The sequence below is a fragment of the Oncorhynchus keta genome, chromosome 21, assembly GCF_023373465.1.
Source record: "Oncorhynchus keta strain PuntledgeMale-10-30-2019 chromosome 21, Oket_V2, whole genome shotgun sequence".
In the NCBI taxonomy this organism is placed as follows: domain Eukaryota; kingdom Metazoa; phylum Chordata; class Actinopteri; order Salmoniformes; family Salmonidae; genus Oncorhynchus; species Oncorhynchus keta.
Window position 1 is genome coordinate 13,886,336 of NC_068441.1, and position 72,089 is coordinate 13,958,424.

Here is a 72,089-nt window from a genome sequence, read left to right on the forward strand (position 1 = left end):
TGTCATAGCCACGCAAAAATGTGAACTGAAAAAACTGTTCACAGGGCCAAAAGGGCTCCACCAATTTATTACAGATGTGCATTTTGTGACAAGGGGTGGACATGACTTCACCATTTGGGAAGAATTATGTGCCATCATGACACCCATTATAGGGAACCCCTAATTTGCGTAAAGATCATTCGGAATACACAATCACAACTCAACTTCAACTAAGATACTTTTTTTGTGTTTAAACTAGGAAAATAGCAACATCTTCACATCTAATGGATACAAATTGTACTTATATCTGTATAATAACAAGTCATTACTGTAGAACAATCCCTATGCCACTTGTTAATAATAAACAAAGCTCAAATCAAATTGTATTTGTCACATGTGCCGAACACAGTAAAATGCTTACTTACAAGCCCTTAACCAAAAATGCAGTTTTAAGAAACATAAGTGAAGTAAATAACAGAGAAGTAAAAAATGTAAATAACACATAGTTAAAGAGCAATAAAATAACAGTAGCGAGGCTATATACAAAGGGTACCGGTACAGAGTCAATGTGTGGGGGCACAGGTTAGTCTACTATGTAAGTTTGCATACTGAATGCAACAACCCAGGTTACTTGGGTACGAAAACATCAGATTTACTTGAACTTTTTTTAGGCTTGAAAACTACATTATTCATAGTATCCAAATGATATATTTACAGAAATTTCACTCTGGGAAAGGGGATTCAACTAAATGCTTCAAACCGAAATTTATCTTCCACATTTACCCCAACCCCTCTGAATCAGAGGCGCAGGGATGCCTTAATCAATGTCCACAGCACCTGGGGAGCAGTCGTTGTTGGGGATTAATCAACTTCCTCAAGGGCAGGCAGATTGTTCAACCCTTGTCTGCTTTGGGATCCGACCTGCGTCCTTTCGGTTACTGACCCAACACTCTTAACCGCTAGGCTACCAGCTATCTTTTCTGGATGGCTATCATTAACGATTATAGAGCTTTAACCTGGTCATTGTCCCTTTAAAACGCGGTGAGAGTGAAGGGAGGTGGTGCGGTTTCACACCCGGGGTGGGAAACATGGGTGGGGTCAATGACTGGTTGACTGGCAGTCAGAGTTTGCGACGCCTGTAGAATCCACAACAACCAGTGAGATTAGGAGTTTAACCTTTCTTCAAATTTGAGCCAATTGCAAGACAAAATGGGAGGTTCCCAAGTGCTGTTGTGCATCCAACGTGGGACTATGGAACGAAGACTGAAAAGAATTAAGTAAAAAAAAATAAAAAAAATAACTCATGGTGGATAGGGTCTGAAGTTGGGACTGAACCAGGCTCCGAACGCCGAGGTTTTCTGACCATAGACTGCATCTGATAAGCATTTACTAGGAACTACACTAACCCGTCGAGTGTGCGGCGAAATTGGGATCAATCGGCACAAAGTGTATACTTTTTGGGGTGTTTTGTAGCGCCATAAACGAGAAGTCAACGATAACTCGTTTTCGGCACCGATTTCACCTCTTTCGAGTGCTTCATTTGCGTACCAGAGTAACGCCGTCAAAGTTTTAGCCAACATTCCAAGCGTGCGATGAAGAGAAGATACATTAAAGAGTTTGTTCCGAGTGCCACTGCCGATGCAATCCGCATAGGCTAGTATTTGGAAAATGTGTGTCACATGTATATTTGACATGAACGCAATCTTAAATTAAGAGCCCCTGTTGATGTTTGCCATGTTTTTCTCTCTGGCATTTTTAGGCTATTGATGTTTCCCCAAAACTAATCGCTTTGCCAAGAAAGGATCCTCATTTCAACCTTTTATGGACAAGTTCAATTTACTTGTATGTTATTTAATTATGTCTGCTTGACAAGTTTATTGTAGCCTTCTTGCTTCGTAAACCGTGATTCACCTTTGATTTCAGCACACATTGGACAAAAGTTGGACTGGGAACTTGCGTCTAAACGACTTGCTTATTTGGAAGAGTAGACCAGTTGTACACGCCACAGGTGTTATTTTTTTCTACATTTTACCACAACGCAATTTGTGATATAATAGACCGCACTATCTCTAAAACGGTACCAGATTTCCAATTTGTGGATACGACGAGAGATCAGTGGCCAGCGCGCGATTAAACTTGATACAAAATGGCGGCGTCCCTGGGACGAATTGGATCGGTTTCTCACTATGGTTTTTATTTAGTTTTATCGCTGGAACTGTTAATCAATTACGGCTTGAGTTCCGATTTACCATGTGCTGAGAACTGTACCTGCACTGGAGATTCTGTGGACTGTAGTCATTTGGATTTGACAGATACACCGCTGGACCTGCCCATTCAGACAGTTGCCCTGTAAGTAGCCTCCAGCCGCCTTATTAATTGACCACCCCATATGAGGATGAGATTCAACCCATAGCAGAATAAGAGACAATGTTGCCGAAGTAGCCCACACCAACTCGCGGATCCTTTGTTGCAAGGTCGTAAGCGAATGTATCAATTTGCTTTTATGGTGTGGAAATTTTCTTGATTGCATGGTTGTCTTATTATTTTGTAGCCTATGCCTCACATGTAAAACATTGCAGAACACCATAACCTAATAGGCTATTTATTCGTGGACTACAGGGGCGAACTGGGACCACACCTGCCCCAATTTCCTCCTTGAGGCCCCCACACCCGGCCCAATATTTTCCTTGGGGCCCATATTTTGTGCTGGATAATGATAATCTTTCTGCAAAAAAAGCCCACGTTAGACAGCTGGGCTAAAAATGGACTAGTCCATCTGGCAATTGGCCAAAATGCCAGACCTCCAGTCCATCCCGATGGACAACTATAGATAATGTCAAAACAATAATTACTGTTTGACAATTATCACACTATGGTATAGGGTTACAGCCTACTAAATGTCTCTATATATTTTTGTAATTTGCAAGGAATCTGAAACTGCTTAACAAGTTGCTTTAATTTGTTAAAACTCTTTAAATAATAGACTTACTCTTACTCCCAACCTGTGTACACAACTTCAAAGGTGACCAGAAATATATTCATTTGAGAGGAAATAGCCTAAATCACCTTCATAACTTAAACTATAACTAGGCCTACATGATGCCAATTAGAAATATATGATTAAAGAGTAGATACAAATTCAGATGGGAACTTTTTCAACTACCAAAACAGTCAATCAAAACTATCTCCTTAGTTATATGGGCAAAACATTTCAGAGAAATTGACTGACTAAATCTCATTGGATTTAAACTCTTCATTGTGTCTAAACATCACTTCATTCAATTAGATCTATGACACATATTAGCCCTTAATCTTCTATTTGGTTTTGTGGCCATGGCCTACAAATTGGATTTCTTGTAAATTAGGCATGGATTATCAAGAGAATGTTTGCCACAATGGGGACACTGTCTGCACGTTCGTTTAGGAAGTGAGCCAGTTGAGTTTTTCTTTTTTAAACTGAGAACATTTCAGTCCTCATCCCATGAAATGACCCACCATGTTTTTTTTATAGACAAGACAGCTTTCTTTTTCTCAATCATCATTTTGGCTCAACCAGCAGTGTGACCACAGTTTCAATGGCAATTGTTTTATTTTACCTTTATTTAACCATGTTAGACTCTTGAGATGAACATCTATTTTTCAAGAGAGACCTGGACAAATGTGAATCCTCAAGGACAATTCAACTGTTTAATTAACGGGAATGTTTTACCTAAATCACCAAATGGTCCATTTTAGAGCGAGGGACTCTTTGTACAACAGGCTTTTATTCTGCTGGGGGGGGGGGTTAAAGAGCAAAGGCCTCTGGACTTCTCAGGTTCCTGTGTGTGGCAGTTTGACTTCCCCTGGGAAGTGACGAATGCAACTTTTTTAAAAGTCCTTAACTTTAATAATGATGCCTGTGTCCAGGGTGCCTTATTGCCCTTAAACACCCCTTTGCCATGTGCAAGTGCTGTTTATGGCAAAACATAAAACTCATATGTAGGTAATGGTATTCAGTGCTTAAACAGCTACACAAAAGAACACAACATACAGCTGGGCAGGTGGGACAAGTTTCTCATCTGAAATGTCTAAATGCAAACGTTGTGTGATATCTGGTGCCTGCTTACTGCACACATTGTGTCGGGAGAGGGGTGGCGATCGCTTGTTGGCTGGAGCTACCTCTGTATTTTAGGATCAAATTAATATATGCCTCATGGTTTGGTCTGGAGGAAGGTATGCAGAGACTCGTTGAATGAATCACATAAGGATGAAATGTTAACATTTGATCAACAAATACCTTAATCCTCAATCTTAATCATTTTGCAATGGCGTGAGCCATAAGACATAATGATTGTTTTAAAAAAAGTTAGGCCTTATTTTGGTTTTTGGTGAGTGTCCTGTCCAGTCAGGCGATGCTGGGTTTCACACCAAATGTGTTTGTCTCTCTGACCCTCCGAGACCCTGCGCCAAGTGAATTAGTGGGGGGAATAAAGTGTCCCTGTTATGTTTAACCCTTGCTTGTGTGGAAGCTAGCAGCAGGAGCGGTCGGTCATCAGGCAATGTGGAGGCTGAGCAGACATTACTGTTGGATGTCTATAAAAACAGGCTTGGTCCACTCTCACCGTGAGCTGCTGTAGCTCTGAACTGACTCTTCTGAAGAAGAATGCTAAAATGCCCTCAGTGTTGGTCAGGACACGATGGACAAGTGTCAGCTTATCATGGTGGCTTGAGTTTTCAAAATTTCTAAGACCCCAGATAGCAGTATCAGTAAGAAATCTATAGGCTATTATTTAAAAATATATTGAAATGTAAAAAAAAATGAAGATATAATTGTTTTTCTCACATTCTCTTCATGTACTGCTAATGGAAAAAATGGTGACCTCGTGTTGCTGTGGTCGTTATCTTTATATGTGCCTATATATTGTGAGTATAGTGCTGACAACTCCTACAGTAGCTGGGATTTGTAAGGGGGAGACAGGGCAGAGACTGGGTGCTTGTCTGCAGTATATCCGTCAGTAAGAGGGAGTTTTCTGAGGAAACTCTGGACACGGCCTGTGTGAAAAATCAAGCCTTAATGCCTTCCAGTTGTCAAAATAGTTTCCATGTTCTGCCCTGTTTTTACAGCTCCCCTGTGACATTCAACCTTGATGGGGATAGTAGGAAACAAGCGGGTGTTGGCATATTCAGCTAGAGCAGGGATGGACAATTGGCGGCCCCCCTTTTGTAGGCTTGTGGATCGATTTACAAAAATGAAAAACTAAAATAACTGTCGCAGGCTACACTTACTTCAGAGTTCGAATAATAGAATACACAAGGGGCAATTTACACATTTGGTTGTGCATCAGCAATTTTTCCCATTATGTCAGGCACTGACAGTCACTCAATTAGCCCATGCCAGCTAACAATTTTGTTAGATTGGTAAATTAGTCAAGTCTTGTATCTAAACCTGTAGTAATCATGGTTGAATTACCGACCAAGGGGGCCCCCCATTGATTTTGTTATTCACCTTCATTCAGATATATTAAAACTGCAAACAATTCTTTCCACCCCAAGGCAAAATAGCAGAAAACGTGTTTTAAAATGTCAACATTTTCTCTACACCTCAAAGATTACGTGTGCAAAATGTGTAGAATTGCAGGAAACTAACTCTAAAATGTATTTTTTTCTTTCCGCTGTCAAGTGGGTGGCCGCTAAAATATTTTGCTCGCAAGTTTGGAGGTCAACAAATTTTCACTTTGGGCCCCAAAAAGGCTAGTGCAGGCTCTGACTGCATGTGTGGGTATGGATGTGGGTACGCAGACCGGGGAGCCACTACGGCCCCTCATGATGAGTTGAGATATTTTGAGGCCATTTGAGAAAATGGAGAGATGAGGGATTGAGAGAATTAGATGGGGGGGATTGGAGTATGTGACCATCCTGGATATTTAGATATGTTAAATGGCAATATGGGGCAGGTAGCGTTCTCCTAGCATCCTCCAAACTCAGATTCGTCCATCGGACTGCAAGATGGTGAAGCTTGGGGGTTTCCCCTGCTCCAGAGTCCAGTGGCTTTACATCACCAACCAATGCGCATCAAGCATTGCTAAGAGCTGCTGGCAAATGCAGGAAAGTGCTGTTTGAATGAATGCTTATGAGCCTGCTGCTGCCTACCACCGCTCAGTCAGACTGCTCTATCAAATATCAAATCATAGACTTAATTATAATAAACACGGAAATACGAGCCTTTGGTCATTATTATGGTCACATCCGGAAACTATAATTTTGAAAACAAAATGTTTATTCTTTCAGTGAAATACGGAACCATTCTGTATTTTATAGAATGGGTGGCAACCCTAAGTTTATATATTGCTGTTACATTGCACAACCTTCAATGTTATGTCATAGTTCCGTAAAATTCTGGCAAATGAATTACGGTCACACAGTTCGCAACAAGCCAGGCGGCCCAAACTTTTGCATATACCCTGACTGCTTGCACTGAACGCAAGAGAAGTGACACAATTTCCCGAGTTAATATTGCCTGCTAACATTAATTTTTTTAACTAAATATGCAGCTTTAAAAATATATACTTTTGTGTATTGATATACTGTGTAAAGGCATTGATGTTTATGGTTAGGTACATTTGTACAACGATTGTGCATTTCTTCGTGAATGCACTTTTGTTAAATCATCACCCGTTTGCCAAAGTTGAAGTAGGCTGTGATTCGATGATAAATTAACAGGCACCGCAGGGATTATATGCAATGCAGGACAAGCTAGTAAACTACACATGGTTGATAATATTACTAGGTTAACTAGTGAGTATTGATTGTCTGTTTTTTATAAGATAATTAAAATGCTGCAGATATGGCATTGTGGCTCCTTGCAGCCACAAGGTCCTTTTGACGCTGCACTAGTGTAACAGGTGGTCAGCCTGCCACGCAGTTTCCTCGTGGATTGCAATGTAATCGGAATCCAAAAAGGCTGATTACCGATTGTTATGACAACTTGATATCGGCCCTAATTAATCGGCCATGCCAATTAATCGGTCGACCTCTAGTCCACATACTTGTGTATGTGTGTGTGTGTATATATATATATATATATGTTATACAAGTTGAAGACTGAAGTTTACATACACTTAGGTTGGAGTCATTAAAACTTGTTTTCCAACCACTCCACAACATTCTTATTAACAAACTACTTTGGCCAAAATTCACCCAGCTTATTGTGGGAAGCTTGTGGAAGGGCTACCTGAAACACTTGTCCCAAGTTAAACAATTTAAAGGCAATGCTACCAAATACTAATTGAGTGTTTATAAACTTCTGACCCACTGGGAATGTGATGAAAGAAATAAAAGCTGAAATAAATCATTCTCTCTACTATTATTCTGACATTTCACCTTCTTAAAATAAAATGGTCACCCTAACTGACCTAAGACAGGGAATCTTTACTAGGATTGAATGTCAGGAATGGTAAAAAACAGCTTAAATGTATTTGTCCAAGGTGTATGTAAACTTTTGAATTCAACTGGATATATAGATAGATATAATAGAGTAATTCTAAACAAATGGAGATTTTCAAATGTATTCTGTATTTTTGCTGTTGTCTTGTATTAAACATTGGTGATTTTTCATGCTCATAAGGCTGTTAACAAATCACCTAGATGGGTCCCTACGTTAGTACTTTCGTAGTCTTCTGATTTGAAGAATGGCCTAATGATATCCAGTGCAGGCTATCTCTCACTAGGTCAGATAATCTCTCTGGTGGTTTATCTTGTTCGTGGTCACCGTAATGTGTGTAAAGAGTGTCTTTGCCTGCAGTGTCATCCATGTAATCTGTTTTACAAGTAAATGAAAGCATAAACATTATTAACGTTGACTTTGATCGATGTGGTTGGATGTAGAGAGAAAACGGTGTCTGGAAGAAATATTTTCTGCTTCTTCCGTTATTTCCCCTGCTGTGACCTACAGTGTCACCGAGCTAGATTCACTCTAACAGAAATCCAGTCTCTGGATTGATCCCTTTACAAGAAAGCTTTTCCTGAGTGGTTTCCTATATGGGTAAGAAATGTCAAGCCCGACCAACAACCAACCATGCACTGCCTCTTCGATTTTTGACAAATGTTCTCTTACTGCGTTATACACCTGCGCGCTTAATCCAGTGGTATTGGTAAACACCCCCAGAGGTTGCTTTTGGCTTTTGCCCACAGGAAATGGGTTTGATTTGGTGGTTTCATGACACGCTCTGGTCTGGTGGTTCCTCTGGTCCAGGGTGCAGATCACCTGGCCCGAGGGGGTGTACTGAGGGGGTGTTGGGGTGGAAATGTTTTGTCACGGTCTGGTTCGTGTTGGGTTCCATTGGGTAAAAGTTCAGTGGTCTGACCGAAACAAACCACAACTAACATGCAAATAAACACCAATAACACGTTGAGGAGAGAGCTGTTTTCTGGTAATCAACATTGTTGCCATTGTCTGTCTCCATGGTTACCATGCATTATCAGCCATGTGGTATGAATGAAGGAATGACTGATGGCTGATGAAACTGCCCTAATGAAATAAAAGTAAAAACCAGACTGGTTTCCTCCATTTCCTTCACCCAATGTAGACATATCCACAGTGTACACTGACCGTAGGACTGAGGCCCTTGTGGTTTCAATTGCAATTCTTACTAAGCAGTCTTGTAATCTTGTGGTATTGAGAGTGGTTTTTCTGAATTGGTTTATTGTCATGGATTATTGAGCCTGTGACTGTAATGTCCCTGAGTTTTATAAAGCAACAGGATTGTCATTATTTCCTGGGTTTAAGATTATATCGATAGTGCTCTGATTTTATCGTTGCCCCCCCCAAAAATAATTATTTCCCCCTTAGTGTGAATGTTTGATATTTATGGTAGATACACAATAAATAATCAGTGCTTACTTGGGAAAGTATCTCATTTATTGTAAATGTCAACTTTTAGACTACGGTTTACATTTGAGCAAAACACTGTTATCCAGAGCGATTTACAGGAGTGTCTTGCTCAAGTGCACATCGACAGATTTTTCACCGAGTTGGCTTGGGGATTCGAACCAGACACTTTTCAGTTACTGGCCCAACGCTCCCAACAGCTAGGCTACCTGCCTCCGGTATGCATGTATACATAGCTTTAGACAGAAAAGAATTAGCAGCAATAAGCGAGTAAAGAATTCCTTTCATAACTAAAGATACAAGTTTACATTTTGATGACGTTATGAAGTGAGCTCATTGCAGCGTTCACCGTAATGACCATTGAATGGCTACTGCCAGAAGTCATTCCACACAAATCGAGTCAACAGAAAAGATGGCCATTTTGTTAAGACACACTGGGGCGCCAAGTTGTTTTTTCTTTTTTGTTTAAGCCGCTGTCTACAAAGTGGGTTTGATAGATGAATCATCTGTGAATTCTGTACATCTGGTAAGAGTTAGGACATTTGGAGAAGACATTAGAAAAAAAAGTTACTTGGTACTGCGAAGTGGAGAACCCCCAAAACTGTCTGTCTGGCAACCATGAGCATTCTTGCCTTTCAAAAAACCGCCAATGGCCTGTGTCCACTGATTTAGTAGGAAACAGAGGGGTTCAGTACCTGCACATACATCCACACACACAGGCCTACATAACCTTATTTCTAAAGTTTGGCCCAGTATTTGGCCCCATTCTCTCTCCATGGATGATGGTGTAATTAGTGCAGATAGTTTCTGTTTGCAAGAATAATAAACATTAGGCAGGGGAAGTCCGTATTCTAATGATCAGTCATTTTCTTCACTTTGAAGTACAGTACATACGATCAGCGGCCTGTGGAAAGGGAACTGAAACAATACCCCCTCAAAATGTGACTTATGTTCTTTCAGATTAATTGGTAAGGCTAATTTCCTTTTGGAGTCTGGTGACCATATAACACATTAGGATTTGCTATCAAACTCCAGTCTGTGTGTGTGTGTGTGTGTGTGTGTGCGCGCATGAGACTATGTGTGTGCTGTGTGCTCCCCCCTCATGCGTCTTGGCTGGCATCTTCGGGCCTGAGTTCATGCTAGTGTGGACCGTGCTGCAGCCCCATGCCCCCTCTGTTTGTTTGGACTGCCCTCTCCGTACCTAACCAAGAGCACCCTGGGAAAGGCCCTCCATGGCTCCAAGATGTGTGCCTGCCTCAGAGACTTCAGAAAACAGAGACCTTCTCCCTCTGACTTAACTTTGCTCACAGGGTGTAGCCTAGCTAGCAGACCTTTTTTGTTGCCTGGAATTGCTGCCGGAAAATCTGCAATGCAATGAAATATGCTGATCCCATCAGCCCACATATCTGCTGCTCTCAAATGTGCTCTGTAGAGATGTGCCGACTACAGCACATTTAACACATCTAGTAGGTGTTTGCACCAGGCTGAGTTGTGACCACAGATACTACGCAGGCATACTGTGCCACTTTTTAAATAACTTTTTAAATGTTTGTGGCTGCTTTCACTGTCTTGTCCCTCTCTCTTGCCTATGTTTTGCTGAAGTCTAAAATGGTGGGGTGGTGTTGGTATTACTCCTGTGTACACGGGGGGTCTCTACTCCTCCGTCTGGCCCATAGGCCCTCTGTTTGGCCTATGGGAGCTCTCTTCTCCTAGCTCCTCCACAAACAGAAGGTTATTCTTTAACTATTTTATGGCTGTTTGAAAACGGACCACATTAAAGCTCTGCTGTTTTCCAGCTGCACCATAAAGGCCCTATCGCTGACATCACTTCACACTTCCAAAGAGCGAAGTTCACACTCATCTTATCAGCAATAGAGATGGGTAGATAAAGATGATTCCAGTCTACAAACCCAACCCCCCTTCACTTCCGCATTCTGCCTTGGATTATGAGGGCATTGTCATAAGAAGTGATATCATTCCCCTGCTTTTTATTTAATTGAACCTATATTTATTATTTGACAGAATACAAAATAAGGATTTTTCTCTCTTTTGTTTAGGTAGTAATGATGGGTTTCTGTTGCTCCAACAGTGTAGTAGTGTAATGGTTTAAGTCTAGTGCGATTGGAGTCTTAAAGTATTTTCAGAGGATTTCGAGGCATGTCAGTGTACTTTGTCACACAGGATTTATAGTTTTATTGCAGCTTTTAATGGTGTCTCAGAGTGGCTAAGCTAATGTTGCTATAGCTGACCTCTACCCTTCTGAGCTCTGCCAAACTGTGTTGCTATTGATTTGATCTGAGCTCTCTAGAGTAGACTGTGTTTCAGGGCAACAGGTGGACTGGGAAGTGGCACTGGCTAAATTGGCCAGGCCCAGTATGTACAATACATTCAAAAACTATTCAGACCCCTTGACTTTTTTCTACATTGTTACATTACAGCCTTATTCTAAAATTAATTAAATTTTTAAAAAATCTCATCAATCGACACACAATACCTCATGACATAGGTAAAACATTTTTTTTTTTTTGCAAATGTATATAAAACAAAACACGTATTTAAATAAGTATTCAGACCCTTTGCTATGAGACTCTAAATTGATCTTCGGGACATCCTGTTTCCATTGATCATTCTTCATCTTTCTACAACTTGATTGGAGTCAACCTGAGGTAAATTCAACTGATTGGACATGATTTGGAAAGGCAAACACCTGTCTATAAAAGGTCCAACAGTTGACAGTGCATATCAAAGCAAAAACCAAGCCACGAGGTCGAAGGAATTGTCTGTAGACCTCCGAGACAGGATTGTGTAGAAGCACAGATCTGAGGAAGGGTACCAAACAATGTCTGCAGCATTGAAGGTCCCCAAGAACACAGTAGCTTCCATCATTCTTAAATGGAAGAATTTTGGAACCACCAATATTTCCTAGAGCTGGCTGCCCAGCCAAACATCAATCAGGGGAGAAGGGCCTTGGTCAGGGAGTTGAACAAGAACCTGATGGTCACTCTGACATAGCTACAGACTTCCTCTGTGTAGATGTGAGAACCTTCCAGAGGGACAACCATCTCTACAGCAGTCCACCAATCGGGCCATTACGGTAGAGTGGCAAGACGGAAGCCCCTCCTCAATAAAAGGCATATGACAGCCCGCTTGGAGTTCGCCAAAAGGCACCTAAAGGACTCTCCGACCATGATCAACAAGATTATCTGGTCTGATGAAGCCAATATTGAACTATTTGGCCTGAATGCCAAGCGTCACTTCTGGAGGAAACCTGGCAACATCCTTACGGTGAAGCATGGTGGTGGCAGCATGATGCTGTGGGGATCTTTTTCAGAGACTGGGAGACTAGTCAGGACCGAGGTAAAGATGAACCGAGAAAAGTACAGAGGTCCAGAGTGCTCAGGTCCTCAGACTGGGGTGACGGCTCACCTTCCAACAGGACAACGACCCTAAGCACACAGCCAAGACAACACAGGAGTGGCTTCGGGACAAGTCTCTGAATGCTCGATCAAACATCCCTGGAGAGACCTGAAAATAGCTGTGCAGCAACGCTCCCCATCCGACCTGACAGAGCTTGAGAGGATCTGCAGAGAAGAATGGTAGAAAGTCCCCAAATACAGGTGTGCCAAGCTTATAGCGTCATACCCAACAAGACTCGAGGCTGTAATTGCTGGCAAAGGTTATTATGCTAATGTAATATGAAGAAAAAAATCTTATTTACCACGACGGCCTACCCTGGCCAAACACGGATGACGCTGGGCCAATTGTGCACCGCCCTATGGGACTCCCAATCACGGCCGGATGTGCTACAGCCTGGATTCGGTCCAGGGACTGTAGTGACACCGCTTGCACTGAGAAGCAGTGCCTTAGACCGCTGCACCACTCCGGAGCCCCACTGTAATTCTTAGACAAGTCAGTTAAATCTTCAGGGCCATCCTCCACTCCCACCTTCACCTCAGTTATCCTGGTTGTACAAGTCGTTAAATGCTTTAGGTGGATAGGAGCTAGGTCTGGTTTAATGCAGGGGTCGTTGGCTGGCTTGTGGCGATGAGGGTGAGAACGTCGGCGAGTCCTAAGGCCAGGACTTGGCTACACTAGACTAGAGCAGGCCAAGTCTTTCAGTATTTTGTTGAAAGCTAGGCATGAATTACCTTGCTAAGTACGTTGGGCTGTGGTCTTGATCATGCTGACTAATGTTAAACAAGCCTGCTCATTTAGATAAACAGTGCCATGCAGTGGAATGCACCATTCCTGAGTTTCAGCAGAGGACTATATTTATAGTGTTCGCCACACTCAGATTTATTTTAGCTTTCAAAATGTGTTTTTGGACTGTTAAATTGACCACGTAGATAATTGAGGATATATTTTTTTAAATGTCTAAGAAAATCAGCCCTTACACACCCTTACTTTTTAATCTCTAGATCTGTTTGCTGAGTTGCTTTAGGACTTTTTTCTGCCCCCTAGCCTTCCACTCTTTTGCTGCTATGGTATGGCAGGCTCTGGAGAGCATTAGCTCCTGTCATTGGGGCGTAACCCCACCCCCTCTACTCGTGATTGTAGAGGAGAAGGAAAACGGTGGCATTATCACCGGCTGCTCATACAGTAGGTGTTAAAACACAGTGAAAGTTATCTGATCAGATAACAAGAAAATGAAGCACAATAAAGAGAACACAATTCTGAAGTTGCATAAACACTCCCCCTTGGCCTATCGGTATACTGGGAATACACACAGACACACACACACACACAGTTTGTTTGTTATTGTGGCCCTCCGGCACCAGTACGGCAGGTTTTGTTCTCAAATGTGACCTTCCTTCTTCACTCTACTCTAAATGGACAACCGCAAACAATGACATGTTTTACATTTCTGTAGTATCCTATACCCCCATAGCACAAGCATTTTCTTACACCTGAAACCTGTTTTAGGGGGCATGACAGCAGCCTTCCTCTCTGAGTTGTTGTTTTATTGGTTGTTTGTAATGAGGAGCCCTCCAGTTAGGCCTAAGCTTCATTATCCTCCGTTTGTACCAAGATTTTCTGTGGAAGATTACTGCGGTCGGTGTTGCTCGCTGCCCTGCGGCGGTGTTCTCAGTTATATTCGGAGCCCCGGCCGGCCCAGCCTGGCGGAGAAAACCCTGGGATTTTTCACTTTGCTTCAGTATAATGAGGTAATTGCCTCCTGTAGCAGGGACAGCAATTTTGCAATCTGGCACAATGGTGGCAGGAGGGCCCAGCCAATGATCAGCCCACCGCCCTGTCAGAGCTCTGCCTGCGGGGTACACGCTACCATTTATTTCCTCACACACACCTACTGTAGAGAGAGAAACGTATCTCCACAGACACTGGGAGAGGGAGCTAGAGAGCAGGATTTGTGTTAGAATAGAGAGAGAGGTAAAAGGGTAGGCAGAAAGCTGGAAAGGGAGGCAGCTGTGCAACGTGGGACCTGTGACTATTTGAAGAATGCCTCTTTTAAATTATCATTCCAATTTTCTCTCAAGTCTGATGGGTTCGTTTAACCTCGTACCCTGTGGCAACCTGTAGTGAAAGTGTGTTGGAAAGAGCAGGTCTCCCAGACCCTGTTTAGAGCAAAGCGGTCTGCTGAGGCTGTGCAGGCTGCCTGCCACCAGAGGAAGCAGCAGGAATGTGGTGCGTCAGGTAAATCTGTCCCCAGACTCTGGGAACAAGCAGCCATCTCTCCACAGGCTTGTGAAACATTCCTAGCCCATCTCTCATGTCTGGAGGCAGCCAGGGCTGTGGGCTCCTTTTGTCTCAGAGCAGACCTCACTGAAACACTGCTTTCCCTAGTAGACTGCAGCCCCCACTGTCTGCTGACAAGAAGTAGGAGATGAAACATGTGTGTGTGTGTGTGTATATGTACGGCCATTTGTTTGTGAGAGACATTTTTGTCTATGAGTGTATTTGGCTCACAGGATTTTCTACAGTTTGATGAACTCTGTCTGGCTATAAGTAATCTCTCGTGGACAGATCTACGTAAACATAACTGATAAGCTACCGTAGAATCTGTCACCATCCTTTGCGAGGGTGAAGACTTCGCAAACCAGAAATCTCCATTTCTAACACGCTTATCACCAAAACCCTAATCAAGCATCTGACCAAATTAGGCAAAATATTATTTCTGGGTTAACAGGCTACTGTAACACTATCTCTGAACAAATCACTATTTGATGTTAATCACCGTGCCAGTGAGGTGGTGGCTATTTAATGCATGGTTACTCTAAACTGAAAATTGACTTGTACACAGATTGATGGCTGTGGGCTACATTGTGTAATGTATGTATACATTTTGTTTTTATATTGATCTGAGAGCCGCCAGTTGCTTGGCCCTGGTGTAAACCAAGCCAGACACACTATTGATTGGGAACCCCTGAAACAGAACTAAAATGGGAATACAGGGTTGTCACAATGTTATAGGGAGGTGGCACAGTTGAAAAAACACATGAAATGAAGGTTCTGGTGGTGTGTGTCGACAAGACTAATCAGCTTGTTTTGTTCCTCAGAAATCTTGGCCACAACAAGTTGACAGCCATTGATGTCGGAGTCTTCTCAAACCTCCCAAACCTACGAGAGCTGTAAGTACCTCAGACCTCTCTCTGTCACTGTCTGTGTGTGTGTTCATTTTCTCTCAACCAGGAGTTCCCCTTGGCTGTGTGTGTGTGGGGACTGGGCTCAGCCATTTCAATGGCTGTCATTCAGAACAGAATAGGATCGATTGGCAAGCAGACAACTAATCTATGAATGCATTGGGGCGGGAGGGGGCTGAGTGGTTAAAGTGTTGGGCCAGTAACCGAAAGCTTTCTGGATCGATTTCCAGAGCAGACAAGGTAAACATCTGTCGTTCTGTTCCCCGGTAGGCTGTCATTGTAAATAAGAATTTGTTCTTACCTGACTGGCCTAGTTAAATAAAGATTTTTTTTTTTAAATACACAACAACAACAAAAAATCTCCTCACAATGTGCTTCACCTTCACTTCCTAGTGTGCGTGCGCATGTCTGGCTGTGTGTCTATGCAGTGTTGTGTGTTTAGGCTAATAAAATGATTTATTTTAGCGATAGGCCTAGCAGGCTTCCCAATGCTAGCGTTAGAGGGGGCATCAATGATGTTCTTACTGGACAGTACCCTGAACAAACACTGCAGTAGATCGGCATCTCACACAATCACTTACTCTCACCATAATAGGTAGGCCCCTTACTGATATATGGTACATTTATTCTCAGTCACATACATTAACTTATCCTTGGATGTGTTGTCTTGAAATTAGTCCAATTGAGGATATTAAGCTTTCTCCATCTACCGACACCACGCAGGCCGAAACCTGGCTTGTGAATATCTGATGTGCTCAAGAGGGTCTATCTTCAACCCAGGCAGGGAGGCCACAGACACTGACACCTGTCAGAGCCCAAGCGCCCACTCTAGCCTGACACGGCTTCATCCATCCATGTTTTTTACGCGCAAGCAATTCTGTTCTATATGAATGATTCAGATGAATGAACATGCCACCATGTTGATCCACTTCCTTATTAGACTACGACACTGTGAAGCAACCTCATGTCCTCAAGTTCACTTCCAAATACAACTTGGTCAGTCAATACACAGCAGTGTTATCTCAATACAGTGTTCTGTTACTTTCTCCTCTCCATCCATTCTGTCTTCTAACATCGCTGCCTCTGTTTCCTTCAGGCGCCTGGACCATAATGAGCTGACGTCCATCCCTGATCTCGGTCCGGCTGTGTCTCAGATCACTTCCCTCTACCTGTGAGTGCACATTTAATTTACCACCATGAGGATGTCAAGCTGGCATCACACTGTCCCTCGCCAAATTGTCAATGTTTGTTTGAGTGTAAGTTGAGTTATGACCAAGAATATGAGTGAGACACTCTTTCTAGTTGAATTGCTATGCTATGACTGTCGTATGGTGTAACGTTGACCATGCGGAGCACTAAGAAAGTGCTCCAAGGTTCTATCCTGGTTAAAGTTGTGAAACTCTGCCTGGAGGGACTGCCTATGCTGGCATCTCACAGGAGATTTACTGCCCTATTTGGAAAGAGACGCTGTGTGTGTGTGTGTGTGTGTGTGTGTGTGTGTGTGTGTGTGGGCTGTGAGCCTAGTGGCCCCCTCGACAGACAGACACACAATTGTGACACTGTCCTGCTTGCTTGGCCTACTGAGTAAGTATTTGTTGTTTTCCCGACAGTTCACCTCTCATGGTGGCTAAGGAACATTCAATCATCTCACTCAACCTCAAACAGGAGAGAAAGTCCATAGGTTCGGTCTCAGCCGTTACCATTGAAGACAATTTGCAGCCTGCTTGTCTGTTGGTATAACACCCACTTCAATGCACTCACTCGTGGTTGTAACAGTCCAGCAGGTTCCTGTAAAACTGACCATCACCATGCATCACTTTCAGTGCCTCTCCCTACGCATCATCCGTCGGCCCCTCAAAATAGGCTGTGTAGTGTTCTCGCTAACTGTCTCGAAGCACTTTCTGTCAGATTTGTGACAGTTCTAATTCAGCGATATGTGAAACTGCCTGTCAAACAGGACACAGTTGAAGTCGGAAGTTTACATACACTTAGGTTGGAGTCATTAAAACTCGTTTTTCAACCACTCCACAAATTTCTTGTTAACAACCTATAGTTTTGACAAGTAGGTTAGAACATCTACTTTGTGCATGACACAAGTCATATTTCCAACAATTGTTTACAGACAGATTATTTCACTTATAATTCACTGTATCACAATTCCAGTGTGTTAGAAGTTTACATACACTAAGTTGACTGTGCCTTTAAACAGCTTTGAAAATGTCAGAAAATGGTGTCATGGCTTTAGAAGCTTCTGATAGGCTAATTGACATAATTTGAGTCAATTGGAGGTGTACCTGTGGATGTATTTCAAGGCCTACCTTCAAACTCAGTGCCTCTTTGCTTGACATAATGGGAAAATCAAAAGAAATCAGCCAAGAACTCAGAAAAGAAATTGTAGACCTCCACAAGTCTGGTTCATCCTTGGGAGCAATTTCCAAACGCCTGAAGGTACCACGTTCATCTGTACAAACATTAGTACGTAAGTATAAACACCATGGGACCACGCAGCCGTCATACCGCTCAGGAGGGAGATGTGTTCTGTCTCCTAGAGATGAACGTACTTTGGTGCGAAAAGTGCAAGTCAAACACAGATCAACAGCAAAGGACCTTGTAAAGATGCTGGAGGAAACTGGTACAAAAGTATCTATATCCACAGTAAAACGAGTCCTATATCGACATAACCTGAAAGGCCGTTCAGCAAGGAAGAAGCCGCTGCTCCAAAACCGCCATAACAAAGCCAGACTACGTTTTGTAACTGCACATGGGGACAAAGATTGTACTTTTTGGAGAAATGTCCTCTGGTCTGATGAAACAAAAATATAACTATTTGGCCATAATGACCATCGTTATGTTTGGAGGAAAAAGGGGGAGGCTTGCAAGCCGAAGAACACCATCCAAACCGTGAAACACGGGGTGGCAGAATCATGTTGTGGGGGTGCTTTGCTGCAGGAGGGACTGGGGCACTTCACAAAATAGATGGCATCATGAGGACTGACAATTATGTGGATATATTGAAGCAACATTTCAAGACATCAGTCAGGAAGGTAAAGCTTGCTAGCAAATGGGTCTTCCAAATGGACAATGACCCCAAGCATACTTCCAAAGTTGTGGTAAAATGGCTTAAGGTCAACAAAGTCATGGTATTGGAGTGGCCATCACAAAGCCCTGACCTCAATCCTATAGAAAGTTTGTGGGCAGTACTAAAAAAGTGTGTGTGAGCAAGGAAGCCTAAAAACCTGACTCAGTTACACCAGCTCTGTCAGGAGGAATGGGCCAAAATTCACCCAACTTATTGTGGGAAGCTTGTGGAAGGCTACCTGAACCGTTGGACCAAGTTAAACCATTTAAAGGCAATGCTACCAAATACTAATTGAGTGTATGTAAACTTCTGACCCACTGGGAATGTGTTGAAAGAAATAAAAGCTGAAATCAATCATTCTCTATACTATTATGCTGACATTCACATTCTTAAAATAAAGTGTTGATCCTAGCTGACCTAAGACAGGGATTTTATACGAGGATTGAATGTCAGGAATGGTGAAAAACGGAGTTTAAATGTATTTGGCCAAGGTGTATGTAAACTTCCGATTTCAACTGTATGTTGGAGGTTTAGTTTGAAGAAAAAAAATCTGTCATTGCCTCTTAAAGTTTTCTGCTTGATTCTAGGTCACTGTAAAGCCTCAAGGTTTTCATTTAGGCTATGTGTTTGAAGTGACTGCTAGTTCAGGAGACTGCAGTTCGTAGCTCTACTCTGCTCAGGACAAGCTTCTTTTTTTGGCCTGATTCTCAGCCTGTTGCTATGGGAAGCTCAGTGCATGATGGGAAGAGGCATATCTTTCCAAAGCTGCAGAGCTGAAAGGAGTAGAACCTGCAGCTGGAGCTGTCACTCACAGGGCTTACTGTAAAAAGGTGACAGGAAGGGTTGGGGGATGGGAAAGGGCTGGCTCAGGATGACATCACTGTTACCGCCACAAGGCGGGCATTTTGAGGTGGGAAGTACTGGAGCTCAGGTTTTGCCCACAAGTAACCCCACCTCACCCAGCTCCCTGTCTGCCCCCCACCTTCTGGTCTGTTTGTTAGGCTGATCCTGGCTGGATGGAAGTGGGGACTAAATTCCTCTGCCTGTGGTGGAGAGGGGCAGGAATGCTGTCTGACAGCAGTGCTGTGTGAGACTGCAGCCGCAGAGCGAGGGGGAGAGCGGAAGGAGAGAGAAAGGGTGCTAGAACAGAGGGTTGTCTGTCACCATCCCCTGACCTGCGCTGGCTTCTCTCTGGGCTGAGAGGAGAGGAAGAGATGATGGCCACAGTGAGACCAGCCTCTGTGCTCCACTCTTATGTTATCCCTTCAACCAGCTGGCCTCCTCTCCTCCAACGGAGTTTCTGAAGCATCGTGTGGTGATTCTCTCTGACAACACCAGGCACTTTCTTGTTTTCTCTTTGTCTCGCTACCTCTCTGTCTTTCTCCCAATATCACTCGTTCTCTCTCCCACACGCCCAACGGTTCTTTTGATCCTCTAACTTGTGGAGTTCATCATGCAGATCAGCCAGTCAGAGCGGCCCTAACCAGCTAATCTGTGTGGCTGCGGGGCTTTGGCTTGGATTAATCACTGCTCTCTGATCAGCCATGGCCCCACACCGGCCCGGGGCTCCCACACTCCCACAATGCACCTGGCATCCTGCTCTCCCAGAATGCAGCAGGGCTCCCACGCTCCAACAATGCCACAGCAGGCCACCAAACCCCCATATAATCACATGGGCCAGGGGAGAGTGAGACTTCTCCATTGTCCGGCATCCGCCCTTCCAACTTCAAAGAGAGGTGTCAAAACAACTCCATGAAAATCACATGGTTAATGGGATGAAATGATTTAAAATAACTGTTCTATTGTCCTCATTCCCAACATCAAAACGAGGTAGCATCCACACAGATCAAAGTGGAAATGGGAGAATGGGCTGTAGTGTAAACACTTTTGTTATCAGCACCCTCAACCTCAAAAGCGGTGTCAAAATCGACCCTAGGAAAATCAAATGGCTAAATGGATGATGAGATTTGGAATTAAGGGATCTGTTGAATGTACCACAGACATCAAAGAGAGAGGGAAAGCCAACCCCCAAAATTGCATTGGCAATGAGATAATCGGTTTTTATATTAACAAACGTATTGTCTGCATCCCCCAACATCAAACATCACAGCCCCCGTCCCACCCCAGTCCCCACCTCTCCCCTCGCCCATCCTCTGAGTATCACACAGCTGGACTATTTTGGCTGTGGGAGAATGGGGTTGAGGAACTGTACTTGGAGAGAGAAGAGAGGGGAAGGGAGAGCGGGACATTGTAGTTAGCATCTGAGAGACGGAGAGATCCAAGCCAGCCTCGCCCTCCTGCTTGATCCAAGACTGCCTAGTTTTTCCCAGCAAGGGTCAGCAGCTGTTGACCCTTCCTCACCCCTCCCTCCCTGTTCAGTAGAGCCTCAGTTCTCCCCCTGTCAGTCAGTCTCCCTAAGCCTTCCTCTCTGTCTCTGGGCTTCCCAGGGGCTTCATGTAGGTCAGGGAGGAGAGGGAGGGCCTGAGACTCATCCTAAACCCTTTCCACCACTGTTTATCCAGGTGGGCTCTGGGCTGCTGTGGGACCCCACTCCCCTCATGGCCCAGAGTAAAGGGTCTACAGAGGGTTTTACTTGACCATCTGTGTGTGTGTGTTTTTCTGCAGTTTGTCTGCCGGGACACCTTTCTGGAAACACCAGAGGACAAACGTCCAATTTTTACCAAACACTGTTTGATGCTAGGTCTGGGAGTTGACTCTAAATGAGGTTCCTTGTGTCGTTTTACTCATGGCATGGGCTTTATTTGAAGTCAAATGTCATGTTGATTTCAGTTAGTGAAGAGACTAGGAATGTTACTGACCCTGATCCTCTTGAGGAGACAGGAATTCCAGGCAGGGATCAGCAGTTCCTGGCGTGTGTGCTGTTGGGTTCAGGTCACATGGAGGGTGGTGTGTCAGAGAAGGGGGTCAGTAACACTAGCCGTAGTGTCAGGGAGGTGCTACCGAGGCTGGGGTTTATACCGTATTTTTAGTGTAGAACGGTGTTGATGCATGTACTGGTTGGGGTTTTTACGTTACCTATGACAGTATATCAATGTTTGGTTTGTTAATTGTGTTACACCGTGTGTAATGTCTGTTTTTATAGTTTGCTCCGTGTGCTACTTACTCTCTCTCTCTCGCCCTCCCTCCTTCCACCCACACCAAGCCCCACCCCGGTCACACATGGAAAGCAGGTTTTACTTTACCACGAGTCACAACTACTTGCAGTTCACATGCAGTGACAGTCTGCATGGTCAATGCTGCAGATGCAACAAGGTGTTGGTGAAAACTATGCTCCTTTCCAATTTGCTGAATATAATTTGTTTAACATTTAAATGTAGCCTTTATTTAACTAGGCATGTCCATCAAGAACAAATTCTTATTTAGAATGAAGGCCAAACCCGGACGACGCTGGGCCAATTGTGTCTGCCCTATGGGACTCCCAATCTCAGCTGGATGTGATACAGCCTGGATTCGAACCAGGGACGGCAGTGACTCCTCTTGCAGTGCCTTAGACCGCTGCGCCACCCGGGAGCCCAAAATTACCCTATTACCCTAAAATTACCCTATTAGTTTGTGTATCTTACAGTCTGCAAACAGTTAGTTTCTCTTCTTAGCAAGTTGTGGCAAAAATAAATTGTCAGCCGTTAATGCTAATCACCAGCTCGGTAACTAGCTAAATGTACTTAGTCCGAGCAAAGTTAGCTAACTAACACAGCCTGATACCAGTGCTGGTGTAGGCTGAAATTAGCATGTTGTTTGTGCAACGGTAGATATAGTCTAAATCAGAGAGGAATGGGGAAAGAGCGCATATTTTAGCCACATCAAAGCTATATCAAGTAAGAGAAGGTATTTAATGTAGCAACTAATTAGTGTCCATTGGAAAACACTGACCAACACTTTGGTTCCTACCCTGTCACAATAACTCTTCCCTGGCTTTTTCATTCGTTGTCATGTCAAACAACACGGTATTCAAAGTGCCCATTATATTCCAACTTTTGGTTGCCGTTTTATTGAACAGTATAAAACAGAATGGACAAAGTTCCATTTCAAAACACCTCATGTATATGTTTCCACCCTAGGGGTCATGCACCACTTGTATTATTCAAAAAAGAGAAAATACCGTCAAATACAGTCGTACTGCCTAAAATACGTAAAATATTGTGAAATTACATTTTGGCCATATCGCCCCGCCTTAATGTGGTATGTGTGTCATTGAGCACAGGCTTTCATCCCTGCTCGGGTAGCACTGGCCTTCAGTGGCTCCGCCTGCAATGGCAGGCTGAGGAAGAGTCAACCATTTGGACAACCTAAAAGTCTGTATCTGTTTTCTATCTGTGTCCGTGTGGATTTGTCTTTGTTTTGTATCTGTCTGTTCACGTGTTTGTGTGCGTAGGTCTATACACATCTGTGTGGGAGTTTTGTCTTTTGTGTACTGTCTGTGTGTATATCCTTGTGTGTGTGTGTGTGTGTGTGTGTGTGTGTGTGTTGTGTGTGTGTGTGTGTGTGTGTGTGGCGCGGGGGAGGTCTGTATGCACATGTGTGTGTCTTTGTTATTTGCCCCTGTGCCAGTACTGGGCATAGGTACACAGGGGGAAGTGACTGGGATTCCTGTCCAGCTCTGTCCCTGTCCATCTGTCTGTCTGCAGGCTGTAGCTCAGAGGTGGATTTTTCCCATTCCTTCCAGCCAACACCAAAATAAACCACAGATGTGGAGAGAGACTGTGACCGACCATTCCTGCAGAGCATAGAGCAGGCCAAAATACAAACGAGCTTTTTAAAAACTCTTTCTCAGGCCTCCTACTGCAGGATTAACTGGACTGTCAGGAGGGACAGAGTTAGACAGTGCTTAAAATGTAAGTCCTTTCGTATAGCCAAGTCTTCCTCTATTTGATTTGGAAGTAGTCGGTTACATTTAACACCAATAAACAAGCCATGAACATCATAGTCACAAAAAATACCTTCTCTCTCTGGTGAAGCTTTGCTTGGATCTGTGTTTGTTGTAGTAAGACCATGTGTTGCTCAGGGTTGGGTTGGTGTCTGTTGCTCAGGGTTGGGTTGGTGTCTGTTGCTCAGGGTTGGGTTGGTGTCTGTTGCTCAGGGTTGGGTTGGTGTCTGTTGCTCAGGGTTGGGTTGGTGTCTGTTGCTCAGGGTTGGGTTGGTGTCTGTTGCTCAGGGTTGGGTTGGTGTCTGTTGCTCAGGGTTGGGTTGGTGTCTGTTGCTCAGGGTTGGGTTGGTGTCTGTTGCTCAGGGTTGGGTTGGTGTCTGTTGCTCAGGGTTGGGTTGGTGTCTGTTGCTCAGGGTTGGGTTGGTGTCTGTTGCTCAGTGTTGGATTGGTGTCTGTTGCTCAGGGTTGGGTTGGTGTCTGTTGCTCAGGGTTGGGTTGGTGTCTGTTGGTTACCTTTACTTGAGCCCAAGCATCAGTATCAGTGAATGTTAACCTCTATGGCTCATCAAACTCAATAATAATTAGTTCTTAACTGTATTGCCTAGTTAAATAAAGGTTAAATACATTTTTAAGTGGCTAAAACTTCACTCACTTGTCTTTTATCCAAGTGCTCTGAGAGAATAATTGGCTCATCAATCCAGAGTGTTCCATGACTTGGCTGTTGATGTCAGTCCGCAGGGGCCCTTGGGAGAGTTTAGAGAGGAGCAGGGATACTCTGTGTGCTCTGTTCCTGAGTGGGTTTGGAGAAGAGCGTTTGTGTGTGCTTTACTACTGCTTCTATAACAAACATCTGAAGTTGGTTGTTAAGACTAGAAGCTTTGTTGTTCTACTCCTGGTGTTCCTCTCCTCAGGGTCCGAACACATCTTATCCCCTGAAGATATACCCAACAAAAATATAAACGCAACATGTAAAGTGTTGGTTTCGTGAGCTGAAATGACAGATCGCAGACATGTTCCATATGCTCAAAAAGCGTATTTATTTAAAATGTTGTGCACAAATGTGTTTACATCCCTGTTAGTGAGCATTTCTCCTTTGCTAAGATAATCCATCCACCTGACAGGTATGGCATATCAAGAAGCTGATTAAACAGCATGATCATTACACAGGTGCACCCTGTGTAGGGACAATAAAAGGCCACTCTAAATTTTGCAGTTTTGTCACACAACACAATGCCACAGCTGTCTGAAGTTATGAGGGAACGTGCAATTGGCGTGCTGACTGCAGGAATGTCAAAACAACATTCAATTCTCTGGCAAAAGCTTAATTTCACTACCATATGCTGCCTCCAACGTTGTTTTAGAGAATTTGGCAGTACGTCCAACCAGCCTCACAACAGCAGACCGTGTGTAACCACGCCAACCCAGGACCTCCACATCCAGCTTCTTCGCCCACAGGATCATCTGTGTCTAAGGAGTATTTTGGTTTGTAATAAAACCCATATGTGGGGGGAAAACATTATGATTGGCTGGGCCTGGCTCCCCAGTGGCAATGCCCCTGCCCCGCCATGTCAAATGCATAGATTAGGGCCTCATTTATTTATTTCAATTGACTGATTTCCTTATGAACTGTAACTCCATAAAATCGTTGAAATTGTTGCGTTTATATATTTGTTCAGTATAGTTTTGTTGTTTTCTTCCAGACACCACAATAAGATCCGCACCATCGATGGGAGGCGGATGAGAGACCTGATCTCTGTGGAAACCCTGGACCTGAGCAACAATGACATCACTGAAGTCAGAGTTCAAGGTTTCCCCGCAGGTCTCCAGATCAAAGACCTGTAAGATCATCCTCTTAGCTCTCATGTCAAACCTTCTCTCCACATTTCTCCTGTAGGAAATAAGAAATGCCGTGCCAAAGTTATCAGGATAGGTCTAATTCTTGTCCATTTGAGGATCCCTGACAATTTGCTATTTTGTCTTCCAGGTACCTGAGCAACAACAAGATACAGTTCCTGGAGGCCGGTGCTCTGGACCAGCTCTCCTCCACCCTGCAGGTTCTGAGACTGAGCCGGAACCGCATCTCTCAGGTCCCTGTCAAAGGCTTCCAGCTGCCCAAGCTCACCCAACTGTGAGTACTGTGCCATACCACCCCCACAGACACCTCTCGACTCACTGAAAAACATGTTTGTAAACTCTCCCTATTCGCCTTCTAGCTTATCCTCAACCACCATGAGAGAACAACCAAAATTGACCCTGGGCCAGTTGTTAAAGAGAGAGTGTATAGTTACCACACAGACATTGGAGGGAAAAGAACATTGGAAAGTTGGAAAAATCTATGGCGGCGAACTCGTTTGACACAGTCCCATTTGTTGAGGAGAGTGTGAACCTCTCCCCTCAAAGTGTAGCAGCATTGGTAACATCAGACTGATACCATGGCGGATTTTTGTCCACTGTCCTGTGCCCATGGTAGTCTAGCTCTCTCCTCTCTCAGAGCCCTGCTCTCTGTCATTGTCTTCACCTCCCCTACAGCATGGGGCTAGGGCTGACCCATCCTGCAGCATGGGGCTAGGGCTGACCCATCCTGCAGCATGGGGCTAGGGCTGACCCATCCTGCAGCATGGGGCTAGGGCTGACCCATCCTGCAGCATGGGGCTAGGGCTGACCCATCCTGCAGCATGGGGCTAGGGCTGACCCATCCTGCAGCATGGGGCTAGGGCTGACCCATCCTGCAGCATGGGGCTAGGGCTGACCCATCCTGCAGCATGGGGCCAGGGCTGACCCATCCTGCAGCATGGGGCCAGGGCTGACCCATCCTGCAGCATGGGGCCAGGGCTGACCCCTCCTGCAGCATGGGGCTATGGCTGACCCATCCTGCAGCATGGGGCCAGGGCTGACCCATCCTGCAGCATGGGGCTAGGGCTGACCCATCCGGCAGCATGGGGCCAGGTCTGACCCATCCGGCAGCATGGGGCCAGGTCTGACCCATCCGGCAGCATGGGGCCAGGTCTGACTAGGGCTGACCCATCCTGCAGCATGGGGCCAGGGCTGACCCATCCTGCAGCATGGGGCCAGGGCTGACCCATCCTGCAGCATGGGGCCAGGGCTGACCCATCCTGCAGCATGGGGCCAGGGCTGACCCATCCTGCAGCATGGGGCCAGGGCTGACCCATCCTGCAGCATGGGGCCAGGGCTGACCCATCCTGCAGCATGGGGCCAGGGCTGACCCATCCTGCAGCATGGGGCCAGGGCTGACCCATCCTGCAGCATGGGGCTAGGGCTGACCCATCCTGCAGCATGGGGCTAGGGCTGACCCATCCTGCAGCATGGGGCTAGGGCTGACCCATCCTGCAGCATGGGGCTAGGGCTGACCCATCCTGCAGCATGGGGCTAGGGCTGACCCATCCTGCAGCATGGGGCTAGGGCTGACCCATCCTGCAGCATGGGGCTAGGGATGACTCAGCACTCCCACTCTGGGGAGAAAAGACACATGTAACAGGAGTCTCCTCCATTGTAGACATTGCTTCCTTCTCTCCACAGCCCTTCCAGTTTTACCTGGGGGGTATTGTTCCAACAGGTGTTCCCGGTGACACTGTATCTGAGAATGCTTGTGGCAACATGGAGGACACACAAAGACGCTGTGTGGATGTTTATTGTTCAGCTGTGCTCCTGGGCTGTGATGTTAAAGCTCACACGCCAGGGGCACAGATCCACTGGTACAAAGCTATCGCAGAAGTCTTTTGATTACAGAAGGCAAAGGGATTTTTATCTCGCAGGGTCATTTGTATTTTCCCCTTTGCGTGTCCCAGTGAGATTACTCTAAGTACATTGAGAGGTTAACTGTTTACAGTCCATTCTCAACAGAAGTAGTCCTATTTTAGTTTGAGAAGTGAATGCAGATTCCCTGCCCTACAAGTCGGTGCTGTTTTGAGTATTACTTTTTTTGATGACTTCGGTGCTCCTATAGTTAACCCTAGCATGGTTAATGAAGGTTTGGGATCATTTGTTGGGGTGCCCAGGTCAGAACGTGACCCTAGTCTGTAAACCCTCACCTCAGCTGTCAGGGGTACACATCGCTGGCCACAGGTGGAATAGATACCACCCGTGGAATGCCACTTATGTTTTTGTGGGGCCGAATGGTGTTCAGGGTTTTGTGACCTACCCGCAGGTCTCTCTCTCTCTCTCTCTCTCTCTCTCTCTCTCTCTCTCTCTCTCTCTCTCTCTCTCTCTCTCTCTCTCTCTCTCTCTCTCTCTCTCTCTCTCTCTCTCTCTCGTTTTTCTGCTCATCATTGCATCTCTCTCGTTTCTCTGCTCATCATTGCATCTCTCTCTCTCTCTCTCGTTTTTCTGCTCATCATTGCATCTCTCTCTCTAACTCCTTGCTGTGTTGTCCTGTCCTCCAGTGAGCTGAACAGGAACCGCGTGAGGCAGGTGGAGGGGCTGACCTTCCAGGGCCTGGCCAGTCTGGAGGTCCTCAAGCTGCAGAGGAACAACATCAGCAAGCTCACCGACGGAGCCTTCTGGGGCCTGGCCAAGATGAAAGTGCTGTAAGTAACATACAAACATACGGCTCCTAACTCCCTGCCTAGCCTTGAGGACTAATTCAGATCAGTTGCACTCAAGAACTTGTAAGACCACTTTCTCCCTCTCCACTCATAGGAGTTTCCACTCTTAACAGTTGTTTCACAAGCAACTCTATGCTCTTCTTATGAGCTGAACTATAAAAATGTGATTGGACAACCTGTAATGTCCTTACTCTTGTTTGATACCAAACTACATTACCCCTAATGCCTAGTCTGAACCTGTTTATGTGACCAACTCCTCCCCTGCAGTCACCTGGACTACAACAGCCTGAGGGAAGTGAACAGTGGCTCCCTGTACGGCCTGTCCTCTTTGCTGCAGCTCTTCCTCAGCAACAATTCCATCTCCCACATCAACCCAGATGGTTGGAGGTTCTGCCAAAGGCTACGGGAACTGTGAGTATTCTGAGTGGCATGTCAGAAACCTCCAAACCCAGGTTAACCAGAGCACTAAAAACCTCCCAACACCTAAAACCAAAGCAGCAAAAACCTCCCAACCCTTGTAACTATAGCAACCAGCCCTACCTCATCCCCAGCCACTGAGAAACAAACTACACTGTTCATCCCCTGGCCTTCAGCTCCGGACCACAAGGTCTTACCCACAACCATCAACCTCCCGTCTCATCTCGTTGTTCCCTTACCACAACCTATACCTGAATCTGTTCCCCGTCGCGCCCCTCCGCTTACCTTCACCAGAGCTACATGAGTCGCGTAGCGTTCAATACCACATGATAAGCCTGTTTATCCCATAATAAGCGGTAGGATTGACAGTACTTAAGCCCTCTCTGTGTTCCCATCTCTCAGTCAGGTTGGTGAAGAGCACGCAACCCTCTGTTGGTATGGATACAGGGTAATTGCAGGGGGATATCCCTGTCTAATGAAGGAGATATTATTACTACGGCAACCTGTGGTTGGTTGACATACTTTAACCACTGTACTACTGTAGAGCTCCGCTCTGATCAGGCGTCGCTAACTGTACCATAAGGCTGTCTGTCAGGCTCCTGTGTGTCTGCGCACTGTGTCACTGTGTGTGTGAGAGAGACAGATTGCTCTGTGTATCTGTGTTGCCGACTCACTGCACTCAGTGCGAGACCGGGGTTATATGATTTTATTAGCGGGGCCATGATGACTGTGATATCAGAAGGATACCGGAGGATAGTGGCTCGGTTAGCCCTCTGGTGAAGCAGAGAAGCCGTCTTTATGACCTACAGGTTATTACATTCCGGATGAGACTGCAGCCTGCCTGACGGGGCATCACAGAGACTGACCACCCTGGCCCCCCTCAGAGAGGCGAAGCCCAGCCACTCACACAACAGACCATTTGAACACGCTCCCTGATAAACAAGACATATTTATCACCACTGACACGGCGTGTACCTACTTAGACAAGACCATAACTCTGGGAAAAGATGCCTTGAGAAGTGTCCATTTGTCCAACCGGAAATGTACATGCATTTTAAATGGTTTGTGTCCTGACTCCTTATCAAGCATGATAGGAAACTGCTGTGGATGAACAGATATTGAGCTGACGCCACAGTGGAAAAATACATCCAGAGGCACAAAGACATTGAATAAAGCTATATAAAGTAGAGAATAATGACGTCGGGTAGGTTAGGTTACCGTGCTGTGCCAACTTGTCCTTCTGGGTCCAAGCCTTATACTGTATGTATCTCGCACTCCTCTCCTCCTGCAGGAATCTGTCCTACAACAACCTGAGTCGTCTGGATGAGGGCAGCCTGGCGGTGCTGGGGGATCTCCACACCCTCCGTCTGGGGCACAACGCCATCAGCCACATCACCGAGGGGGCCTTCAGAGGCCTCAAGGCCCTGCGCCTCCTGTAAGTCCTCCTCCTGACTGCTCCCGGAGCACACACACCTATGGTTCCACACTGTAGACTTATCTTATGTGACTCATTTAAGAACAATACAATATTGGCATCTGCAAATGTATTAATGTGGATTCAATATTCAATATAGCTTCATTAAGCCCCTCAGGAGCCATTCAGAAAGTGAGGTTAGCTGCTGTTTGGTTTTTAGACCACTGCTTCAAAACAGATCTAGTTTGTGTCCATGTAATATTAATGTGTATCTGTTTACCAGGTGTGCATGCGTCACTATTGTCACGGTTTTAGTCTGTGAGAACTTTTATTTTGGTGCGTCTGTTTTCGTCTTCCCTCTTTGTTTGGCCGTTGGTTCCCATCGATATTGGATGCACATGTGTTCCCTGTCATTTGTCTCCCTGGAGATTCTTGCCTTTTTTTAAACGGAGCAGTGAAAAGCAGTATGGGAGAGTGACTTCTTTCCCCCCCACCCTCTATACAGACTTTGAACAGGCGGAAAGAGAGGCTTCCTGAAAGCGAAGGCCTTCTACTAACGTCTTTTTGGCCCGGGATCTTCCCAGAGAGTCAGAGAAAAGAGTCGGGCCTTTGCTTTCTCACAGTGGGGTGACAAGCCAAGGCATATGCAGGCCTTTCTCTGCTGGTGCAGAGGGAGCATTGGGCTGGGGGGAGGGGGTTCAGCTGTGTGAGAGGCCCTCTGTTTGGCTCCCCTCTCTCAGACGCTGTTTCTTTCTTCCTTTCTTTCTTGGTCTCTTTCTTGGTCTCTTTCTTTCCTTTCTTACTTGGTTGCTTTGTTCGTACCCTTTCCACCCATCCTTTTCCCCCTTTTTTTGCAGTCTTCTTTTTACTTCCTCTTCCCATTATGCTCACTCCATTTCTTCTTCGCTCTCCTTCCCTCTCTTTCGGAGGCAGGTCTAATCTAATCAGTGAAGCGCTGGGTAGGCGCGGGCCCTGGCTGTAAGGGAGCCGAGGCAGCTTTAATTGGGTAGCGCTGCTGGCCGTAGAGGCGTGGGGCTGGAGGTTCGCGGTGGGTGTGAATGCCCAGAAACGTCGAGCCTTTCAGCCGGGGGGTCAGTCCTCAGGGGCCCGCGGCCACTGCCTGCATTAAGAAGGCACCGGCCTTTCACGCTCAGCCAGCCAGAAAGAATAGTAAATTGGCAGCCGAGTCCAGCCATGGAGGAAAAGGAACCGAAGGGGATTAGGGAAGGGTGGAGAGGTTGGGAGGGGCTGTGGGTGACCATCAGACTCACAGGATTCTCAGAGTTTGAAAGAAAGTCGGCACAGGGAACAAAGCATGCGATAGAGCGGCGACTCATGTCTTTGTTCGGCTGTTGTTTTTTTTGTTTTAAATTATTATTCAAACGGGTCCTTAGGCCCAGATGACTTCAGCCGTTCGAGGTAGCGTGTCAGGAAAGCTAATTAATTGCATTCAACATGTGTTTGGAAACTTCCCGGTGGACTCGAAGTGAAAGCTGTTGTTTTATTGAGTCTCTTTCTGGCTCAGCGTGGGCATGACTAAGGTCTTTCTTCATACTCATTAGGCTCTGAGTCTGTGTTGGGACTGCCATACCTGCCACCACACTCAGGCGCTGACTGTCTGTATCCAAAGGCAATGTGTGCCCGCCAATCTCTCCATGCTGTCATGAATTATACATGATTCTGCCTGCGTTTTGTGCCTTCACCTCCCTCTTCACAAAGGAAAGAATGTGCTTGGCTGGCAGAGCAGAGCAGGAGAGAGGCGAGGTCTTTAGACCAGGTGCAGAGGGTTTGGGGGGGTTGGAGGGGTAACCCGTGACTTCCAGCCCCATCTCTGCCAAGGCTACACAGTGCTTCAGCTCTGGCAGGCCTGTTTTGCTCTCCTCCTCCTCCTCTATCTTCCTTATCCCTTCTTTTTTCTCTCTCTACAGGGAGCTGGACCATAATGACATCTCAGGCACAATAGAGGACACCAATGGGGCCTTCTCTGGACTGGACAGCCTCAACAAGCTGTGAGTATCCCCCCTCCTTCTCTCATCTCCTCTTCCCCCTCTCCCCTCTGCCCAGAATCGGTCCCTTTGAGCAGGCTGACCTGCCACTGGTAGGGGATTGTATGCAGCTCTGTGGACAGCTCCTTCAGTCCAGAGTGAAGGGGTTTCTACTGCAATTCCATAGTTCCCTTCTGAGGCCTGTCCACTGCCTATAGTCTATATCGAGTTCTCCCAGACCTGGCTTCAGACAGGACCAGCTCCATTCTATCGCTACCCTCCGGGCCCCACACGTCATTTGGAAGTATAACACTGAGAGATGACTTTAAGAGCTGCTCTGAGTTTTATTAGGCTTTTTCATGAAGTTTGCAGATTGACATTCTATCGGCAATTGGCTTGAAACTTGAAACAAGCCTGAATCTGGTTTTCATCTCGGTTTACCAAACTCTAAACTGCTATTGTGTCCAACTTCAGAGGTTGTCTGTTGGTGGGAGTTGAACTGCCTTCACTTGTTGGTTAAACTATGTCAATTTGTTTGGATCTCTCGTGTAACCTTTTAATCACAGCATCTAGACTCAATGTCAAATGTTAGTTAAAGGATGAAGAAACTCAACCACCATAAACATAAGAGTCCTAACATACTGGGGCCTAAACAATCCTATGTAAGAGCTGGTGTCCAACCAAGGCTGTTCCCTGTGTGAGTGCTAGCCTATTGAAAGGGCTTTTCTATTGGCCTGCTGGGGACGATCCTCAGCAGGTCTTTCCGTCTCTAGCCCTGCTCCTCTCTCTCTGCTCCACGGCCCTGCCTGCCTGTTGTTAGGGACTGAGAGAGGGTGAAATTGGGGGGCGGGCGCGGTCATCAACATCAAACACCACATTGGCCCGTCTCTCCGCCCCTTTTGTCCAGTGGTGTAGTGGAGCGTCCTTCCGCAGCCCAACGCTGGCACAATCCCTCCATCCCACCGGAAAACAACACTCACCAACCTTGGGAAAAAAACACAGAGAAAGAGAGAGGGGGAGGGACATCCGTGTCCTCCACACGCAATATGTCCCTCCCAAATCGGATTGTGAGGATCCCCACATGGGAGAACTTGTGCTCTAAGATTGTTCTAGGTTAACTTGTGCTCTCACAACAACCACTATTTTCCCATTTTTGTTTTAGGAGGTAAAATATATGACTGTATTGAATGTAGATACAGTGCCTTGCGAAAGTATTCAGCCCCCTTGAACTTTGCAACCTTTTGCCACATTTCAGGCTTCAAACATAAAGATATAAAACTGTCTTTTTTTGTGAAGAATCAACAACAAGTGGGACACAATCATGAAGTGGAACGACATTTATTGGATATTTCAAACTTTTTTAACAAATCAAAAACTGAACAATTGGGCGTGCAAAATTAATACTTTGTAGCGCCACCTTTTGCTGCGATTACAGCTGTAAGTCGCTTGGGGTATGTCTCTATCAGTTTTGCACATCGAGAGACTGAAATTTTTTCCCATTCCTCCTTGCAAAACAGCTCGAGCTCAGTGAGGTTGGATGGAGAGCATTTGTGAACAGCAGTTTTCAGTTCTTTCCACAGATTTTCGATTGCATTCAGGTCTGGACTTTGACTTGGCCATTCTAACACCTGGATATGTTTATTTTTGAACCATTCCATTGTAGATTTTGCTTTATGTTTTGGATCATTGTCTTGTTGGAAGACAAATCTCCGTCCCAGTCTCAGGTCTTTTGCAGACTCCATCAGGTTTTCTTCCAGAGTGGTCCTGTATTTGGCTCCATCCATCTTCCCATCAATTTTAACCATCTTCCCTGTCCCTGCTGAAGAAAAGCAGGCCCAAACCATGATGCTGCCACCACCATGTTTGACAGTGGGGATGATGTGTTCAGGGTGATGAGCTGTGATGCTTTTATGCCAAACATAACGTTTTGCATTGTTGCCAAAAAGTTCAATTTTGGTTTCATCTGACCAGAGCACCTTCTTCCACATGTTTGGTGTGTCTCCCAGGTGGCTTGTGGTAAACTTTAAACAACACTTTTTATGGATATCTTGAAGAAATGGCTTTCTTCTTGCCACTCTTCCATAAAGGCCAGATTTGTGCAATATACGACTGATTGTTGTCCTATGGACAGAGTCTCCCACCTCAGCTGTAGATCTCTGCAGTTCATCCAGAGTGATCATGGGCCTCTTGGCTGCATCTCTGATCAGTCTTCTCCTTGTATGAGCTGAAAGTTTAGAGGGACGGCCAGGTCTTGGTAGATTTTCAGTGGTCTGATACTCCTTCCATTTCAATATTATCGCTTGCACAGTGCTCCTTGGGATGTTTAAAGCTTGGGAAAACTTTCTGTATCCAAATCCGGCTTTAAACTTCTTCACAACAGTATCTCGGACCTGCCTGGTGTGTTCCTTGTTCTTCATGATGCTCTCTGCGCTTTTAACGGACCTCTGAGACTATCACAGTGCAGGTGCATTTATACGGAGGTTTGATTACACACAGGTGGATTGTATTTATCATCATTAGTCATTTAGGTCAACATTGGATCATTCAGAGATCCTCACTGAACTTCTGGAGAGAGTTTGCTGCACTGAAAGTAAAGGGGCTGAATAATTTTGCACGCCCAATTTTTCAGTTTTTTATTTTTTTTTATTTTTTTAAATATCCAATAAATGTCGTTCCACTTTATGATTGTGTTCCACTTGTTGTTGATTCTTCACAAAAAAATTGTTTTATATATTTATGTTTGAAGCCTGAAATGTGGCAAAAGGTCGCAAAGTTCAAGGGGGCCGAATACTTTCGCAAGGCACTGTATGTTGAGGTGATATCATTCTAGTATTGTTTTTATTTCCAGAATGTGATTACTTGAATAGAATGTGATTGGAAGGAAAGGCCATGTAAATGGCTATATGTGCAAAATGATGTTGGAAATAAGAGAAGATAAGTTTGATGGAAATACAATGACTTCCAGTGAGGTGTTGTTCTCCTCTGTACTGAGGTCTGTTCAGCCCATCTCCCTGTGTAGGGTCTAGAACCATGGGGCTCTGGCTGATGTGGTGGTCAGTAGAGGGCTGAGCAGAGGTGTGACATCTCTGTCAGGAGTTGACAGGTCCTGTCCATGACCAGTCATCTGCCTGGAGGCCCCCCAAGACCCTGGGTCCCTGGCTGTCCTAAAGAACACCTGATTACCAACAGGAATCTGAGAATGTTCAGCTTGGACAATTTTGGATAGAATTTAAGAAGACGCATCTTGAGTCTTAGCTCATCTACCAAACAGATGCACTCCCAATTGTTTTTGAAACATGATTTGTATTTACATTGCACAGTGTAGATTGTCGGTGGGTCCATATAGAGGGGGAGAGTAGAGGAGGCGTGACTGGATTGAAGTGTTCTGATGCAGGGGTCTGAACTCCGAACCAGCCTCCTGTGTCCACCTGCTTCTCCTGGGAAGGAAGGTGGAGAGAGGAGAGGAAGGCTGGAGGGACGGAAGCGCAGGAGAGGGAGGGGAGAGGGGTGTCTTTTGAAGAGCGGCCCAGATTAGACCCCCAGAAGGGGGCATGCTGCGTGTTCCTTGCTTGAACCGGGCCTTGACAAGGCTGCTTTTATTATTCTACAAGCTGTGTTGTCCCTCAGTGAGACAACCTGCTTTTCATGTGCCCCCCTGTCATCGCTATTAAATTCAAATAAAGATAAAAGTGGTCTTTGAAAAGCAGAGCAGGGCCGAGTCCCTCACCCTCCTAATCTCCACACAGTTCGGATTTCCAATACCTCAATCCTCTGCTCTTATCAGATTCAGCCCCACTAATTGTGCCTTTCTCTCCCTCTTCTCCTTCCCTCCCCTTACCCCATTCATCCTCTCTCTTTCTCTCTCTGTGCCTGTTTTTTCTCCCCCCTCCCTCTCCCCCATGTTCTCTCCCGTTTATCGGCGCCCTTCATGTTTGGAAATTGCAGAACTCTGTTTGGAAACAAGATCAAGTCAGTGGCCAAGAAAGCCTTCTCAGGACTGGAGGCCCTGGAGCACCTGTGAGTATCCCACAATGCACTGCGCGACCCCGAGATCGGCTGCCAAAAGTAGCTGCCTGAGAGTGCTGCTAGCAATTTAATAGCATCTTTGGAAAAGGAGAAGACGGGCAGTTTGTGGGGCCAGCTGCTTCCCTCTCGTTACAGAGGCAGCTTCAACTTTGGCCTTTTTTCCTGATGCAGGGGAACAAAGTTATTGAGCATATGGTCAGTTTCGTATAGTAAATGGAATTTATATAAGTCCCTTCACAGGCTCTGGCCATTAGGAAAAAAGTGATTGAAAAGCTGAGTATCCTTAGTCTGTGATGCCTGAATCTTTGCACCTTGTTTAAAATAAGCCCTTATAAATGAAGGCACGTCGATCCCTGGCTGGCCGTGACACAGCTGTGTGTGTACCAATGTCCCCTTTCTGTCAGTGCTGACGGGCAGCCCTCTGTTTAATGTCACCACAGGAACCTGGGAGAGAACGCCATACGCTCCATCCAGCCAGAGGCCTTCAGCAAGATGAGGAGCCTCAGGAACCTGTGAGTCCGCAATGATGAATACACCTTACAGTTGCACTCATGGAATAAGTGAATTATGTACAGATCAAAGCTAGTCTATAAAAGAGAGTGAATAGAAGTCGTTAGCCCTAACAGTGTCCCTCCTCTCCCAGGCTCATCCAGAGTGACAGTTTCCTGTGTGACTGTCAGCTCAACTGGTTCCCTGAGTGGCTGATGACCCGGGGGCTACAGACTGGCGTAGAGGCTACCTGTGTCCACCCCGAAATCCTGAAGGGTACTAGTGTCTTCCAGGCTCCACCAGAGAGATTTGTCTGTGGTGAGTAGTGGGGGGGAGGGTGGGGGGTGTACAGTTGCTTTCTGTCTGACACAGTGCAGGCAGCAGCTAAGACCAGATTGTGTTTTAGATTCCAGTTCAGGGTGTTTACAGTATATGCGTGTATTTGTTTGTGTGATTTTCCTTAAATGTCTTGATGTAGTGCGTCTTTGTTTGAGCTGCGATGTGCTAATCCTTGTTTGTCTTTATATTTGTGTGTTTGTGTTTAAACTAGACTTTTGTGTATATATCTTCTGTCACTGAGATAAGCATTATTCTTTGTAACCAAATGTTTTATCTCATTTTCTTGTCTTCCCTCCGTCTCTCCACTCCCTCCGTCTCTCCACTCCCTCCGTCTCTCCACTCCCTCCGTCTCTCCACTCCCTCCGTCTCTCCACTCCCTCCGTCTCTCCACTCCCTCCGTCTCTCCACTCCCTCCGTCTCTCCACTCCCTCCGTCTCTCCACTCCCTCCGTCTCTCCTCCCTCCGTCTCTCCACTCCCTCCGTCTCTCCACTCCCTCCGTCTCTCCACTCCCTCCGTCTCTCCACTCCCTCCGTCTCTCCACTCCCTCCGTCTCTCCACTCCCTCCGTCTCTCCACTCCCTTCGTCTCTCCACTCCCTCCGTCTCTCCACTCCCTCCGTCTCTCCACTCCCTCCGTCTCTCCACTCCCTCCGTCTCTCCACTCCCTCCGTCTCTCCACTCCCTCCGTCTCTCCACTCCCCTCCGTCTCTCCACTCCCTCCGTCTCTCCACTCCCTCGTCTCTCCACTCCCTCCGTCTCTCCACTCCCTCCGTCTCTCCACTCCCTCCGTCTCTCCACTCCCTCCGTCTCTCCACTCCCTCCGTCTCTCCACTCCCTCCGTCTCTCCACTCCCTCCGTCTCTCCACTCCCTCCGTCTCTCCACTCCCTCCGTCTCTCCACTCCCTCCGTCTCTCCACTCCCTCCGTCTCTCCACTCCCTCCGTCTCTCCACTCCCTCCGTCTCTCCACTCCCTCCGTCTCTCCACTCCCTCCGTCTCTCCACTCCCTCCGTCTCTCCACTCCCTCCGTCTCTCCACTCCCTCCGTCTCTCTCTCTCCCTCCGTCTCTCTCTCTCCTGTAGATGACCTGCCTAAGCCCCAGATCACGTTGCAGCCAGAGACCACAGTGACGGTTCTGGGTAGTGACGTGCGCCTCACGTGCACGGCAGCCAGCAGCAGCAGCTCACCTATGACCTTCGCCTGGCGCAAAGACCAGGAGCTGCTCCGTCATGCTGAGGTGGAGAACTTCGCCCACCTGCGCGCTAACCACGGGGCGGTGATGGAGTACACCACCATTTTGCACCTGCGTCATGTGACCTTCGCCCACGAGGGCCGATACCAGTGCATCATCACCAACCACTTTGGCTCCTCCTACTCCACCAAGGCCCGCCTTACTGTCAACGGTACGCTACCAGGCCCTGAAGGGTTAACGGTCTCCCAGTATGACTGGTTTATTTTTTTTAAATCACGTTTTATTTGTCACATATGCCGGATACAACAGGTACCGTACCGTGAAATGCTTACTTACGAGTCCTAAACCAACAATGCCGTTTTAAGAAAACAGAGTTAAGAACATTTTTACTGAATAAAGTTTTTTTTTAAAGTAACACTATACAAAAACAATAATGAGGCTCTATGCAGGGGGTACCGATACTGAGTCAATGTGGAGGCTATGTGCAGGGGGTACCGATACTGAGTCAATGTGGAGGCTATATGCAGGGGGTACCGATACTGAGTCAATGTGGAGGCTATATGCAGGGGGTACCGATACTGAGTCAATGTGGAGGCTGTATGCAGGGAGTACCGATACTGAGTCAATGTGGAGGCTGTATGCAGGGACTACCGATACTGAGTCAATGTGGAGGCTGTATGCAGGGACTACCGATACTGAGTCAATGTGGAGGCTATATGCAGGGGGTACCGATACTGAGTCAATGTGGAGGCTATATGCAGGGGGTACCGATACTGAGTCAATGTGGAGGCTGTATGCAGGGACTACCGATACTGAGTCAATGTGGAGGCTATATGCAGGGGGTACCGATACTGAGTCAATGTGGAGGCTGTATGCAGGGAGTACCGATACTGAGTCAATGTGGAGGCTATATGCAGGGGGTACCGGTACTGGGTCAATGTGGAGGCTGTATGCAGGGACTACCGATACTGAGTCAATGTGGAGGCTGTATGCAGGGACTACCGATACTGAGTCAATGTGGAGGCTGTATGCAGGGACTACCGATACTGAGTCAATGTGGAGGCTATATGCAGGGGGTACCGATACTGAGTCAATGTGGAGGCTGTATGCAGGGAGTACCGATACTGAGTCAATGTGGAGGCTGTATGCAGGGACTACCGATACTGAGTCAATGTGGAGGCTATATGCAGGGGGTACCGATGCTGAGTCAATGTGGAGGCTATATGCAGGGGGTACCGATACTGAGTCAATGTGGAGGCTGTATGCAGGGAGTACCGATACTGAGTCAATGTGGAGGCTATATGCAGGGGGTACCGGTACTGGGTCAATGTGGAGGCTGTATGCAGGGACTACCGATACTGAGTCAATGTGGAGGCTGTATGCAGGGACTACCGATACTGAGTCAATGTGGAGGCTGTATGCAGGGACTACCGATACTGAGTCAATGTGGAGGCTATATGCAGGGGGTACCGATGCTGAGTCAATGTGGAGGCTATATGCAGGGGGTACCGATACTGAGTCAATGTGGAGGCTGTATGCAGGGACTACCGATACTGAGTCAATGTGGAGGCTGTATGCAGGGACTACCGATACTGAGTCAATGTGGAGGCTGTATGCAGGGACTACCGATACTGAGTCAATGTGGAGGCTATATGCAGGGGGTACCGATACTGAGTCAATGTGGAGGCTGTATGCAGGGAGTACCGATACTGAGTCAATGTGGAGGCTATATGCAGGGGGTACCGGTACTGGGTCAATGTGGAGGCTGTATGCAGGGAGTACCGATACTGAGTCAATGTGGAGGCTGTATGCAGGGAGTACCGATACTGAGTCAATGTGGAGGCTATATGCAGGGGGTACCGATACTGAGTCAATGTGGAGGCTATATGCAGGGGGTACCGATACTGAGTCAATGTGGAGGCTGTATGCAGGGACTACCGATACTGAGTCAATGTGGAGGCTGTATGCAGGGACTACCGATACTGAGTCAATGTGGAGGCTGTATGCAGGGACTACCGATACTGAGTCAATGTGGAGGCTATATGCAGGGGGTACCGATGCTGAGTCAATGTGGAGGCTATATGCAGGGGGTACCGATACTGAGTCAATGTGGAGGCTGTATGCAGGGAGTACCGATACTGAGTCAATGTGGAGGCTATATGCAGGGGGTACCGGTACTGGGTCAATGTGGAGGCTGTATGCAGGAAGTACCGGTACTGAGTCAATGTGGAGGCTATATGCGGGGGGTACCGGTACTGAGTCAATGTGGAGGCTATATGCAGGGGGTACCGGTACTGAGTCAATGTGGAGGCTATATGCGGGGGGTACCGGTACTGAGTCAATGTGGAGGCTATATGCGGGGGGTACCGGTACTGAGTCAATGTGGAGGCTATATGCGGGGGGTACCGGTACTGAGTCAATGTGGAGGCTATATGCAGGGGGTACCGGTACTGAGTCAATGTGGAGGCTATATGCGGGGGGTTACCGGTACTGAGTCAATGTGGAGGCTATATGCAGGGGGTACCGGTACTGAGTCAATGTGGAGGCTATATGCGGGGGGTACCGGTACTGAGTCAATGTGGAGGCTATATGCAGGGGGTACCGGTACTGAGTTAATGTGCGGGCGTACAAGTTAATTGAGTTAATTTGTACATGTACAGTAGGTAGGGATAAAGTTACTATGCATAGATAATAAACCGTGAGTGGCAGCAGTGTAAAATCAAAGATTGCATTTGTGAATGTGTGGGTGTTTGTTTTAAGGCTGACCCCATTTAGTTGACTGGTCGATTGCTTGGTCGGTAGGCTATTGGTCGACTAAGATTTATTTAGATGAGCAGCCGCATGGTGCACAAGACACCTGTCTAATTCGCGCCTGTCTCTGTGGACTAATCCATTGCGGAGGCTACGGGATGTCACAGTCCGTCACTCTAAGACAGGGGTGGGCAACTCCAGTCCTCGAGGGCCTGATTGGTGTCACATTTTTCTCCATCCCTATCAAACACAGCTGATTAATCAACTGGGGCAAAACTGTGACCACAATCAGGCCCTCGAGGACTGGAATTGCACACGCCCTGCTCTAAGACGTGATGTTGGAGTTGTATATGGTTATATTATGTAAAAATAATGGTGCAACACTAATAAATCTAATATCACTCTATAACAAATTCACCTTCTCCCACATTGGATACGGCCGCTGTCCGCGGTTCTGAAACATATTCATCAGTCCGCCATAGAATTGGCGCCTTTCCCTGTATTACTATGTGCATAATAGCAGCAACGTTAACCATCATATTGGACTGAGAACAATGTGGCGGAGGCAGCAGAGAAGAGGAAACAGCCCTTGCCTTAACCTAATTGTCTAAGAAAATTGAGGAGAGAGGAAACTCCAATTTAATTTGGTCCATAATCAATCGCCTGACTGTTAAATATGCCTGGCATTATACATCCTCCCATACACAGTGTATTCAGAAGGTATTCGGACCACTTTACTTTTCCGTTACAGCCTTAATCTAAAATTTCTTAAAATAATAATACTTTTTCTTCATCAATCCACACAAAATACCCCATAATGAAAATGCAAAAACAGTTTTTATTTTATTTTTTGCAAATGTATTCAAAATAAAAAACTATCACATTTAGTATTCAGACTTTACTCTGTACTTTCTTGAAGCACCGTTGGCAGCGATTACAGCCTCAAGTCTTCCTGGATATGACGCTACAAACTTGGCACACCTGTATTTGGGGAGTTTCTTCTTCTCTGCAGATCCTCTCAAGCTCTGTCAGGTTGGCTGGGAAGCGTCACGGCAGCTATTTTCAGGTCTCTCCAGAGATGTTTGATCAACTTCAAGTCCGGGCTCTGGCTGGGCCAGAGACTTGTCCCGAAGCCACTCCTGCGTTGTTTTGGCCATGTGCTTAGGGTCGTTGTCCTGTTGAACCTTCGCCCAAGTCTGAGATCTGAGCGCTCTGGAGCATCAAGGATCTTTCTGTACTTTGCTCCTTTCATCTTTCCCTCGATCCTGTCTAGTCTTCCAGTCCCTGCCACTGAAAAACATCCCCACAACATGAGGCTCCCACCACATTGCTTCATCGTAGGAATGGTGCCAGGTTTCTTCCAGACGTGACGCATTCAGGCTAAAGATTTCAATCTCGGTTTCATCAGACCATAGAATATTTTTTTCTCATGGTCAGAGTCTTTAGGTGCCTTTTTGCAACTCCAAGCGGGCTGTCATTTGCCTTTTACTGAGGAGTGGCTTCTTTCTGGCCACTCTACCATAAAGGCCTGATTGGTGGAGTGCTGCAGAGATAGTTGTCCTTCTGCAAGGTTCTCCCATCTCCACAGAGGAATTCTGTCAGTGACCATCGGGTTTTTGGTCACCTCCCTGACCAAGGTCCTTCTCCCCCGATTGCTCAGTTTGGCCAGGCAGCCAGCTCTAGGAAGAGTCTTGGAGCTCTACGGAAAATTGGAAAATTGGCTTGGTTTTTCTCTGACATGCACTGTCAACTGTGGGAACTTATAGACAGGTGTGTGCCTTTCCAAATCATGTCCAATCAATTGACTTTTCCACAAGTGGATTCTAGTCAAGTTGTAGACACATCTCAAGGATGATAAATGGAAACAGGATCTGAGCTCAGTTTTAGTATTAATGCAAATGATCTGAATGCTTAAGTAAATAATGTATTTCTGTTTTTCTTTTTAATAAATTTGCAAAATATTCTAAACCTGTTTTTGCCTCGTCATTACGGGGTACTGTGTATAGATTGATGAGAAACATTTAATCAATTTTAGAATAAGTCTGTAACGTAACAAAATGTGGAACAAGTCAAGGGGTCTGAATACTTTCTGAACGCCCTGTATATGGAAAAATAAGTTTAAACATTTTGACCAATCGTTTTGTCGAAAGAACAGCGACTCTCGGGCGACCAAGTTTGTATTTTTCTTGTTTTCTGGGACAGCCCCGGTTTGTTTGTGTGTGTTTGGATAATTTCCTCTCTGTAATGTGCTGATTTTGTAGATATTTTGCACAATTAAACTCCATAACAGGGCAGAATGAGATTAGTGGTAATTCTTAGCTTGAACAAAGTCTCACTCTCTCTGTCCTTCTGCATCTCTCTGTGTGAGTTTCTCAGGGTGGAATTTCTAACAAATTGATTTAGGCTTGTTGTGGTGCTGACAGTGCCCATATATTACAAGCCCTGTCAGTTAGGCTAACCGATGCTGACTGATTGTTTGCTGTCAGTCTGGAGTTTGGTTTCCTGGCTGACCTGCCCACCCAAATGAAACCCTCTCCCAAGCCATCTCCCCAACCCAATTGAACTTCTATGCAATGATCGCAGAGCTGCCTCTCTCTATACGCAGACTACTGTGCGTAGGGCCCTGAGGCTGCTAGGGCGCCCCCGATCCCCAAACATGCAAATAAAAATGCTCTCAGTTTACTGTTGAGAAGTAGACACAAGGTGCCATTTCAAAATATAGTATTGCAGTTTTCCACTTGTTATTCACTCAATTAGCGCATGTCAGCTAATATGTCAGCTAATATTTGTTGGGATTGCTAAGTAAGGTAGTCCAGCTATCTAAACCTTGTAGTAGACCTAATCATCACTTAACTGGGCACACATTCAGTGCTCATTAATTTTGTTAGTCAATCTCACAGATATCATATGAACATGGCATAAGTCATTACAAAATGTGTAGAATTGCATGAAATGTCCTTTTTTTTAAACTGCCATACTTTCTCTACACCATTGCAAAATGGGAGGGACTGTTTTGTAGCTGTTGTGTTAACCTCAGATTTCTCTCTGTTGTGGCCAACCAAGTGTCTCATCTCCATTCCCACACAGTCATGCCTACGTTTGTGAAGACCCCTCGAGACAACACCATCCGTACGGGCACCACTGCCAAGCTGGAGTGTGCGGCCGAGGGCCACCCCACCCCTGAGATCGCCTGGCAAAAGGACGGAGGCACGGACTTCCCGGCGGCACGCGAGCGGCGGATGCACGTGATGCCTGACGATGACGTGTTCTTCATCATGGATGTCAAGCTGGAGGACATGGGCGTGTACAGCTGCACCGCCAAGAACACAGCGGGCACTGTGTCTGCCAACGCCTCTCTCATCGTGCTGGGTAGGACTTGACTGCTGGCCATGCCCTACACCTACTGACAAAATTGCCCACACCCCTTTACAGTGTTTGAGGATTCATGGTTCAGGTGACCATAATATAGATACTACTTCCGACTAAAAATTAACACTTGTAAACTGGTCTAAAGCCAGTTGTGAACTGGTCAACCTTGGTCAAAGAATGAATGGCTTCTGGCAGCTGTGGCCTTACTCTGAGTCAGAGGTCAGGGTAGAGGTCAGATGGGGGAGGGTGGGATAGGGGTACTTCACAGAGGAGTGTTTGTTACCCTTCTCTCAGGGTGGATGCCTCAGTTCTCCTGGAGGGGCTTCTATTGGAAGTGTGAGGACTGAGGCTAGTTGAGATCACATTGTCAAGTACTGTGGATGTGTAAGGGCTTGGTCTACACCACTGTATGTCGTACTGTCGTAGTGCAGAACACCTCACAGGATATGAGCGAGCAATAGCCCGCAGGAGTTGCTTTGTAGTGTTTAGTCATGTATGAGGAAAGCTCAGAGCTGAGGCGTTGTCTGGAGAGGTGGGGAGGGGACAGAGGGGGAAGGAGGGTGGGAGAGGAGGAAGTGAGATCTCTTAATCATTTTGTTTCCTGCTAAGAGGGAAAGTGTTCTGTCTAAGAGTAGGGGCGTCAAACGTTCAGCCTGCTGCACAGACCTATGGACGCTGTAGAGAGCCTGGTTCAATTGTGCTTAGGAGCCTTTTTTAAAATCTCTAAATAGTTAAACTAGTGAGGAATCTTTTATTTTTATTTACTATCATCCTAAATTAAGATATACTGATCAAAAATATAAACCCAACATCAAATAACATTTTATTTGTCACATGCACCAAATACAACGCTTACTTACAATCCCTTAACCAACAATGCAGTTCAATAAAAAAAAATTACAAAATAAAGTAAAAAATAGAATCAAAAGTAACACTATAAAATAACTAATGAGGCTATATACAGGGGGTTCCGGTACCGAGTCAATGTACAGGTTACTCAAGTTAATTGAGGTAAATTATACATGTAGGTAGTGTTATTAAAATGACTATGCATATATAATAAACAGCAAGTAGCTGCAGTGTAAAGGGGTGGTGGTGGGGGGGATCAATGCAAATAGTCCACGTTGCCATTTAACAAAAAAATGTACAGCAGTTTTATGGCTTTGGGGTAGAAGCTGTTAAGGAGCCTTTTGGACCTAGACTTGGCGCCCCGGTATCGCTTGCCATGCGGTAGCAGAGAGAACAGTCTATGACTTGGATGACTGGAGTCTTTGACAATGTTTTGGGCCTTCCTCTGACACCGCCTAGTATATAGGTCCTAGGCCCCAGGGATGTGCTGGACTTTATGCAATACCCTCTGTAGTGCCTTCTGCTCGGAATCTGACCATTTGCAACCGGTCAGGATGCTCTCATTGGTGCAGCTGTGGAACTTTTTGAGGATCTGGGGACCCATGCCAAATCTTTTCTGTCTCCTTGGGGGAAAAAGGTGTTTTGTCCTCTTCACAAATGTCTTGTGTTTGGACCATGATAGTTTGTTGTTGATGTGGACAGGAATTTGAAACTCTCGACCCGCTCCACTACAGCCAGGTCGATGTGAATGGGGCGGTGTTCAGACCTCCTTTTCCTTTAGTCCACAATCATCTCCTTAGTCTTGATCACATTGAGGGAGAGGTTGTTGTCCTGGCACCACACTGCCAGGTCTCTGACCTCCCTACAGGCTGTATCATCGTTGTCGGTGATCAGGCCTACCACCGTTGTGTCGTCAGCAAACTTAATGATGGTGTTGGAGTTTGGTTGGCCATGCGGTCATGGGTGAACAGGGAGTACAGGAGCGGATTAAGCACACACCCCAGAGGGGCCCCGGTGTTGAGAATCAGTGTGGTAGATGTGTTGTTGGCTACCCTTACAACCTGGCCCGTTAGGAAGTCCAGGATCCAATTGCAGAGGGAGGTGTTTAGTCCCAAGGTCCTTAGCTTAGTGACGAGCTTTGTGGGCACTATGGTGTTGAACGCTGAGCTGTAGTCAATGAACAGCATTCTCACATAGGTGTTCCTTTTGTCCAGGGGAGAGAGGGCAGTGTGGAGTGCGATTTGAGATTGTGGATCTGTTGGGGCGGTATGCAAATTGGAGTGGGTCTAGGGTTTCCAGGATTATGATGTTGATGTGACCATGACCAGCCTTTCAAAACACTTCATGTCTACAGACCTGAATGCTCCAGGGCAGTAGTCATTTCGGCAGTTTACCTTCGCTTTGTTGGGCACAGGGACTATGGTGGTCTGCTTGAAACAGGAAGGTACTATAGACTGTCAGGGAGAGGTTGGAAATTTCAGTGAAGACACTTGCTAGTTGGTCTGTGCATGCCCTGAGTACGCTTCCTGGTAATCCGTCTGGCCCCACTGCCTTTGAATGTTGACCTGTTTAAAGGTCTTGTTCACATCAAACAGTTGTCTGGAACAGCTGGTGCTCTCATGCATGCGTCAATGTTGCTTGCCTCGACGCGAGCATAACAGGCATTTAGCTTGTCTGGTAGGCTTGCATCACTGGACAGCTCGTGGCTGGGTTTCCCTTTGTCTGTAATATTTTTCAAGCCCTGCCACATCCGATGAGTGTCAGAGCCAGTGTAGTAGGAGTCCATCTTAATCCTTTATTGACGCTTTGCCTGTTTTGATGGTTTGTCTGAGGGCATAGCGGGATTTCGTAGAAGCATCCGGATTAGTCTCCCACTCCTTGAAAGTGGCAGCTCTAGCTTTTAGCTCGACGCGGATGTTGCCTGTAATCCATGGTTTCTGGTTGGGATATGTACGTACGGTTACTCTGTGGGCGACGTCGTCGATGCACTTATTGATGACTGAGGTGGTATACTCCTCAATGCCATTGGATGAATCCCGGAACATATTCCATTATGTGCTAGCAAAACAGTCCTGTAGCGTATCATCCGCGACATCTGACCACTTCCGTATTGGACGAGTCACTGGTAGTTCATGCTTTAGTTTTTGATTGTAAGCAGGAATCAGGAGGGTAGAGTTATAGTCAGATTTGTCTGCGTTTTGAATGAAGCTCATCCAGTTTATTCTCCAGTTATTGCACGTTGGCCAATAGAAAGGATGGTAAGAGCTGCATTAACCACTCGCTGACAAATTCTCACTTGGCACCCCGATCTCCGTCCCCTGTACCTGCGTCTTTTTTTCACGTGAATGACTGGGATTTGGACCTGGTCCCGGTACAAACAGTATATGGTTCGCGTCGGACTCATTAAATAAAAAATCTTTGTCCCGTTCGAGGTAATTGCTGTTCTGATATCCAGAGGCTATTTTCGGTCATAAGAGTCAGTAGCAGCAACATTATGTGCAAAGTAAGTTACAAACAAAGCAAAGAAACACACAAAATAGCACAGTTGGTTCGGAGCCCGTAAAACGGGAGCCATCCCCTCCGACACCATGGGTGGGGAGGGCATAGGCCCACTTACTTGGGAGCCAGGCCCACCCACTGGGGAGCAAGGCCCAGCCAATCAGAATTATTTTATTACAGACAGAAATACTCATCAGCTGTGTGGGTGGCTGGTCTTGAAACATCCCGAAGGTGAAGAAGCCGGATATGGAGGTCCTGGGCTGGCGTGGTTACACGTGGTCTGCGGCTGTAAGGCCGGTTGGACGTACTGCCAAATTCTATAAAACGACGTTGGAGGCAGCTTATGGTAGAGTGAACATTCAATTCTCTGGCAACCACTCTGGTGGACATTCCTGCAGTCAGCATGCCAATTGCGCACTCCTTCAAAACCTGATACATCCGTGGCATTGTGTTGTGTGAAAACACTGTACATTTTGGAGTGGCCCTTTATTGTCCCCAGCACAAGGTGCACCTGTGTAATGGTTATACTGTCAGCTTCTTGATATGCCACAACTGTCAAGTGGATGGATTATATTGTCATGAGAGAAATGTTCACTAACAGGGATGTAAACAAATTTGTGCACAAATTGAGATGCTGTTTGTGCATGTGTAACATTTCTGGGATCATTTATTTCAGCTCATGAAACATGGGACCAACAGTACTTTTGGTGTGTGCGTGTGTGTGCGTGTGTGTGCATGTGTGTGTGTGTGCGTGCGCAGTTGAAGTCGGTAGTTTACATACACTTAGGTTGGAGTCATTGAAACTCGTTTTTCAACCAGTTTTGACAAGTCGGTTAGGACATCTACTTTGTGCATGAAGTCATTTTCCAACAATTGTTTAGACAGATTATTTCACTGTATCACAATTCCAGTGGGTCAGAAGTGTACATACACTAAATTGACTGTTCCTTTTAAACAGCTTGGAAAATTCCAGAAAATGATTTAGAAGCTTCTGATAGGCTAATTGACATAATGTAGCTAACTGTTTTCAACAAAATGTCCCCTAAGCAGTGATTTACACATTATTCCCAGGTTCCGTGTGGTTTTTGAGTTGTTAGTTTTAACAGGACATTTAACCTCGCGCAATTGATTCCAACGTGATAATTGATAGGTGATTGACAAAAGTTTTGCGTTTATCTTTCAATTTTGGACGCGCCTCCACAAAACGCTCGTTAGAATTATGTACACCATATGCTCACGGTCATTGACAGCCCAAACTGCTTGTTTTGCGTCATTAGCATTTGTGAGAATTAACGCAGCGGTTAGAATAATGTAGCATTTAGGAGAATTAACGCAGCGGTTAAAATAATTAATGTAGCATTTAGGAGAATTGACGTAGCAGTTAGGATATTTAATGTAGCATTTAGGAGAATTGACGTAGCGGTTAGGATGTTTTGCGTAGTTAACCTTTCCCCTAACCCTTTTCCTAACCTTAACCAAAGGTTAACTGACATGCTATGGAGTTGCAAAACGCTTGTGGTTAGCTGAAGTTTCTAATTAGTTAAAATGCTACGGTTGTCCCCGACGTCACTACACAAGAATCCCCTATAAGACACACTGTTCAGTGTTAACGCTGCTGAGAAGTTATCTGGGAAACACAGGGTTCAGCTCTATTCCAGTAGTGTACATTAATGCATCAACTTGAACAAAATGTGATTGACTATCACCAGTTGTCAAAATGTTGTTTAAAGTAATAAGTAGCGTTGGGAATGACATGTCTGCGCTAGTGGGATTATTAGACTTTGACCTTTCCCTCCCGTCGACAGAGACGCCCCACCTGGCCCAAGAGCTGGAGGACCATAGTGTGGTGGTGGGGGAGACTGTAGCCCTGCAGTGTAAGGCCCTGGGCAGCCCCCCACCCAAAATCACCTGGCTGAGGAACGACGAGCCCCTCCGCTCCTCCGACCGACACCACTTCACCCCCGGCAACCAGCTGTTGGTGATCGGCAGCGCCGCCCTAGAGGACGCTGGCAGGTACACGTGCGTAATGTCGAACACGCTGGGCACAGAGCGCGGCCACAGCCAGCTGAGTGTCCGCCAGACCGGCTGCGTCGCCCCGTCCGGCCACAGCACCGTCACTATGGGCATCATCGTCATCGCTGTGGTGACCAGCATCGTGGTGACCTCGCTGGTGTGGGTGTGCATCATCTACCAGACGCGCAAGAAGAGCGACGAGTGCAGCGTAACCAACACCGGTGAGAGGGCTCTCATATAGTTATAGTTATCACAGGAAATGGTTGTTCACCATCCATTTTCTGTTGTTGACTGTAGTTTGTTTTGGTGCTAATGTTATCTGTCCCCTCTTCTCCCCTCCCCTCCCAGATGAGACAATCGTGCCCCCGGACGTCCCCAGCTACCTGTCCTCCCAGGGGACCCTCTCGGAGCGCCAGGACGTGTGTATCCGCGTGGAGGCTAGCATCGGACCTCCGCTCAACGGACACATAGACAACACAGGTAGTCTTCAGCTTGGTTTCCATATGAACCTCCAATTCTCCTCCATGACTGAACTGCTGGACCGCTCAGTCATTTTTTATCTAACATCAGGGAATGTTTGCTTTACGTCTACTCTAAATTCATGGAATTGTGGGAAAGTGTAAGCGCCTTAATAATGATGTTTTCTTTATTTGCTGGTGTAGGTTACAATGGGGCTGTAGTGTGTACAGAGTGTATGGAGAACGGTAACAGCTACTCCAAGACAGACTTCGACTATCTCACCCAGGGGCTGGGACCTGTAGGCCTGGAGTACCAACAACACCCCCACCACATGGACTACAGTGTACCTGTACCCCTAGGGGTGGATACGGGACCCCTCTCCAACGGGACCCCCAACGGAGTCAGAAGGGATTCCTCGCCACCTGAATTTACATCACAGAGAAACCACCACAACAGAAAAGGTATTTTTTTAACATTTATTTTTATTTAACCATCCTTTAACTAGGCACGTCGGTTAAGAACAAATTCTTATTTAGAATAACGGCCAACATCGGCCAAACCCAGACGACGCTGGGCCAATTCTGTGCTGCCTTATGGGACTTCCAATCACGGCCGGTTGTGATACATCCTGGATTCGAAACAACGTGTCTATAGTGACGCCTCAAGCACTAAGATGTGTCTTAGACCGCTGCGCCACTCAGGATCCCAGAGCGAGCTTCCTGTTCCACACTGTTGAGGACAGGATGGGAAATGCTGGAGAACCTGTTGGAGCCCTTAGTTGTGTAGATGACCCTGCCATGATGAATCACCATGAAGGGAACATGATGGATAGTCTGCGGCCTATATTTGAGAGTGTATTCTACTGTAGTTGGTAGGATACCTCCCACCTTAAGTAAAAATGAAAAACAGCCTTGAGTTCCCATCGCTGCCACACTCACAGAGGAGCAAGATGGGTCTTGTCCTGGGATCCTGTACCTTTTGGCAAGGAACCATCTGGGAGGATTTTGGTGGTTGGAATGTCGATCTACGCTTCATCATGTAAACGTAGCAATATGGATGCATTTCATAACCCATAGCCTTGAGCTCTGTACAGATAGATGTCTTGATAAGTGTACGTGCAATGACTGGCTGACGTGGCGTTCTCTTCTCTCTCTCTGTTCTCTCTCTCTGTTCTCTCCCAGGTTCCTCAGTGAACAGGACGGGACACACAACTCTAGTGTGCTCCCCATCCCAGGAGGAGGCCTTCCACAAGCCGGTGAAACTCGCCCCCGTAAGACGCCAAGACACACTGGACACGGATCGTGAGCCAGAGCTCAGACAGACTCTACTGTCCAACGGACACACTCCCAGAGCCTCCCAGAGTGACAGCACCCCCCTCAGGAGCGCTAGCGACTAGCAGGCACTCCCCACCCTGACACTAATAGACTCACTAGCCCTGAGTGGACTTGTTCTTTGCACTGGGAACTGCTACCTCAAACAGAGAGGCCAAGATCTGATCCCCTCCCCTGTTTGGACTAACAGGGTGGGAGCTGGGAGGGGGGTGGCATCCAGAGGTTTGAAGGCAGAGCTTGTGTGGGTGGCGTCCCATTTGAGCGTATCAGCTGTACATACTTAAAACCTTCCCCTGGGAGGTGTCAACCAATCCCAGCTCCAAATGTGACTTGCATTTGAAGCATGCAAATGTAGGGAATGTTTTACAGTAATGTGTGAAAGAGAGCGAAAGAGATATATACCATTGGACAATTAACTGTACATAAGAGTTTTCATATATATTATATAACTTTTACAAAGAGTATTTGAATTTATTCTGTGCATGACAAAGAACGGAGTGATGGTATTTTTTTCTCTCTTTTAAAAGCCTCTACTTACCAGCTTCAACTGCGGTGCCTTATTGCATGATCAAAGAAACCACAAACGGGACTTGTAGTATAGCAGAGATTTGTGAGAGCTATCGTACACTCTTTGTCATACCATGGAACACTTTATTGCACTTGAATGTTGTTTGACAAACGCAAATGCTGCCATCATGGCCTTAAACCATAACTCATATTTACTGGTATTTTATGAAGGAAGCTTTAATTTGTATTTATTTTGGTACGTGATATGGTAACACCTATGACAAGGAAGTGTTTGGGATATTAATCTAGGTTTTTGATGTTTAAGCACTTTTGTACTCATCATAAATGACCTCTGGAAACAGACTCGGTACATGTAACCAATAGGAACGTAAGAAATCCTAGTCAGGAAATGCGACTCATTTCTGACATAGCCATGGAATGTCAAGTCTCTTCCACCTGTCATGGTACTAACTACAGTGCCTTCAGAAAGTATTCATACCCCTTGACTTATTCCACGTTTTGTTGCTATAACAGCCTGAATTCAAAATGGATTTTCACCCATCTACACACAATTACCCCATGACAAAGTGAAAACATGTTTTTAGAAATGTTTGCAGATTTATGGAAAATTACTTTCAAACTGTAACTCGGCCTCTCAGGAACATGGACTGTCTTCTTGGTAAACAACTCCAATGTAAATTTGGCCTTTTGTTTTAAGTTATTATCCTGCTGAATGGTAAATTCATCTCCCAGTGTTTGGTGGAAATCAGACAGAACCAGGTTTTCCTCTCAAATTTTGCCTGCGCCTAGCTCTATTCCATTTTTTTTTTATCCTGAAAAACTCCCCAGTCCTTAACAATTAAAAGCATACCCATAACATGATGCAGTCACCACTATGCTTGAAAATATGGAGAGTGGTGCTCAGTAATGTGTTGTATTGGATTTGCCCCAAACATAACACTTTGTATTCAGGACAAAAAAGTTAATTGGTTTGCCACATTCCTTGCAGTATTACTGAAAACAGGATGCATGTTTTGGAATATTAAATATTCTTTACAGGGTTCCTTTTCAGTTAGGTTAGTATTGTGGAGTAAGTACAATGTTGTTGATCCATCCTCAGTTTTCTCCCATCCCAGCCATTAAACTCTGTTTTAAAGTCGCCATTGTCCTCCTGGTGAAATCCCAGAGGGGTTTCCTTCCTCTCCATCAACTGAGTTAGGAACGATGCCTGATACGCCATCCCACGTGTAATTAATAACTTAACCGTAGGATATTTCTACCAATCTACAAATGGGTGCCCTTCTTTATGAGGCATTGGAAAACTTCCCTGGTCTTTGTGGTTCAATCTGTGTTTGAAATTCACTGCTTGACTGAGGGACCTTAAAGATAATTGTATGTGTGGATGAGATGAGGTATGTCATTCAAAAAGCATGTTAAACACACGAGTCTATGCAACTTTATGTGACTTGTTAAAAAACATGTTTACTCCTGAACTTATTTAGGCTTGACAAAACAAAGGGGTTGTATACTTATTGACTCAAGACATTTCAACTTTTTATTTTTATGAAGTTGTGAAAATGTCTAAAAGCATATCTCCACATTGACATTATGGGGTATTGTGTGTAGATCAGTGACAAAACATCAACATTTAATCCATTTTAAATTCAGGTTGTAACTCAACCAAATGTGAAAAAAGTCAAAGGCTTTGAATACTTTCTGAAAGCACTGTACCAACCAGGGCTTAGAACCACATTTTTGTTCCCTTTGTTTTGTTCTGTACAGAACCTTTTTTTCTTATTTTGTTTTTACAACAAGAAATGTAGTTCTGAAGCTGTTTGAACCTCCAAAAATACTGATTTATATCGTTCCTTACTGTTCCCTTTTAAACATGTGATTTATTCTTTCTTTTTTTTTTTACGCCAACATTAAATTACTTCACCAATTAGTGCGGATAGAGCAGCTTGCTATGGAGCGGGTAAGCTATAGTTTTTTATTTTTACATTCATTGGACAGACGTTAAGGCGCGAGATAAGAATTTGTTTGTGTAGTGAGAGAGAGCAGAGGAGGCTTGGCTTGAAGCGCTGGGCATCTTGTTTATTACATGCATTTATATGAATTAGGCCCACAAATATTCAACCTACGGAAGAGTGTATTCTATGGAGGAACTTTGAATGTCTTTGAACTTCAGAGAGTTGGCTTAATGTTGGACCAGAGCTAGCTAGCTAACAAGCTGTGCCGAGCGGCACCAGAATGAAAATAAAAACATGTCTTTCCTATTTGTAGTTAATAAATCCAATCCAACGTGTTAACTATAGTATCCTTAACTAACATTGAAAAAGTTAATACATTATTTTCTAGTTAAAAAATTGCTCCCTAATTTCTGAATCTTGCTTGTAATTTCTGTAGGCTACAGTAGCCTATTCTTCGGAGGGGAGGGGCAGGTAGCCAACACGCGCGCGCACACACTGGTAAAGATTTCCAGCTGACTGGAATACGTTTCAGAGTTACAAAATGAGGGCTTTGCATAGCTGCTTTGTTGCATTTTTTTTTGCCAGAACGTAAAAGAATGTTTATTAACCGATTCCCATGCTTTTATAATAATGGTTCTGTTCAGGAACAGTAGAACACTTTTGTTCTGATACTGTTCCTTGAAAATGTTGTGTTCTGTTCCCTGAACTAGTTCCAACACCTGCTACCAACAAGCTGCTGCACTTCAGTTGCCTTTTGGTTTAGGGAATAGATCCTCCACGGTGCCTCAGCTCCATTTGTTTTCATTATTCTTTATTTGTTCAACTAAAGGTCCAGATCCTTTGAATACACATTTGTTATAAATGTGGTTCAATTCCTAGAATCATTTGGTATCCCCTCTTCCATCCCAGTATGTTATCCTATACCATGAACCTGCCACGCTGTAAAAGGGAATGTGGAATTCTTACCAGGAGGGCATTTTGAGACCGTTGTCATACTGTTTGATTGCTATCATGTCTCACTGTTGTGTGTGTGTGTGTGTGCACACAGGGAATGGCCAGTATTTCGCCTTTGTCAGAGCACCACACACAATAATACTGATAATAATAATCATCATCATTATGATAATGGTACAAAAACCTGTTTTTATTATTGACTGGTACAAACTGAACACCTCTAAATTCTATCAACAGCTGACTGTTGGGAAACTTGTGAAATGTCCCCCTTCCAACCTTAGGAGAAATGCCCCCTGTCTACAGGCCTGGGTAAACTGGGCTGACAAAACCAGATACTGTGAATGTCAGTTTAAACAGAATGACATTTTGTAATGTATGCATATGTTTAGCCATTTTCTAGGCTAATTGTTTGTAAGCACTTGTTTTGCTATTTACTTTATCAAAAATGGGTCAAATTGTTTGACTTATGAGAATATTCTTCAGAGAGCAGGAATTCTAGATGGTCAGTCATAAGTTGTCAGAGTGTCGGCCCATTATGTTAACGCCTGAATGGATGCAGGGGTGATGTGCAGTAATTTATTGAAATAAACTGTCTGAAACCATTGTACCAATGTCAAAGCTTAAACATTGAAGTGTCTAATAAAATCACATTTTTGCTATTATATAAATGTGTAGTATGTTTTTCCTTGTCTTTGTGGTTCAATAATGTGGTCTGAAATGGGCTAGGCAAAGCAAATGCATTGGTTTAGAATACTTTGTTAAAAGCATAGAGAACTCATTCATGTGTCTCCTGCCTCAATGTCAATAAACAGAAAAAAAGATGGTCTTTCAAAGATAATTTGTAAAAATCCAATTAACTTCACAGATCTTCATTGTAAAGGGTTTAAACACGGTTTCCCATGTTTGTTCAATGAACCATAAACAATGAATGAATATGCACCTGTGAAAGTCGTTAAGGCACTAACAGCTTACAGACGGTAGGCAATTAAGGTCACAGTTATGAAAACCTAGGACACTAAAGAGGCCTTTCTACTGACTCTGGAAAAACACCAAAAGAAAGATGCCCAGGGTCCATGCTCATCTGTGTGAAAGTGCCTTAGGCATGCTGCAAGGAGGCATGAGGACTGCAGATGTGGCCAGGGCAATAAATTGCAATGTCCGTACTGTGAGAGGCCTAAGACCGTACTACAGGGAGACAGGACGGACAGCTGACCGTCCTCGCAGTGGCAGACCATGTGTAACAACACCTGCACAGGATCTGTACATCCGAACGTCACACCTGCGGGACAGGTACAGGATGGCAACAACTGAGTTACACCAGGAATGCACGATCCCTCCATCAGTGCTCAGACTGTCCGCAATAGGCTGAAAGAGGCTGGACTGAGGACTTGTAGGCCTGTTGTAAGGAAGGTCCTCACCAGACATCACCGGCAACAACGTCGCCTATGGGCACAAACCCACCGTCGCTGGACCAGACAGGACTGGCAAAAAGTGCTCTTCACGGTTTTGTGGGTGATGGTCAGATTTGCGTTTATCGTAGAAGGAATGAGCATTACCCCGAGGCTTGTACTCTGGAGCGGGATCGATTTGGAGGTGGAGGGTCCATCATGGTCTGGGGCGAAGTGCACTGCATCATATGACTGAGCTTGTTGTCATTGCAGGCAATCTCAATGCTGTGCACTACAGGGAAGACATCCTCCTCCCTCATGTGGTACCCTTCTTGCAGGCTCACCCTGACATGACCCTCCAGCATGACAATGCCACAAGCCATACTGCTCATTCTGTGCGTGATTTCCTTCAAGACAGGAATGTCAGTGTTCTGCCATGGCCAGCAAAGAGCCTGGATCTCAATCCCATTGAGCATGTCTGGGACCTGTTGGATCGGAGGGTGGGGGCTAGGGCCATTCCCCCCAGAAATGTCTGGGAACTTGCAGGTGCCTTGGTGGAAGAGTGGGGTAACATCTCACAGCAAGAACTGGCAAATCTGGTGCAGTCCATGAGGAGGAGATGCACTGTGGTACTTAATGCAGCTGGTGGCCACACCAGATACTGACTGTTACTTTTGATTTTGACCCCGCTTTGTTCAGGGACACATTATTCAATTTCTGTTAGTCACATGTCTGTGGAACTTTTCAGTTTATGTCTCAGTTGTTGAATCTTCTTATGTTCATACAAATATTTACACATGTTAAGTTTGCTGAAAATCAACACAGTTGACTGTGAGAGGGTGTTTCTTCTTGGCTGAGTTTACATAGAAGGTCCATCTCGAAAGTCAAGTGTGAGTGGCTGGACAGAATGTGCATTCCAGATGGACGCCCATCAGTTGTTGACTGACAGCCTCCAGGACAGGAGTTGGTCCTCTGGTGCACCAATCAAATGCATGGTATTGTTCCCCAACAGCTTAGTGACAGGCTGTGTGACAAACATTCCCACCTGTGTAACATTCATCTCCCTCTTGCCCTCCCAGGCTTTAATGGTCTTTACCTTCCTTCCAACAAACATCTGAAGGACACAATTGAGATAAATAGTCATGGTGTCTTTTTGTGGACAAAGCCTATACATTTTGGGATAAACGCCCAAAATTAGGTCTGTAGGACATCTTATATGTTTTGTCCTATGAGGAACTCTTCATCAGCTAATATCACTTTTCGTGAAATTTTAAGCACTTATGTAATTTAAAAAAGCTTTTAAAGGCTTCCTGTTTCATAAAGTGTTAACTGATAAGACCGCCTATAGGGAGGAGGCCTGGCAGTGTGGAACCAGGACAACAACCTCTTCCTCAATGTGAGCAAGACAAAGGAGACGATCGTGACTACAGGAAAATGAGGGCAGAGCACACCCCCATTCACATCGACAGGGTTGTAGTGGAGCGGGTCGAGAGCTTCAAGTTTCTTGGTGTCCACATCACTAAGGACCTATCATGGTCCAAACACACTAAGACAGTTGTGAAGAGGGCAAGACGACGCCTATTAAGAGGCTGAAAAGATTTGTCATGGGTCCTCAGATCCTCAAAAAGTTCTACAGCTGCACCATCGAGAGCATCCTGTTTGCATCACCGCTTCGTATGGCAACTGCTCGGCATCCGACCGCCATTCGCTACAGAGGGTAGTGTGCACGGCCCAGTACATCACTGGGGCCGAGCCATCCAGGAACTCAATACCAGGCGGTGTCAGAGGAATGCCCTAAGAATTGTCAAAGAATCCAGCCACCCAATTCATAGACTGTTCTCCCTGCTATCACATGGCAAGTGGTACTGGAGCACCAAGTCTGGGACTAAAAGACTCCTTAACAGTTTCTACCCTCAAGACTTAAGACTGCTGAACTGTTCATCAAATGGCCACCTGGACTATTTACATTGACCCCCCTTATTTTATTCTTATTTTTTGCACTCATGTACAGGCTCGATGTTCACTCAATGGATTCTAACCACACACTCACACATAATACACTGACATTCCAACACACACACACACACACACACACACACACACACACACACACACACACACACACACACACACACACACACACACACACACACACACACACACACACACACACACACCCCCACCTACATGTACATATTACATGAATTACCTCGACTAACTTGTACCCCCTGCACATTGAGTTGGTACCTGTACTACTTGTATATTTGGATAAAAGCGTCTGCTAAATGGCATATATTATTATTATTATATTATATGGTCCCGTGTGACTCAGTTGGTAGAGCATGGAGCTTGCAACGGCAAGGGTTGCGAGTTTGATTCCCACTTGGAAAAATGTATCTACAGATGACTGTAAATTGCTTTGGATAAAAGTGTCTGCTAAATGGCATATTATATCTAGCCTCGTTATTTTATTGTGTTACTATTTTTCCTTTAGTTTAACACATTTTTCTTATATTATTTTTTAAAAACTCTGCATTATTGGTTAAGGCCTTGTAAGTATGCATTTCACAGTAAGGGCTACTACACCTGTTGTATTCAGCGCATGTGACAAAACAAACATTTTATTTGATATCTCATAGAACAAAACGGATACGATTTTCCGACATTATTCCAAAACCCTATTCTTTGCCCAATCATTTTCCCCATAGGGATGGCGGAACGAACCAGAGTTAACTCATTTCCGGGTTTTACGACTACAGGCTGGTGACCTCTACTGGGGTTTATTCACAAAACATGGCCCCGTTGTAAATGTACCACCTGTTTTTGGGAAAAGTATTTTATTTTTATGCTTGCTCCATACTTTGGTTGTTCATTATCTATTCAGGATGTCATTGAGTATTGACCAGTTTTTAATACTGGGTAAAGCAGGTGGTCAATTTAATTGTGGTACATACCTTTAATTACAACCCATTCGATGAGAGCTGGCTAAAAGTCCATTATTGTAGTTTGTCCATCCATCTGCATTCATGTGATGACAGTTATGGTGACACAAATCGTCTAGTAAATGAGTGTATAATCCACCAGAATCACAGGCCCTAGGCCTCGGGTCCCATCTAACACCGATGACACACATCCTGCAGGCACCCTTTGGTGTGGTTGAAAGAAACTTGAAGCATCCGGTTTTCAGGGGAAAAGCAGAGAAGAGGCGATGCCTGAAAACTGGATGCTTCCGGTTTCCGCCGACCCCGCTCAGGCAATTCATTTATGCCTGCTAATTTAGCCTGCAAGTGGATGAGCCCTTGATGCTTCTCTAATAGGCTATTTCTGGGGTGAATGGCTCCCTGGTGGCTTTTCACTGTATTCTCATACTGAATAACAGAGAGGACCTTGGATGGTGAGGTCGCCATTATTCTACCATTTAAAAACATGATTTCTATATACATTTCCACACTATGAGGTTGGAATAATACTGTGAAATTGTTTGAAAAGACCACCTACAATTTCAGCCTGTAGTGGTCGGATGACGTTTTGGACTGCCTGGTGATGTCACCAGGCGGTAAATTAGTTAATAGACTTCTCGGGCTAATAACAGCTAGTTTTCCGTTTTTCCCTTCCACCCAGACCACTCCCAGACAGTCCAAGATAAATTCTTGCTTGAGTAATTGCTCTTTGCTACGAAGCTAATTGTGTTTCTTTTTGACCATTTTAATTGAAAACAATCACAGTAAGGTACTTAATATTGAGAGAAATTATTGATATTGAGTTAAAAATGGCTGCATTTTACCTTTAATTACCCAGCTTTTGACAATGAAGTTCACCATTGGGAGACCTGGAGAAAGAGGTCACAAGGAACAAAAATAATCACAATAAGGTTCGTAGTATAAAAAGATGGCTTTTAGTACCATTTCCACTCACACGTGGTCATACAGTGTAGCTACTCTGGCTCGGAGGTGTACGTTTCTTTTGAAAGCGATCCGTGTTGTTAAATAACTGGAATTCAGGCAGTTAAACTCAATCTGCAGTGCACTGATGAGCAGGAATGCAGACCTCGGGGTAATGCGATCAGGGATGACTCGCCACAGGCACCAGGTGTTCCTCCTCGGGTCCCGGGGCCTGCAAGACGAGGGCCGGTTCAGGCTGGGACAGCACAGCACAGGGCCCTCCAGGGACAACCCTCTACTCTCCCATCTGCCCTCCCCTCTCCTCTCCCCAGGCCAAATACAGGGCCTTTATATCAGAGTGAGTCGGACCTTCTCATAGGCTCCCAGGAAGATAAATCCTCCCAGATTGATGGACGTGACTCAAGGTATACTGCCAGAAAACAGACTGAAAAGACAGAGAGTTGCATCAGGTATTATGTACAGAGTAACATGCTATTTTCTTTATCTTGCTCCATGTTTCTTTTCTAACCTGTATGTTCTGAGAGAGACTATTTTAGGGAGCAGGGGCCTACTAAGATGATCTAGAATCAGTTGTATGGAACAGAGAGGCAGTTGTAGAAGGTAGGAAACAGAAAGGATGTTTTGGAGTCGGTTTTGGAAGCTAGGGGACTGGAGAGGCTGTTTTACAGTCAGTTTTAGAAAGCTAGGGGACTCTCCGGGCTGTTGATGTTGTGGGGGTCAGGGGATGTGACAGGCCTTGAGAGAGACAGTCCATGAGAGTGCACCAGTCTCTCAAGGCCCTTTTCCACACAGCTGTTTTGTGGATTACTGCTGAACCCCTGCTGGAGCTCTCTCTCTCTCTGCATGACTGATGGCCAGTTGACATCCACACACGTCCCTCTACTGACCATCCGTATGGCCGTCCAGCAACAGCCCCCTCAACTGGCTCAGCTCACACACCCCGGATCAGCGCAGCCATTCCTCTATCTCCTTTTCTCCCCCTTTCTCTCTCCCCCCACTCTCTTGTACACACACACTCACCAGCATTTACTCTCTCTCTCCACTTCTCCCTCTCTCCCTACTGGCTGGACATATATTGGGTCCTGTCAATTGGACTGTTTTGTTGCTTACTGAGGAACCCCACCTTGACAATATACCCCCACACTCCCATGTCTGTCTGTCTGTCTGTCTGTCTGTCTGTCTGTCTGTCTGTCTGTCTGTCTGTCTGTCTGTCTGTCTGTCTGTCTGTCTGTCTGTCTGTCTGTCTGTCTGTCTGTCTGTCTGTCTGTAGATGGAGAAGATGGCTGATGTTTTATGTGCTCCCAACAGATTGTGTTTTTATGTACATTTGTTTGCAGGGGTAACTTATTTTTTAAAACGTATTTTGTACATAATGTTGCTGCTACCGTCTCTTATGACCAAAAATAACTTCTGAACATCAGAACAGCGATTACTCACCACGAACTGGCAGAACCTTTTTTAAATTTAACGAGTCCGACGAGCCCAATGTGAACGACGTACTGCTTTCCCAGGAACAGACCCAAATCCCTGTCATTTGCGTGAAAAGACGATAGAGGAAAAGAGGATGGAGGTCAGGCTGCATTCTGAGAAATCATAGGCGATCTAATAAACCCCCCTGCCTTCCGTTCTTTCAGCTAACGTGCAATCATTGGAAAATATAATTGACGACCTACTATGAAGATTAAACTACCAGCGGGACATTAAAAACTGTAATATTCTTATGCTTCACGGATTCGTGGCTGAACGATGACATTATCAACATACAGCTGGCTGGTTATACGCTGCAGCGGCAGGATAGAACAGCAACGTTTGGAAAGACAAAGGCTGGCGGACTGCATGCATGTAAACAACAGCTGGTCCACGATATCTAAGGAACTCTCAAGGTTTTGCAACCTAAGGTAGAGTATCTCATGATAAGCTGTAGACCACATTAACTACCTAAAGAGTTTATCTGTATTTTTTGTATCTGTCTACATGCCACCACAGACCGATGCTGACACTAAGACCGCACTCAATGAGCTGTATTCCACCATTAGCAAACAGGAAACACTCATCCAAAGGCGGCCCTCTGTTTTACCAAATTTTAATCAGCATGTTAAATGTGCAACCAGAGGGGAAAAAAACTCTAGACCACCTTTATTCCACACACAGAGATGTGTACAAAGCTCTCCACTTGGCAAATCTGACCATCATTTTATCCTCCTGATTCCTGATTACAAGCAAAAATTACACCTGGATGCAAAATGAAAGTGGTCAGATGAAGCAGATGCTAAGCTACAAGTACTGTTTTGCTATCACAGACTGGAATATGTTCCCAGATTCTTCCTATGGAACTGAGGAGTACACCACATCAGTCATTGGCTTCATCAATTTTATTTTATTTTGACCTTTATTTAACTAGGCAAGTCAGTTAAGAACAAATTCTTATTTTCAATGACGGCCTAGGAACAGTGGGTTAACTGCCTGTTCAGGGGCAGAACGACAGATTTGGACCTTGTCAGCTCAGGGGTATGAACTTGCAACCTTCCGGTTACTAGTCCAACGCTCTAACCACTAGGCTACCCTGCCGCCCCATCAATAAGTGCATTGATGATGTCGTCCCCACCAGAAGCCATGTATTACAGGCAACATCCGCACTGAGCTGAAGGCTAGTGCTGCCGCTTTCAAGGAGCGGGTCTCTAACCCGGATGTTAATAAGAAATCCCGCTATGCCCTCCGACGAACCATCAAGCAGGCAAAGAGTCAATAAAGGACTAAGATCGAAGCATACTACACCGGCTCCAACACTGGTCGGATGTGGCAGGGCTTGCATACCATTACAGACGACAAAGGGAAGCACAGCCGAGAACTGTCCAGTGACACAAGCCTACCAGTAGCACTCAGATCTGTAGACATGAAGTGCTTTGAAAGGCTGGTCATGGTTCACATCCACATCATTATCCCAGAAATCCTAGACCCACACCAATTTGCATACCGCTCTAATAGATCCACAGATGATGCAATTTCTATTACACACCACACAGCCCTTTCCCACCTGAACAAAAATAACACCTATGTGAGAATGCTATTCATTGACTACAGCTCAGCGTTCAACACCATAGTGCCCTCAAAGCTTATCAATAATCTAAGGACCCTGGGACTAAACACCTCCCTCTGAAACTGGATCCGGGACTTCCTGATGGGCCACCCCCAGGTGGTAAGGGTAGGTAACAAGACATCCGCCAGGCTGATCATCAACACAAGCACCCTCAGTGGTGCTTTTTCAGTCTCCAACACCATCATTAAGTTTGCAGATGACACAACAGCGATATGCCTGATCACTGACAACGATGAGACAGCGTATAGGGAGGAGGTCAGAGACCTGGTCATGTGGTGCCAGGACAACAACCTCTCCCTCAACGTGAGCAAGACAAAGGAGATGATTGTGGACTACAGGAACCGGAGGACCGAACACGCCCCCATTCTTATGTAGTGGAACAGGTTGAGAGCTTCAAGTTCCTTGGTGTCCACATCACCAACAAACTAACATGGTCCAAGCACACCAAGACAGTCGTGAAGAGGGCACGACAAAACCTATTCCCCCTCAGGAGACTGAGAAGATTTAGCATGGGTCCTCAGATCCTCAAAAGGTTCTACAGCTGCCCAGTCGAGAGCATCCTGACTGGTTGCATCACTGCCTGGTATGGCAACTGCTCGGTCTCCGACCACAAGCCACTACAGAGGGTAGTGCGTACGGCCCAGTACATCACTTGGGCCAAGATTCCTGCTATCCAGGACCTCTATACCAGGTGGTGTCAGAGGAAGGCCCTAACATTGTCAAAGACTTCAGCTACTCTAGTCATAGACTGTTCTCTCTGCTACCGCATGGTAAGCGGTACCAGTGCGCCATGTCTAGGTCCAATAGGCTTCTAAACAGCTTCTACCCCCCAAGCCATAAGACTCCTGAACATCTAATCAAATGGCTACCCAGATTATTTGCATTGCCCCCCACGCTGCTGCTACTCTCTGTTATTATCTATGCATAGTCACTTTAATAACTCTACCTACATGTACATATTACCTCAATTACCTCGACTAACCAGTGCCCCCGCACATTGACTCTGTACTGGTACCCCCTGTATATAGTCTCCACATTGACTCTGTACTGGTACCCCCTGTATATAGTCTCCACATTGACTCTGTACTGGTACCCCCTGTATATAGTCTCCACATTGACTCTGTACTGGTACCCCCTGTATATAGTCTCCACATTGACTCTGTACTGGTACCCCCTGTATATAGTCTCCACATTGACTCTGTACTGGTACCCCTGTATATAGTCTCCACATTGACTCTGTACTAGTACCCCTGTATATAGTCTCCACATTGACTCTGTACTAGTACCCCCTGTATATAGTCTCCACATTGACTCTGTACTGGTACCCCTGTATATAGTCTCCACATTGACTCTGTACTGGTACCCCTGTATATAGTCTCCACATTGACTCTGTACTGGTACCCCCTGTATATAGTCTCCACATTGACTCTGTACTGGTACCCCCTGTATATAGTCTCCACATTGACTCTGTACTGGTACCCCTGTATATAGTCTCCACATTGACTCTGTACTGGTACCCCCTGTATATAGTCTCCACATTGACTCTGTACTGGTACCCCTGTATATAGTCTCTACATTGACTCTGTACTGGTAACCCCTGTATATAGTCTCTACATTGACTCTGTACTGGTACCCCTGTATATAGTCTCCACATTGACTCTGTACTGGTACCCCTGTATATAGTCTCCACATTGACTCTGTACTGGTACCCCCTGTATATAGTCTCCACATTGACTCTGTACTGGTACCCCCTGTATATAGTCTCCACATTGACTCTGTACTGGTACCCCTGTATATAGTCTCCACATTGACTCTGTACTGGTACCCCTGTTTATAGTCTCCACATTGACTCTGTACTGGTACCCCTGTATATAGTCTCTACATTGACTCTGTACTGGTACCCCCTGTATATAGTCTCCACATTGACTCTGTACTGGTACCCCTGTATATAGTCTCCACATTGACTCTGTACTGGTACCCCCTGTATATAGTCTCCACATTGACTCTGTACTGGTACCCCCTGTATATAGTCTCCACATTGACTCTGTACTGGTACCCCCTGTATATAGTCTCCACATTGACTCTGTACTGGTACCCCCTGTATATAGTCTCCACATTGACTCTGTACTGGTACCCCCTGTATATAGTCTCCACATTGACTCTGTACTGGTACCCCATGTATATAGTCTCCAAATTGACTCTGTACTGGTACCCCTGTATATAGTCTCCACATTGACTCTGTACTGGTACCCCCTGTATATAGTCTCCACATTGACTCTGTACTGGTACCCCCTGTATATAGTCTCCACATTGACTCTGTACTGGTACCCCCTGTATATAGTCACGCTATTGTTATTTTACTACTGCTCTTTAACTGCTTGTTACTTTTATTTCTTATTCTTATTCATATTTTTTAAACTGCATTGTTGGTTAGGTGCTTGTAATTAAGCATTTCACTGTAAGGTCTACTACACCTGTTCTATTCGGCACATGTGACTTAAACATTTTTTATTTGATTCGTCTCTGTCTGGCTGTCTGTCTTGGCTCTGCTCTGGCCACTAGCAGTTCTAACTGCTCGGAGTAACCCTACGTAACAGACCAGGCCCCAGAGACCTGGGACACCTGTGGGGGCTGGGGGGATGGTGGGCTGGGGGGAGGTTTTATGGCCCTCCATTTAGAAAACGGGGTCACCACTAACACATCAGTTTTGTCAACTGCAAATCTGTACAAGGTGCCAAACACGTCAGGGATCATTCAACTATCTCAGCCATTCACGGAACTCCATGTTTAAGAATGCTCCAAGTTGGATTGGATGTTTTGGAGAGACTGTGTCGTGTGTGTGTGTGTGTGTGTGTGTGTGTGTGTGTGTGTGTGTGTGTGTGTGTGTGTGTGTGTGTGTGTGTGTGTGTGTGTGTGTGTGTGTGTGTGTGTGTGTGTGTGTGTGTGTGTGTGTGTGTGTGTGTGTGTGTGTGTGTGTGTGCGTGTGTGTGTGCGTGCGTGTGCTTGCGCCTGTGTGTGTGTGTGTTTGTGTGTGTGTGTGTGTATGTGTGTGTGCGTAAATGCTTAAGCTCGAACAAATGAGGAAGGGGGCATTTCTCAAAGCGTGTTATCCTACCCTTCAGTTATCACCTTTGACTGAAACAGAAGTCAGCACCCGCTGTGTGTGAATCTCAACCTTTTCCATCACACACGTTACTCACCTGCATTACATATCAAAATATTGTACTCTTAAAAATGTGAATGTCTTAGGCTGACAGTTTTGTTCCTAGAACAAACCAAGGAAAACAATAGTCAAAGATAATGTCACATTTTCAGTATCTGTCTGTATATAAGCACAGGTTCAGAACAGTTCTTCAGCGTTCTAAGATGATAAATTATCCAGACCACCTCCATATGTTCTGGCTCACTCAGCTAGAACAGTTTGTCACATCCTGTCTGGGAGAAGCCCCACCTGTGGAACAGAATGGCTGAACTTCTTCCATCTTCCCCTGGGGCTCTCTGACTCATTGTGACATCAGCGGCCCACCAGCCACACAGATCAGTCATGCACTGATCATTGGCCAATAACCTCTCAGCCTCCTGACCACGCAGGCTAAAATTACCCTGAGGCCTCAGCAGGAGAGAGAAAGCTGATGATCAGCAGGAAGGCTTTGGTGTTAATCATGCTGAGAACCAGTGGTCTTATATAAACCTCATCTCTTTTTGATCAGGAACATTGATCTAAGAGACACACTTTTCTTCTCATTAATTATCTGCTCAAAGGGGGTGCATTCATTTTACCTTCATCTGCACTAATGTGAAATAAATGGACAGTAGGCATTGACTAAACACATTTCACTAGACCTATGTGACAATAAAACATATATTCATTAGAGCTTTCACCTTCTATGAGGTGACTATGGTGGAATCAAGGAGAACAGAATGGTAGGCTATACTACAAAGCAGAATCAGTGAGTTAGCCAGCTAACTTAAATAAACAACCAGAAATTACTATGGATTTTCTGGTTTATTAAAGTGAAAGTGTGAGATTTTGATAATTAAGGGCTTTGTCTACTTACCAAGTGTCAGATGAACTCATGGATACTATTTGAAGGTTGTTGAAGGTGGTTTCGTGAGCCAATGCTAACAAACATTAGTGCTAGTTAGCAAGCAACTTCCTTGAAACTAGACTCAGAGACATACAAATGCTATCTATGAGTTCAGCTGACTCTGGGTAAGTATAACAAATTACTTAATTCTTTAGAGTCTAAGATGTTGGGGGTGCTAAGATGACATATGGAATTGTTTTAATGTGGTCATAATATGGATCATTTAGCTATTTTAATTTTTTGAATTGTAGGACCCTTTAGGTATAAAAAAAAGTATTTAAAAATGATTTGATAAAATATATATTAAGCCTGTAATACTTAAGCCCATAGAAACCCATTGAAAAACGCATTCATAAATGGCAAAAAGGACAGTCCAAAAATAAATCATAAGAAGTGTCTGAAATGTTTGAAGTGTCTGTCCTAAATCTAGGATATATATATATATATATATATATATATATATATATATATATATATATATAAATATATATATATATTTCCTTTTTTTACACATACAGTGGCTTGTGAAAGTATTCACCCCCCTTGTAATTTTTCCTTTTTTACAACCTGGAATTAAAATTGTTTTTTGGAGGGGTTTGTATCATTTGATTTACACAACATGCCTACCACTTTGAAGATAAAAAACATTAAGATTCACCCCCCCCAAGTCAATACTTTCTAGAGCCACCTTTTGCAGCAATTACAACTGCAAGTCTCTTGGGGTATGTCTCTATAAGCTTGGCACATCTAGCCACTGGGATTTTTGCCCATTCTTCAAGGCAAAACTGCTCCAGCTCCTTAAAGTTGGATGGGTTCCGCTGGTGTACATCAATCTTTAAGTCAAACCACAGATTCTCAATTGGATTGAGGTCTGGGCTTTGACTAGGCCATTCCAAGACATTTAAATATTTCCCCTTAAACCACTCAAGTGTTGTTTTAGCAGTATGCTTAGGGCCATTGTCTTGCTGGAAGGTGAACCTCCGTCCCAGTCTCAAAACTCTGGAAGACTGAAACAGGTTTCCCTCAAGGATTTCCCTGTATTTAGCGCCATCCATCATTCCTTCAATTCTGACCGGTTTCCCAGTCCTTGCCGATGAAAAACAACCCAACAGCATGATGCTGCCACCACCATGCACTCTGGGGATGGTTTCTCGGTGTAACGGATTTCCTCCTCTTCGTCTGAGGAGGAGTAAGGATCGGACCAAAACGCAGCATGGTAAGTGTTCATGATGATTTTAATAAAAGAAAGCACTGATCACTGAATCAAAACAATAAACGATGACATGAATATACCAAAACCGAAATAGTACCGTGTGACCCAAACACTCACACGGAAACAAACACCCACAAACCAAAGTGAAACCCAGGCTACCTAAATATGATTTTCAATCAGAGACAACTAACGACACCTGTCTCTGATTGAGAACCATACTAGGCCGAACACAAAAACCAACATAGACTGCCCACCCCAACTCACGCCCTGACCATACTAAAACAAAGAATAAAATAACAGAACTATGGTCAGAACGTGACAGTCGGGGTGATAAAAGGTGTTGGGTTTGCGCCAAACATAGCATTTTCCTTGATTTTTGTTTATTTTATGTTTTTTATTTCAACTTGATTTAACCAGGTTCTACAGATGAGAACAAGTTCTCATTTACAACTGCGACCTGGCCAAGATAAAGCAAAGCAGTGCGACAAAAATAACAACACAGAGTTACACATGGGATAAATAAACGTACAGTGTGTGCAAATGTATTAAGATTAGGGAGGTGAGGCAATAAATAGGCCATAGTGGCAAAATAATTACAATTTAGCATTAACACTGGAATGATAGATGTGCAGATGATGATGTGCAACTAGAGATAATGGGGTGCAAAAGAGCAAAAATAAATAACAATATGGGGACGGTGTAGTTGGGTGGGCTATTTACAGATGGGCTGTGTACAGCTCCAGTGATCGGTAAGCTGCTTTGACAGCTGATGCTTAAAGTTAGTGAGGGAGATATAAGTCTCCAGCTTCAGCAATTTTTGCAAGGCCATCACCTACAAAGAGAGGAACCTGGAGAAGAGTCCCCTAAGCAAGCTGGACAACAATTAGACCCAAACAATTGAGACAAAAAAAAGACACTTGACCGAGAGCAAACTAGAATGCCATTTGGCCCTAAATAGAGTACACAGTGGCAGATTACCTGACCACTGTGACTGACCCAAACTTAAGGAATGCTTTGACTCTGTACAGAGTCGGTGAGCATAGCTATTGAGGAAGGACACCATAGGCATACCTGGCTCTCAAGAGAAGACAGGCTCTGTGCACACTGCCCACAAAACTGAGCCCACACACTGCCCTCGTAAACTGAGCTGCACTTCCTAACACAGATCCACAAAGAATTTGTCTATTTAAGGTCCCACAGTTGACAGTGCATGTCAGAGAAAAAACCAAGCCATGAGGTCAAAGGAATTGTCAGTAGAGCTTAAGACAAGATTGTATTGAAGAACAGATATGGGGAAGGATACAAAAATATTCATGCAGCATTGAAGGTCCCCAAGAACACAGTGGCCTCCATCATGTTTAAATGGAAGAAGTTTGGAACCACCAAGACTCTTCCTAGAGCTGGCCGCCTAGCCAAACTGAGCAATCAGGGGAGAAAAGCCTTGGTCAGACAGGTGACCAAGAACCCAATGGTCACTCTGACAGAGCCCCAGAGTTCCTCTGTGGAGATTGGAGAACCTTCCAGATGGGCAACTATCTCTTTACTCTTTGGCCTGAATGCAAAGCGCTATGTCTAGAGAAAACCAGGCACAGCTCATCACCCATATAACACCATCTCTACCGTGAAGCATGGTGGTGGCACTATCATGCTATGGGATGATTTTCAGTGGAAGGGACTGGGAGACTGGTAAACATAGATGGAACAACGAATGGAGCCAAATACAGGCAAATCCTTGATGAGAACCTGCTTCCGAGTGCAAACGACCTTAGACTGGGGTTTACATTCCAACAGGACAATGACCCAAAGCATACAGCCAAAGCATACAGCCAAAGCATACAGCCAAAGCATACAGCCAAAGCAACACTGGAATGGCTTCAGAACAGGGATGTGAAAGTCCTTGAGTGGTCCAGCCAAAGCCCAGACTTGAATCCCTCATCGGTGTCAATTCGTATGTACTGTAAATGAGATATTTCTGTATTTAATTTCAATATATTTGCTAAAATATCAAAAACCATGTTGCTTTCACATCGTCACTATGGTATTGTGTGTAGATGGGTCAGAGAAATTATATTTAAACCATTTTGAATTCAGGCTGTAACAACAAAATGTGGAATAGGTCAAGTGGTATGAATAGTTTCTGAAGGCTCTGTAGGTCATGAGAAGAGGAGTGGACTTGGTGAACTCAGGTTGCCATTGTTTTGGCTGTGTTTTGGCTTCATTCTGGTTGTGGTGGGGAGGTCCTGGCTGTTGTTGTGTTTTGGTTAGTGTGGTGAGGTTTGTAACATTGGTCTAACCCAGTTGTAAGGTACACAGGCAGGGCTCGACAGGGCTCTGGGGCTCTGCAGACAGATGGAAACACTTTATGGCTTCACTAGACTGCAATTGGGCCTATTACCATAATTATAGCTTTAAAGCCTCAGCAATTTGTAGCAGGCATGCTCCGGCGAAACTGCCAAGGCTTTTGCCCTATGGAATCACGGCCCTGCATTTCCCCTCTTCGGTTTTCCCAAAGAGACTGTGTATATCACTATCAGGGTAATGGATTTGTGGAATTCCTTCATGTTGTACGGATTATTGTGCTTGCTCCCTCAGCTGTACAGAAAACCTCCCACTGCAGATGGCTTATGAGTAAATTAAGATAATCAGTTGGAGGAGAAGAGAAGGAAAAAATACCAGAAAAAAAGATAAACAAAATATCAGAGGGGAAACATCAAAGAATAGTCTTTGAATTAGGGGTGGGTTGCCATGGCAGCTGGGGTGGGTTGCCGTGGCAGCTGGAAGGCTTAGGGTAGAGACTTTCCTACAGGGGATCCTTCTCGACGACTGGAAATCTGCTCTAGAGAAATATGGCGGCTTCATGAGCATCAGAAGAGCCATGCAGTGAGCCCACCCCATCCCTGATCTTCTCTCTCCCCAGCGGTGTGTGTTTAAGGAACCACCCTTGGGTTATTAAAAAGCCAGTTAATGTTGAATCAGAACCTCTTAACAACATAATTGCACTCTGATTAGATTCCATTACTACAGCCTATTAAAAATATATATTTGATAGTGCCTGAGAGAGGAGGGGAGAGAGAGAGGGAGAGAGTGTGTTTTTGGCCCTGTCCCAAACCGAATCTGCTATTAACATCAAGGCCTGTAGATCTTAACTAAATGATGGCTGCTCATATACAAACTGGCCTATTATTCACAGGGCTGTTTGGTTTAGGGCTGGCAGCCCAGCACTCCCTCCTGACCTGGCCTTTTCTTTAGGAGAAGTCATAAACACATCACACATTCAGCTCCACACAAACCTTACCGTTGGCCCCACTAATGTCTTAATCAATAAGACTATTCAGACAAGTTATGTTTCTCGGAAAGCTCTTATTTCTCCTTTTTCAGGTTTCTGCTCTGGATTTATGTCCCCTCGCTAGTGTTCCTACCATCAGGCAAACCCGATTATGCACGGAACGGTAGGACTTTAAATCAGATAATGCAAAGTCAGACATTTTTAACAGGCTAAGATAAATGGTTTAAGAAATGAAAAACACATTTGTCATTCAGCAATAGAGACACTTTTTGAAATGTGTGCATAGGAACAGAAGGCTCCACCAGCCGAGCTCTCAGGTTCCCCCAGAACGGCAGCGTGTGATGGGCCATACTCAACCTGTCAAGCCCCTACTCTTCCACACATCTAGCATCCCCAGTGGAATGTTGCTACTTGCTACACTAGTCCCTGCCTGAGAGAGAGAGAGAGAGAACAGAGAAAGAGAGAGAGAGAATGAACAAATGAAGGTGTAATGATGGATGGATGGATTGTCTTCTCCACTTTGTGCCACTTGGACAGACACCCTGTGTAGTTTCCCTCTTCCGCCTTCCCTTGTCTCTCTCGTC

At 45.3% G+C, this 72,089-nt stretch overlaps 1 protein-coding gene across 1 annotated transcript; it reads left to right on the plus strand.

Moving 5' to 3' along the window:
• The first annotated feature begins 1,096 nt into the window (after positions 1 to 1,096).
• Positions 1,097 to 53,144, plus strand: LOC118400163 (leucine-rich repeats and immunoglobulin-like domains protein 1). The gene is made up of 18 exons (XM_052473354.1): positions 1,097 to 2,328; positions 15,361 to 15,432; positions 16,541 to 16,615; positions 25,109 to 25,246; positions 25,393 to 25,536; positions 27,809 to 27,952; positions 28,238 to 28,381; positions 29,679 to 29,822; positions 31,730 to 31,810; positions 35,732 to 35,803; positions 36,253 to 36,324; positions 36,456 to 36,619; positions 37,720 to 38,040; positions 43,668 to 43,949; positions 49,103 to 49,531; positions 49,659 to 49,790; positions 49,973 to 50,230; positions 50,951 to 53,144. The coding sequence occupies exons 1-18, from the start codon at positions 2,126 to 2,128 to the stop codon at positions 51,163 to 51,165; spliced, it is 3,090 nt and encodes a 1,029-aa protein (XP_052329314.1). The 5' UTR covers positions 1,097 to 2,125; the 3' UTR covers positions 51,166 to 53,144.
• Positions 53,145 to 72,089: the final 18,945 nt, after the last annotated feature.

Coding starts and splice junctions, on each gene's coding strand:
- LOC118400163 (XM_052473354.1), top strand. CDS start 2,126: ATGGCGGCGTCCCTGGGACGAATTGGATCGGTTTCTCACTATGGTTTT. Junction 28,382..29,678: donor TGCCAAAGGCTACGGGAACT/GTGAGTATTCTG, acceptor CTCCTCCTGCAG/GAATCTGTCCTACAACAACC. Junction 50,231..50,950: donor AAACCACCACAACAGAAAAG/GTATTTTTTTAA, acceptor GTTCTCTCCCAG/GTTCCTCAGTGAACAGGACG.